We start from the raw sequence: 72,089 nt of genomic DNA, 5'->3' as shown, positions 1-72,089 counted from the left end.
TGTATGTTATCTGCATTTATCGTAAATTAACTCTGTTTCGAGTTTTCCAACAATTATAATTAATATCAAAACGTTTTAGGAAATTAGAAACTTTTACCACAGGTTTTTGTGTTGCCTTAATAGAAATCTCGTTTTGTGTATCTGCTTTAATGCAGCTTTTTAGCTCAACAGATTAAGAGATGACCAGCAGGTTAAATTTAATGTTATTTGTTCTCTGCCTTGTAATAATTGCACCAGCCAAAATGCACCCCCACTGTGAATGCTGTTCTCAAACATAGGTTGACGTTCGTAAGCAGCTGGAAATCGCGCTGAAGACTGTCAACGACTGCCAGCAGCTGCGAATCGGTGTGTTGGAAGAGCTCCCGAGAACTGTGTAGCTGTGATACCTGTACAAGAAGTATATCAAGTATTATGCTCTCCTGTAGATCCTGTCACCTCTGCATGAAGTACCGGATCTGTCATTACTCATCCACTTGACTGTGAGTGGCATGTCAACAATAGACCTAGGCATCCTGTACAGGGTGGACGGAAACCAAGGAGGACTCAGTATGTTGTACCGATCCCCCTAACCCACAAGTTTTAGGTGCTCTCTTGCACTGAAACTGAAACCGAGCTACTGGGACTCACTTCACATATATTGGAGAAACCTGTTTTGTCTGGTGTCAGGAGAAGGCAAACGCAAAATGGTAGGGCTCTATTAATCTTCAGCAGTTCAAAAGTATAGTAAATGATGGTATCCCTTAGAGAAATGGCAGCAAGGGGCAGGAAAGGGCATCAGGAGCACTTTGTGTGTACACCTGTTGGCCTCTCTCAGCATGTTGAAGAGGCCATTCCAGCAGACATTGAGGGTGGAACAAATTGCAGATTGTGGCACACATTGGGACAAATGATGCCTGTCGTCTATGCTCCGACGTCATTCTTGGGTCATCCCAGCGACTGGCAGAGAAGTTCAGAAGACCAGCCTGGGCATGGAGTTTCAACAAAGCTCACAATTTTCAGCATTCTCCCCAGAACTGATCGTAGCACTTTGGTTCTGAGTCGAGTGGAAGGACTGTACCAGATACATCGAAATTCCTATGAAAGCTACGCAAGCTAGGCTGCTACTTCCTCGACATGTGCCATAGTGTTGAGAACTGTAGGGTCCCCCCAAATAGGTCAGGTGTGCACTACACACCAGAGGCTTCCACTCAGGTAGCTGAATGTTTGCCAGGTGCACACAAGAGTTTCTTTTTAGATTAGGCGATTCTCCATCCAACCCAGATAAAGATAGCTGATGGAAACCCAGAAGAAGATCGAAAGAAGAAATGCCTCCCACAGGTGAGAGTATTAAAATCCAAATGGTAAACTGCCGAAGCATTCGCAACAATGTGCTGGAGTTTAAAGCGCTCATGGTCAACGTCTGGCAAAGGCGCGTAGCTGCTACTGCTAAGGGAATCAGGGGGTTCAGCTGAATGAGTGATCATCGCCACACTACACCCTCTATAGTGGTCAGCCCAACATTATTTTAGAACAGGGTTCGGCCAGCACAGTGTACTCCAGTGGTCGTCAAACTGTGCAGCCTGCAGCAAGTATTCGTTCGGTCCACCATTCTTAGCTGTATTTTATAATAATATACACCTATCAATTAACAACCAAATCCAAAAACGTCAACTGACTATAAGAGCTTCTTAAGAGTGTAGTTTTCATGCTCAGTAACGAGCAGAAATACGGACAGTGACAGTTATAGGGTAAATCCGGGGGAGGCGCTGTATGCGGCATAGACTGCTCATCCCTCGTAGTTTCGGCAAGCACAGTGTGTGGACCTATCGGCACTACAGTTGCTCGGTGCACGCCAGGTCATAATAAAAGTGTTTTACGTAAGCTCTAGGTGAATAACTGAAGTAAGTCTATAAATGTCTCTTCAAAACCTTTTCGGCATCACGATTAATTCTTAGTCTATTGTAAGCAGTCAAATATTTCCAAATGTTTGATTAATTGTATTAACAGTAAGTTCTATTGGGTGTGTTTTGTTTCTAGTATGAACATCTTGGCTATCAACGTCGTGAATTTATAAGATGCGGTCTCCACCCCCAGCCCGCTGCCGCACCTTTACCGTTGTGTCCCGCCCTCTCTCCATCTTCACACCCTCCACCTCCTTTCCCAACACAACTTCCAGCTCCTACCCCTCCCGGATGATGAGCTTCACCCTTTCGTCTACCCCTCCTACCAACTCTAAACCCATCTTCATCCTATCTCCTCCTCAGGCCTCCCTCTCCTCCCCATCCCTTCTCCTTAGCGTGTTTCCCCCTCCTAAACTCCCTGCCTCTCTTTCAGTGTCTCTGCACTTCCTCCTGCCTTGCGTTCCTCCTTCATTTCATCTTCCACCCTGCCCATCTCCTGCCCCTTGGTGCGTCTCCTACCCCCTTTTTCTCCTCTTCCTCCCACCACCCCCCTCCCGCCTCCAACCCCTACCGCACCTTCCTCCCATCTTTTTCTCTCCGGCCTCCAATCCCTCGGCAGGTCCCTACCAGCGGTTTTTTATTCTTCATGAGTGCTCCATCGTTTCCAGTGGTTTACGTTTTGTGCTCTGTGTCATTTTTATGCTGTGGCCGACTTCGAAGTTGTTTGCCTCCAGTGGTTTTTTAGGTGCACTTTGATTTGCCAGCTGTGTTCTTTTAACTTAATGTCGACTTTTTAACTGTCCACCAGTGCATGCCCCCATCTTAGTTTATATTTTAACTCCCATCATCTCCATTTACTGTGTTTATGTCCACCTTTTTATCCCCCCCATTATATGTAATCATCCTTCTGAATTTTTGTAACGCCAACTGGCTGAAGAGCAGTGGACTGTGCCGCTGCGAGCTCTCCCCTACCCATATAAAGGAAAAAAACCTACAGATCGGGGTACATGACACAACAAAGTCCATAGGGATACTTTCCCTGCAAATCAAATAACAGTTTTAAATAAGCGAAAACATTTCTGTTTTGTTTGTATTTTCGCTCAAGTGTTTTCAGCTATCAATAGGTTAACTAGTTATCTAAACCAGTTAACTGCTTAGATACATAAATAAGACATTATTTAGAACACTATCGTTAAAACTATACTATTTTTCTTCAATGCACAACATATTTTTAACCAAAAATTAGCATATATACATACATACATATATACATACATATATATATATATATATATATATATAGTAGACCCACAACCGAGCGCCTCCCCAGGTGGCGGATAGGGGAATGCCTTCTAGATATAGGTGGTACCGAGGAAATGAAATACTCGGGGCGGACCAAAACTACTAGTAGCGTCTGTTCCCACAGTGGGCGGCTACAAAAGGCGTCTGCTCCACATGTCAGTGGCGGACTCAACCAACCTCCTGATCTGGAAAGTCAGGTTGTAGTCGGCAGCATGCCATACATCCAACTACTAAACATCATGATGGTACAACGAGAAAAATCTCATTACCCCGGGCCCCAGTCAATAGACTGGGATTGTCGTGAGCATCGGATTCCGGGGGCTCACGGACATCATGAGAAGAATCGGAGCTTCTCAAACTCCGTCAAGACCAAATGCAAACACTACATCGGCACACTCAACGTGAACACACTGATGAAGACAGGAAAGATGAAACAACTGACAGACACTCTCGAAAAATTTCAAATCAAAATATGTGCACTGCAAGAAACACGATTCACAGACGAAGACCATTTCAACACGGAGAATTTCAGAATATACAAAGGAAAACCATCGAGACAACTGAAAAACCTAAGACTTTTTGGCACAGGATTTGCAGTACACAGGTCCATCACGGACAGCATAATCGACTTTTCGTCACCAAACGAAAGAATCAGCACCATCACAGTGAAATCAGCCAATAAATCCTACACAATAATCAACGCACATGCACCGACTAATGACTACAACAGGAAAAACCCGGACGAAATTGATGACTTCTGGACGACAATGGAAGAAACTATCAGAAAAATTCCTGCACATAGAGTCAAAATAATACTGGGAGACTTCAACGCCAAACTCGGAAAAGAAAAGATATACAGACATATCACAGGAAAACATACTCCACACAAGGACACCAACAAAAACGGAAAACATCTGATAGACTTTTGCAAAAGCCACGACCTCGCCATTATGTCAACAAAATTCAAGAAACCAACACGAAAACTTACCACATGGAAATTCCCCAGCGGAAAGCAAGAACTACAAATCGACCACGTAATAGTGCAGAAAGACTCACGAAAAGAAATTTTGAACATAGACACCCGTAAAGGCTACTTCGACTCAGACCACCACCTACTACAGATCAGGATTCGTCTTTTGCCCAAGAAAAAGCTCCAAAAGAACAAAATTGTTAGACCAGATCCAGAATACGTTACTTTAAACCAGACACAAATATTACACAAAATTAAAATGGAGAAAACGACAGACTGGACACAACTTTCACGAAGAATCCGAGAGGCCATGAAACTAGCACAAGCACCACGAACACGGAAACACCGTTGGTGGAACCACACATGTGACCAAGCTATTGACCAACGAATCAGTGCATGGAAAAAATTTAGTAGCCATAAATCCCAAGAGAATTGGATGAACTTCTTGAAAACACAGAAGCAATCAAGCAAAATCATTCGCAGTGAAAAACGACAGTATGACAAACGGCGACTGACAGAGATCGAATCGGACTTCATGAAGAACAATACAAGAAACTTGTACAGAACGTTCAGAGAAAATATGACTGGATATCAACCACCCAACTTGTGCTTCAGAAGACCGGATGGAACCCTAGAAACCAATACCAAAAACAATTGTGACATTCTGGCAAAGTACTTTGAAAAACTGCTCAACACGGACCCCCCCATGGAAGAAATGATGACAGAAACGAGCACATACAATCCAGATAGTGAACCTCCAACTCTAGAAGAAGTTAAAGAAATAATTAAGTCACTCAAGAATCGTAGAGCACCAGGAGAAGATGGCATCATCGCGGAAATCTGGAAATTACAAGACCCAGAACTCACCAAAAACATCCACAGGATCTTGGAAGACATCTGGAAGACCATGAAAATTCCTGACGACTGGAAAACTGCCCTGATACACCCACTACACAAAAAAGGTGACAAGACTGACCCGAACAACTACAGAGGAATATCCCTACTACCGGTCACATACAAGATCCTCTCTAAAGCTTTACTGAACAGACTAGAATGCCAAACCGACCACTTGATTGGGGAATACCAAGCAGGCTTCCGTAAAGGGCGGTCTTGTGCGGAACAAATTTGGAACCTGAAAATGATTTTACAACACAAACAGAACCTGATCATTACCTTTGTTGACTTCAAAAAGGCGTACGACTCTATCGACCGGAAAACTCTCTTCAAAATTCTAGCAGAATACAAAGTAGACAACAAAACACGGGCTATCATAGAGCAAACTTTAACCAACACAACCTCCAAAGTAAAGTTCTGTGGGGAACTATCAGAGCCCTTTGAAATTCGCACAGGTGTCCGACAAGGCGATGGCCTCTCACCTCTCCTTTTCTATCTGGTGTTAGATAAGGTCATAAAAGAATGGGAAACATCACAACAGGGGATAACCTTAGGAAACCTACAGATTAAATGCCTGGCTTTTGCAGACGATTTGGCGATTATCACGAAAGATATAAAGGAAACAAAAGACGCTATTGAAAAACTGCACGAAATCGCTTCCAAAACTGGACTACAGATCTCTTACGAAAAGACACAGTTTATGAGCACAAAGAAACTCTCATCTCTGAACACAAAGTATGGCACGATTTACAAAACGGCAAACTTCAAATACCTCGGTGAAACACTACAAATGAGTGGACATAACAGAGCAAACGAAGAAAGAAAGACTAAACTGGACAAGGCATACAAAGTAGTGTGGAATCATTACAACAAGAAGTCTATCTCACAAAAAGCCAAATTGCGCCATTATGACACGGTGGTGCTCCCCAAGGCACTATATGCAGCAGAGACCACACTAATCCTAGGGCATACACGTATCAGACAATTAGAAAAAGTAGAACGGAAAATACTCAGGAAAATATTTGGCGCAACTAACAACAATGGAATATGGATCAAGAAACCTACAGAGGAACTGTACAAACATACGGAGACAATCACAGAAAAGATTAGAAAACGCAGACTACAATTCTATGGACACCTATACAGAATGCCATCACACAGGCTGACCAAACAGATCTTTGACTGGGTAACCACTAGAAACAACAAATGGGTGGCAGAGGTAGTAAACAACCTGAACCAGCTCAACATAATAGCAGACACAATAAACGACAGAATAAAGTTCAGAAACATCATTAAGAAAAGTAAACTACATGAGATACAATGCGACAAACGAACAGGCATAAAATGGACCGAAGAACGCAAGCAAGATCACAGCCAGAAGATGAAAGAAATATGGGCAACCAAAAAGGCAATCAAGATGAAGCCGAAGACACAAAGCCGACAAGAAGCATGGACAGAGGACCGGAAACAGAAACACAGCGAGCGAATGAGGGAAGTTTGGGCAGCAAGGAAGGCAGCAAAAGGAACTGGCCATGTAGTTTAGTCCAAATGCGCTCTTTAAGGGCAAAACACCAATAATAATAATAATAATAATATATATATATATGTGCAGGTTTTGGTTATAAAGGGGTAGTTTTGCGGTTTTTCAGGATGTGACTTATCACCCTTAGCATAAGGGATAGACGGGTTCGATTCCCGGCGGGGCAGGGATTTTCTCTGCCTCATGATGGCTGGGTGTTGTGTGATGTCCTTTGGTTGGTTAGGTTTAAGTAGTTCTAAGTTCTAGGGGACTGATGACCATAGATGTTAAGTCCCATAGTGCTCAGAGCCATAAGGGACAGACACTGCAATGTAAAGATGTTTTCATGGTTAAATACTATGTTTAAATCTTACATTGAGAAAAATAATAAAAAAATTAGTTGTACAAAGATAAATTGTTGCTAAAAGTGCCCCATGGGACTTCACATAAGCGATTCTGAAAATGTGCATCATCTCTCCCGGGCTTGCCCTATTTTAAGGTGTTCTTAATATTAGCGGACATTGGTGAATTCAGTAGTGAGCTATATAAAGATGAACGCTTACCTTAAGGGCACAGGGGCAAGTAGGTTGGCAAGTGAGGAATTACGAGGTATAAGAAGGGGAAAATTTTATTGTTTGTCTTCCAGTGCTGACAGCTCAAGGCATGCATACACCCATACCAGTCAGCTGCTACGCTATAAATATCGACGTGGAAGTAGCGTGGATTCATTAATGTTGATTACAGAGACAGTCGTTTTCAAATGCGGTACACATTTGTAGGAAAGTGTAACGATACGAGTCAAGATAGATGTAACGGAACTTGACTAGCGTATTTGCCTCTATTGGTTACGGTAGAGAGATCGATCTTTCGGTCCTGTCTGTAGATTTATATATAATATTGCATGAATAAAGGCTGGGCGAGTGTAAAGCTACCGTTCAAAACGCACACCGCGGGATTTGTTACGATTTGGTCGGTCATAATAATAATAACATGCTATTGAATACAATTAAAATACGAGGGCTATCCACAAAGTACATTACGTTTTGGAATTAAAAATAAATAAAGTATTGGAAATTTTTTTTATTATATACAGATGAAAGCCACACTGAAATACTACTTTTCTACATAGTTGCCAATTAAATTAAGGCACTTACCGTAGCGATGGACGAGCTTGGAAATTCCTTCGTCGTAAAATTCGGCCGCCTGCGCCTTCAACCGCGTGGTTACCTCTTCTTGAGGCTGTGCGTCGTCATCAAAACGCTGCATAGCCAACCACTTCTTCATTGCTGGGAATAAGTGGAAGTCGCTCGGTGCCAGGTCGGGACTGAACGGCGGATGAGGAAACAACTCCCACTTAAAAGATTCGAGAACTTCACGAGTGGCATTTGCCGTGTGGGCCCGGGCGTTGCCGTGAATCAGCAAGATCTTTGAGCCCAACTTTCCCCTGCGCTTGTTTTGTATTGCTCTCCTGAGGTTGTGCAGAGTTTGGCAATACCTTTGAGAGTTTATTGTAGTGCCTCTTTCCACGAAATCCACAAAAATCACACCTTTTCTATCCCAAAAGACAGTCGCCATCACCTTCCTTGCCGACATCGTCTGCATGCATTTCTTGGGTTTTGGGGCCCGCATTGACTGCAATTTTGTCTCGCAGTTCACATGCTTAGCCCATTTTTCGTCACCAGTAACGATGCGATCGAGTAACGAGTCGCCATCTTTCTCGTAAGCGTCCAAAAACGTTAACGCTGCAGCCATTCACTGATTTTTGTGAATCTCTGTCAAGATTTTTGGTATCCATCTTGCACAAAACTTGTGGTAACCAAGCTTTTCGGTAATGATTTCGTGCAACAAACTTCGTGAAATTTGTGGGAAACTCATAGAGAGTTCCGTTATTGTGAAATTACGGTTTTCACGGACCGCGGCATCGACTTTTTCGACAAGTTCGTCGTGAACGTTAGTTTGGCCATTTTTAAATTTTATGACCCATTGACGCACTCCACCTTCAGTGATTATGTTGCCCCATACACTTCACAAAGCTGCCAATAGATTTCTATCGGTATACAGTTTTTTGCAGTCAGAAACCTTATTACAGCATGCACTTCACACTTCGCGGCATTTTCAATTAACGCTGACATTTCAAATTGTCACAGTAACTCAACGGAGTACAGCACGAAACTCTCACTATCACGGCAGGATGCCGACTGAGCGGCGGAATGCCATGACACCAAGATGGCCGCGCTAGCCCCGCACCTAACGGACACAAACGAAAACGTAATGTACTTTGTGGATAGCCCTCTTATAACAGATACCTGTTTAGTGTTATTGGAAATAATATGTGGTAAATTAATGAGTAAGGTAGCTGATCCTATAACAAGAAGTAAAATTGGGCATATTGAGATGTTTTGCCTTATATCGACGAAGCCGATGATACGGCGTCATTTTTTCGTTTACTCTTAGAAATAAACAAGTAAAGAAGTGCTAATTGTGCGTTGTGAAAAAATATGGGGGCGAGTTTTAAATAACTACAGTATACGATCAGATTAACAAAAGGACATTTAGTTACACGAAATCGCAGATAGCGAAGTGTGGTCATTTAACTGAGTACACCTACAGGGCGGTCAATTCCAGGATAAATCTATACGCATCTCACGAGGGACGCGGTATTGAAATCGTTTTTTTTTAAATTATATCGCGGAGAGCTGGCTCCAATTTATGAAAAGGAGAAAAACGTTAACTTTTACTCGAACCCTTAATAGTAGCGGACCGGAGAGAAAAGTGTGTAATTGTCTTATGCCTAACAAACATTCGTGGAGGGCGGTGGCTAAACTAGAAGAGTCAATTACAAAATACTATATAATTATCATTGATTGTTGGTATCGAGTAACCAAAACTGTTCATCAAAGGGTTTCCATACAAAGTAATGAAAATACCTCATGAAAGGAGCTACCTCCTGGCAGATTGCGATACTGATGTAATTAAAGGCTTGTTCCCTCACATAGACCTGAAGAAGTGTTATCAATGCCGGCCGAAGTGGCCGTGCGGTTAAAGGCGCTGCAGTCTGGAACCGCAAGACCGCTACGGTCGCAGGTTCGAATCCTGCTTCGGGCATGGATGTTTGTGATGTCCTTAGGTTAGTTAGGTTTAACTAGTTCTAAGTTCTAGGGGACTAATGACCTCAGCAGTTGAGTCCCATAGTGCTCAGAGCCATTTTTGAAGTGTTATCAATAATGAGCGAAATACAGATTCAAGAAACACCGAATGATACCAAGACTACACCCAGCGTGGACTAAATAAAAGCCCTCGTGGATAAATACATAGTTATACTAACTTACAACGAAAATTAAAGAAATTGCCGAAGACTTCCATGAGATACCTTCTTGGTATCAGCGACAATGACGACGCTGAAATACGATTTATCCTCTCACCAAACAGTGAGGATGGATGATTTAAAAGTGGAGTTAAGAGGAAAAGAAGAGGACCAGATCCTCTCTGGTTAAACAAGTGGCGTGATAAGGGTCGTGACCTAGGACGCCAATTGTCGAACTGAATTGACTGTTGGTGTCGAGCAACCAAAATCATTCATCAAAGGGTTTCGATGGAACTTGGGAGTTAGGGTTCAGGCACTCGCATATACTCCACATCAGAGTGTGAATGAGTGGTGAATGCGAAATAAAACTGTGAACAAAGTTACGTTAGATAAAACAGAAGAGACAAGACAGTTTGGTCGTATCTGTTATTATTCCATAAACTGTAACATTTCTTATCGTTGTACAAAGCCTTTATAGACGATCTTTATGACAATTTGCTTTGAAGGGATCTCGTTACGGGTTAAGTTTTGGGCACCTGGTCAAAAGGGGGTAGTTCGTAGATCCTAACTACTGCAGTTATTCTCGAATCAGGTGCTACTGAGACCGTTGTGTGTTGTCAATGACTTAGCATTACCATATTTCATGCTCTAGGATTGACGCGCCTTTCCACTTGGCATAACGGTGCCTCACGGCAACAATGACAATGCCGACGACGAAGGAAGATTCAGTAGAAAAGAACACTAAATTAATTGAGTCCGTTGCAATACAACACTGTGAGCAGACGAATAGTGGCATTTGAGCCATTTATCAAAATTGTGTGATGGTGTCTCATATCAAATAGTACATTTAGATGTAAGTTCAAACACTAAGTCTTTTTCACACATAGTAAAACCACCAACACCTCACCACGCAACTATAGGGACTGCTGTTAGATCGCTGAGGTTGTCAGTAATCAGAAACAGACCACAGTAGACAGCAAATGTTCCAAATAGTGCCGACTTTCAATGATCAGTACTTGGGGGCCCGTGACCAACTTAAAGCGCCCGTACTATAGCTGGTCAATTGGGGGCTCGGAATATACTAATTTATGTTGGTTTCAAGTTAATAATAAGATTGGTACACATACAGCCTTAGTGCCACCTCACATTGTCAGTATTGGCTCTTGAGCAAAAAGGCTTATCAACCACTGTATCCCTCACAACATGTGCCACACAACAATGCACAAATTTTGAAAGACCACTTTTGTGATCTATCACTATGGCCGAAACACGAAATAAGCAGTTAAATAACAAACCCACAAACCACCTTCTAATCCAATCATATGTCCTTGAACACCATACATACCAACTCGTCAACAGAACAGGCCCAGAAACATGTAAACATGCAGTATCTGATCAAAATTACCCGGCCAGCTATTAGTGGAGAATTGATTGTGATGTGTCCACCTTTTGCCTTTACGATGACCTGAATTCTACTAGCCACAATGACATTTCAGAATTTCTACAGAGGAATGGCAGCCCATTCTTGCTCAAAGGCCAAAACCAGAAAGGTAAACGTGTTGGATGCTGGTATCTGGAGCAAAGTCAACACTCTAACCCATTCCAAAGGCCTCTATTGGGTTCAGGTCAGGGTACTGATAGTCCAGTCCATTTCAGGAATGCTACTGTTCACAGTCCATCACCTCACACATGCTGCTTCATGACAAGGTGCATTCTCATACAAATACAGTCAGGCTGTTCAAACTATTCCTCTACTGTGCGCAGTACAAAACACTGTAAAACGTGTTCACATCACATTCCAGCCCATTTCAGAATGCTATTGTCCACAGTCCATTGCCTCACTCATGCTGCTTTATGTCAGGTGAGTAATAGAACAAATGTCGTATGAGCACATTTTGTTAGTGCAGGTTGCCTACATCAGGGGCAGGTATGCACTCAGGGGCAAACCTATTGTTGTCCTTTGATTGACAGGTCATTAGCCTACTGTTCTTTCATTGACAGGAGAACGATAGGTTAATGACCTGTCAATCAAAGGAGAACAATAGGTTTTCCCCTGAGTGCATACCTGCCCCTGATGTAGGCAACCTCCACTAACAAAATGCGCTCATGCGAAGTTTGTTCCATTACTCAGGTGCATTCTCACACTCATAGAGTCAGGCTGTTTGAACTATTCCTCTGCTGTCCGCAATACACAATGCTGTAAAATTTTTTCACATTGTTTTGCAATTAGCGTTTACTTAAGTGCAATAAAAGAACCACAGCAAAAGTACGAAAGACATCCCCACACTGTAAAACTCCCTCCTCTTCATTTTTGCCACTACACGTGATGTGTAATATTTTTGAGGGATTCGTGAAACCTAAACCATACCACCACATTTCCACAAGGTGCAGCATGATTTATCACTCCAAAGCACTCATCTCTAGTCATCCACTGTCCCGTGGCGTCGCTCTTTGGAGCACCTCAAGTGTTGCTTAGCATTCCAGACGTTCAAGAGGTGCTCGACCACTCTACCCCACTGTTTTCAACTCCCTACGCACATTAATAGGCCTAGCTGAACTGCTGGTATTACTTTGGGACTCACGAGCTATTGATCCTGCTGATTTCACGCGATTTTTCTTTTTTTTTTTTACAACCGCCTTTCTCAATGCTCAACTGTCAGGACCCATAAGTATGTGAGGTCTGGCTGTAGTTATTCCTTCGCATTTACACGTCACACTCACATGAGAAACAGCTGATACGGGCAGCTTTACAGCTTTATAAACATTGAAATGTCCCTGGTGGATCTGTTACTTATTTAACATCCAATAACCAGTCTAAGTTCAGAGGCTCTGAGCTCTCCTGACCATCCTCCCACTGTATCTCTTCTGACATCGTAATACACCTTGCCTCCTTTTACAGTGACAGATACGCCTCTGATAACACCCAGAGCTCAAGTCCGCATTACACAGTGTTGTTCAGACACTTTGGTCACGGGTTGCCATATGCAGTTTATTTTTCTGCTAGAATCCTCTAAAACACTCAATGTTTTACCGTATACAGGAGAAAAATAAATTGCAGATGGAAACACATGTCGGAAACCCTCAACCACCGCATTCATAGGAGACAAGGCCTGGCTACATAGCAGCTAGCTCCATCTTCTCCACTGGCGATCGCTGCAGTCAGTCGCGGACATTGAAAAACAAGCAACACTGCGAGACGTCAGCGTATAAAGGCACGTTTGCTGCCAAAGGGGTGGCCTCGTGGCAGGAGCTATAGCGTTGTTGGATGACGTTTCTGGAAACGGGCTTCTTCCTCAATTTCTTGCTCAACACACTCTCTAAACCCCTCAAGGTTTGTCGCAACATTTCTGGGACACCCTATATAGTACCGAAGCATATCAACTCAACTCTGGGGTGAAGTCCAACACACTCTCGAGATTTTGCCATAGTCTGCGCCCCAGAAGCAGCAGCGAAAGCGTGTCACGCGGCATCAGCCGCCAGCGCTCAATGAATCCCGGGGTAACCTGCCAACAGCTGTTGGTATGTGAGGCAATACTTCTTGCAGCATACCACTTCCAGCATAAGGTCGCTGCTCGCCCACGGATTTGTATCATAGCACTGGCCACAACGTGAGGAGCTGTATTTCTACACTCCTGGAAATTGAAATAAGAACACCGTGAATTCATTGTCCCAGGAAGGGGAAACTTTATTGACACATTCCTGGGGTCAGATACATCACATGAGCACACTGACAGAACCACAGGCACATAGACACAGGCAACAGAGCATGCACAATGTCGGCACTAGTACAGTGTATATCCACCTTTCGCAGCAATGCACGCTGCTATTCTCCCATGGAGACGATCGTAGAGATGCTGGATGTAGTCCTGTGGAACGGCTTGCCATGCCATTTCCACCTGGCGCCTCAGTTGGACCAGCGTTCGTGCTGGACGTGCAGACCGCGTGAGACGACGCTTCATCCAGTCCCAAACATGCTCAATGGGGGACAGATCCGGAGATCTTGCTGGCCAGGGTAGTTGACTTACACCTTCTAGAGCACGTTGGGTGGCACGGGATACATGCGGACGTGCATTGTCCTGTTGGAACAGCAAGTTCCCTTGCCCGTCTAGGAATGGTAGAACGATGGGTTCGATGACGGTTTGGATGTACCGTGCACTATTCAGTGTCCCCTCGACGATCACCAGTGGTGTACGGCCAGTGTAGGAGATTGCTCCCCACACCATGATGCCGGGTGTTGGCCCTGTGTGCCTCGGTCGTATGCAGTCCTGATTGTGGCGCTCACCTGCACGGCGCCAAAAACGCATACGACCATCATTGGCACCAAGGCAGAAGCGACTCTCATCGCTGAAGACGACACGTCTCCATTCGTCCCTCCATTCACGCCTGTCGCGACACCACTGGAGGCGGGCTGCACGATGTTGGGGCGTGAGCGGAAGACGGCCTAACGGTGTGCGGGACCGTAGCCCAGCTTCATGGAGACGGTTGCGAATGGTCCTCGCCGATACCCCAGGAGCAACAGTGTCCCTAATTTGCTGGGAAGTGGCGGTGCGGTCCCCTACGGCACTGCGTAGGATCCTACGGTCTTGGCGTGCATCCGTGCGTCGCTGCGGTCCGGTCCCAGGTCGACGGGCACGTGCACCTTCCGCCGACCACTGGCGACAACATCGATGTACTGTGGAGACCTCACGCCCCACGTGTTGAGCAATTCGGCGGTACGTCCACCCGGCCTCCCGCATGCCCACTATACGCCCTCGCTCAAAGTCCGTCAACTGCACATACGGTTCACGTCCACGCTGTCGCGGCATGCTACCAGTGTTAAAGACTGCGATGGAGCTCCGTATGCCACGGCAAACTGGCTGACACTGACGGCGGCGGTGCACAAATGCTGCGCAGCTAGCGCCATTCGACGGCCAACACCGCGGTTCCTGGTGTGTCCGCTGTGCCGTGCGTACAGCCCTCTCGCAGTGTCCGGAGCAAGTATGGTGGGTCTGACACACCGGTGTCAATGTGTTCTTTTTTCCATTTCCAGGAGTGTATAACAGTGTACACACACACACACACACACACACATACATACATACACACACATGCACACAATGCGCTTACTTATCTTAGAAGCTGATTCACTACAATTCTCACTGCTCTCACCACACATGGTAGAGTATTTTATTTTGTTATTTCAATAAATGATTAACGCTTCTATTACAATAGGTATATTGAGTAAACATTCCAAAATGCGTGTGTTGCTTTTGTTTCTTGAACTGCATGGGGACTTGACAGTGGTGGAGAGTTCTGCCGGCGCTGTTTTGCAGGTGAGGAAATGCCGTACTGGTTCGTGGCTGAGCCGCCAGCCATGCGCTGCAGAAAGATTCGTCCAACGATGCGAAGATGCTGTAGTTAATTATTGTAAGAAACCGAGCATAATACAGGGTGTTTCAAAATGAACATGCCGGTTTTAAGGCATTGTAGCAATTATTATGTTTAACTTTAAATTGTAAATAATACACCAAATGAAAGAGCAACTCAAACAGTTTTGTTTGTATATCTGTGCACAACAGGAAGAATAATGAATGAGAATGAGTGACTGAAAAACATGTTGAACGAGCGAGAGTCTTTCACGCTTAGCCCCGAGAAATATCCCTGCGGAAAGTTTATGGGCCTTTCTTTTTTGGTGAATCAACTGTAGCTCATGTTTCTTATCTTGATGTGCTACAGCTATGGGCTGTGCCTCAATGGGAAGAAGCTGAACAACACATCTTCATTTGGGAGCAAGGTGATGTGCCGCCTCACTGGCATAACAAACTGGTTAGACGACGTTGTATGTGACCGGTGGATTGGGCGCAAGGGGCCGGTTGACACAGCATTTTATGCATAACCTCCATGTTCATACACGATCTGATGCGATCCTGTGTATGTGCCTCCGATACCAGCTGATCTATCCGACTTTAGAAACAGTGCTATTGCAACAGTTACTGACACATTGATCAAGGTTTCGGAACACTTCACCTATGGGCTCGATGTGTGATGGTTTTAACAATGAATAATTGTACAAAAAATGTTTGTGTTTCTCTTTCATTTGGTGTATTATTTATAATTGTAAGGTGAATGTAATATGAGATACAAAGTCTTAAAACCTGTATATTCATTTTGAAACACCCTGTATTATAATGTGAAAGAAGATAGTTCAGTTTGTATCGAGATTTGTATCACTTAACTTCTGAGATGGCCACGACTGCATTTATTTACTTTGTGATTTACATAAAGATTTATTCTGTCGAATGAAATCTACAGTGTGAGTCACTAACTATTGCCACCTAGAATACCTCCGAAAGTATGACAGTAACTGAAAAGTTTGTGGGACAAACGTTGCATGGGAATACCACTCAATCCATAATAAGAAAATTGCAGCACTGCATTGATACCAATGGTCATCACTTCGAACACCTTCTGTAAATGGACGTTCATGCCACCTTTGTGACCTTCGTTGACCTTCAAAGACCTTACTGTTACACATCATTGGATTCGTCTCGATAGTCACTGTCAGAAAATAAGTACAAAACTATAGCATCCCATTTAAAAAACGAAGTTGACCTTCTTATCTCTGAAGCGACCCCAGCCAGCAACAAGAAACCAACGTCATATTACAGCCCCTGTTGTCGAATACAACTTTTGTTCCACAAACCTTTCAGCTCCTATCATAATTTCGGAGTTATTCTGAGTGGCAATAGTTAGTGACTCACCCTGTACATTGTTACACGTAATACATATGTTTGAAGCTTTGAAAATACGAAAAAAATGTGTTTGTTGGTCATTTAGTTTAAAAAATGTCTAAATGAAGCTATTCTGAACATTATCCAATAGAAACATTATTGAAATAAGTGCTATCTATGAATTAAAGCAAAAACCATGTACAACACTAAGCTGAAGTAGTTATTTCATCTCTGGTAGTGACGTACTTCGATGAAGAGAATTTAAACGAATTGTTTACTAATTTCTGAAAGGAAATGTGGGTTAACTTGTTTGTCAGTAAGAAGTACATTAATTGATTATCCCGATGGCAACTTCAAATGATAGGAAGGTTACCCAGAAAGTAATTCACCACATTTTTTTCTTCAACTATTCTTTACTGAACATAATGAGACTTACACACACGAAAGAATGGTGTTTTATCTATACACCCTATTTTTCCACGTAATCTCCGTCCCGTTCCATGGCCTTCCTCCAGCGCCAAATAAGGACGTGTATGTCCTGTCGGTACCAATTCTTGTCCTGGTGGCGGGGACAGTGCTTCACTGTGTGAATCACCTCCTCATTCTCCTCAAAATGTCTTCCACGAATGGCGTGTGTCCTCGCGAATGACAACAGCAGCTCGCTGCAACATGTCAGGTGTGACATCTTTACATGGTCTCCCCGACTGCCGCAAATTGTGGAACTCCGCCGAACCGCCTTCCGATGACCTCACTCTCCGTACCCAGAGACTGACTGTACTTCTGTCGATAGTAGATGCTTAGACTATGCACAAGCAATTGTGAATATCCCCAACAGTTTCTTTCTCTGCAGTGAGAAACTCGACGACGGCACGTTGCTTGTAACGTACATTACTTACAGACGCCGTTTTGAAACTGCCTGCAGCTACGCCAACTGTCGGAACTGACGAAAACTTGGCGCGCTCGCTTAGGAGACATTTCGTATTCGTAGCATTGTTTTCGGCTGAGAAGAATGCGGTGCATTACTTTCTAGGCAACTCTCGTAATATCAGTTCAGAATACATATTTCGTGTGTCAAAGATTATTGCATGCTGCGACGCCGCAGTTAATTACTATCTATGGTTAACAGAGCAACGCAATAACCTGGGCTGTTAATATGTAACAGTTAATTGAGAGTTTTTTATCGTATAAGGAAAAAGACGTTGTGGCCCCAATTTAATAGCAAAAATCGATAAAATATCTGTATTGGGACAAAACCTTCGGAAATCAACTAAGTGAAGGTCAGTAGTAATTTTGATCCTAATACAACGTTAGTGATGTTGTTGTTGTGGTCTTCAGTCCAGAGACTGGTTTGATGCAGCTCTCCATGCTACTCTATCCCGTGCAAGCTTCTTCATATGCCAGTACCTGCAACCTACATCCTTCTGAATCTGATTAGTGTATTCATCTCTTGGTCTCCCTCTACGATTTTTACCCTCCACACTGCCCTCCAATACTAAACTAGTGATCCCTTGATGCCTCAGAACATGTCCTACCAACCGATCCCTTCTTCTAGTCAAGTTGTGCCAGCAATTTCTCTTCTCCCCGATTCAGTTCAATACCTCCTCATTAGCTATGTGATCTACCCGTCTAATCTTCAGCATTGTTCTATAGCACAACATTTCGAAAGGTTCTATTCTCTTGTTGTTTAAACTATTTATCGTCCACGTTTCACTTCCATACATGGCTACACTCCATACCAATATTTTCCTGACACTTAAATCTAATGTCGATGTTAACAAATTTCTTTTCCTCAGCAACGCTTTCCTTGTCATTCCCGGTCTACATTTTAAAACCTCACTACTTCGATTATCATCAGTTATTTTACTTCCCAAATAGCAAACCTCATCAACTACTTTAAGTGTCTCGTTTCCTAATCTAATTCCCTCAGCATCACCTGATTTAAATCGACTACATTCCATTATCCTCGTTTTCCTTTTGTTGATGTTCAGCATGTATCCTTCTTTCAAGACACTGTCCATTCCGTTCAACTGCTCTTCTAGGTCCTTTGCTGTCTCTGACAGACTTACAATGTCATCGGCGAACTTCACAGTTTTTATTTCTTCTCCATGGATTTTAATACCTACTCCGAATTTTTCTTTTGTTTCCTTTACTGCTTGCTCAATATACAGATTGAATAACATCGGGGATAGGATACAACCCTGTCTCACTCCTTTCCCAACCACTGCTTCCCTTTCATGCCCCTCGACTCTTATAACTGCCATCTGGTTTCTGTACAAATTGTAAATAGCCTTTCGTTCCCTGTATTTTACCCCTGCCGCCTTCAGAAAGAAAGTATTCCAGTCAACATTGCCAAAAGCTTTTTCTAAGTCTACAAATGATAGAAACGTAGGTTTGCCTTTCCTTAATCTAGGGTCAGTATTGCCTTAAGTGTTCCAACATTTCTACGGAAACCAAACTGATCTTCCCTGAGATCAGCTTCTACCAGTTTTTCCATTCGTAGGTAAAGAATTTGTGTTAGTATTTTGCAGCTGTGACTTATTAAACTAATAGTTCGGTATTTTTCACATTTGTCAACACCTGTTTTCTTTGGGATTAAAATTATTATATACTTCTTGAAGTCTGAGGGTATTTCGCCTCTCATACATCTTGCTCACCAGATTGTAGTTTTGTCAGGGTTGGCTCTCCCAAGGCTATTAGTAGTTCTAAGGGAATGTTGTCTACTCCCAGGGCCTTGTTTCGACTTAGGTCTGTCAGTGCTCTGTCAAACTCTTCACACGGTATCATATCTCCCATTTCATCTTCATCTACATCCTCTTCCACTTCCATAATATTGTCCTCAAGTACATCGCCCTTGTATAGACCCTCTATGTACTCCTTCAACCTTTCTGCTTTCCCTTATTTGCTTAGAACTGAGTTTCCATCTGAGCTCTTGACATTCATACAAGTGGTTCTCTTTTCTCCAAAGGTCTCTTTAATTTTCCTGTAGGCAGTGTCTATCTTACCCCTAGTGATATATGCCTCTGCATCCTTACATTTGACCTCTAGCCATTTTGCACTTCCTGTCGATCTCATTTTTGAGAGGTTTGTATTCCTTTTTGCCTGCTTCACCTCCTGCGTTTTTGTACTTTCTCCTTTCATCAATTAAATTCAGTATCTCGTCTTTTTACCTAGTTGATCCTCTGCTGCCTGCACTACTTCATCTCTCAGAGCTACCCATTCTTCTTCTGCTGTATTTCTTTCCCCCATTCCTGTCAATTGTTCCCATATGCTCTCCCTGAAACTCTGTACAACCTCTGGTTTAGTCGGTTTATGCAGGTCCCATCTCCTTAAGTTCCCACCTTTTTGCAGTTTCTTCAGTTTTAATCTACAGTTCATAACCAATAGATTGTGGTCAGAGTCCACATCTGCCCCTGGAAATGTCTTACAATTTAAAATCTGGTTCCTAACTCTCTCTCTTACCATTATATAATCTATCTGATACCTTCTAGTTTCTCCAGGCCTCTTCCATGTATACAACCTTCTTTCATGATTCTTGAACCAACTGTTAGCTAGGATTATGCTATGCTCTGTGCAAAATTCTACTAGGCTGCTTCCTCTTTCATTCCTTACCCCCATTCCTTATTCACCTACTGCGTTTCCTTCTCTTCCTTTTCCTACTATCGAATTCCAGTCACCCATGATTACTAAATTTTCGTCTCCCTTCACTCACTGAATAATTTCTTTTATCTCATCAAACATTTCATCAATCTCTTCGTCATCTGCGGAGGTAGTTGGCGTATAAACTTGTACTAGTGTGGTAGGCGTGGGTTTCGTATCTGTCTTGGCGACAATAATGCTGTTTGTAGTAGCTTAGCCACATTCCTATTTTTTTTTATTCATCATTAAACCTACTCCTGCATTACCCCTATTCGATTTTGTATTTATAACCCTGTCTTCACATGACCAAAAGTTTTGTCCCTCCTGCCACCGAACTTCACTAATTCCCACTATACCTAACTTTAACTTATTTATTTCCCTTTTTAAATGTTCTAACCTACCTGCCCGATTAAGGGATCTGACATTCCACACTCCGATCCGTAGAACGCCAGTTTTATTTCTCCTGATAACGACGTCCTCCTAAGTAGTCCCCGCCCAGAAATCCGAATATTTTACCCAAGAGGACGCCATCATCATTTAACCATACAGTAAAGCTACATGCCCTCGGGAAAAATTACGGCTGTAGTTTCTCCTTGCTTTCAGCCATTCGCAGTACCAGCACAGTAAGGCCATTTTGGTTAGAGTTACAAGGCCAGATCAGTCAATCATCCAGACTGCTGCCCTTGCAACTACTGAAAAGGCTGCTGCGATAATGGTACTACGTATGATAGGAAGCAGCCATTACTCTACTTTTTCCACACATGAGGGTCGAACCACTGCAGCGTACAAACACGTGCACACACACACACACACACACACACACACACACACACACACACACACACACACACACAAAGGTGATAAGGGATGCAATAATTCCACAGCGGAGGTGATTCGGAAAGAGACTTTAATGCCAGAAACCGAGGAATGACACAGTGTTAGGAGCCGCCAGCCTCCTGCTACTGGATCACAAGTCAGATTGCGTCACGATGCTCTCAGTTCTTGCCCACGCCCAGGATCTTTATCCTGACGATGAAGCAGCACTCGAACTTGATGGGCTCGCCCTTGTTCCACAGCTTCCACATCACGCTATACTCCCTCTGAAAAAGGACACAAAATATATAATTAGGAAAATGTCAGACTCTGGAAGAGCAGCTTGAGATAATAATTACTTGTAATCTTTCTGAAACATAAAACAAGTCATGATCCGAAGAATGGCTGGTTTTGTTTAATGATGCCACATACAGGGGTGGGACAAAAATACGGAACACCACAAATACAACAACACGTTGCCATGCTGGAAAAACTGTTGGCATTCAAACAGCACTCAGTCGTCTCTGAATGGATAAATCCAGGTGCCATATGGGTTCCTAGGGAATCTTATACCATCCTTCCTGCAAAATAGTGGCAAGTTCAGGTAACTATGATGAAGGTGGACGGTAATCAACACCTTCCTCCCAAAAGTAGACAACGAAGGTTCAATAATATTGAGAGCTGTTGATTGTGGTGGCTAGGGAGACACGAAATTTCATCAAAATGGTGGCTAGGGAAACACGAAATTTCATCAAAGTGTCCTGGAAGATGCGGGATGTGTAAACAGAGTCCCCGTCATCGCTGAACTCAGTATCAGCAATGGGGAACAAACATTGCACCATGGGATGGACCTTACCAGCCAGAATGGTCAAGTAGCCCTAGGCAGTAATGCGACCCTCCAGAGCAACAATAGGGCGAAATTTCATCAAAGTGCCCACAGAACTAGTCCTGGAAGATGCTGGATGTGTAAACAGGGGCCCTGTCATCTCAGAACACAGTATCACCAATGGGGAACAAACATTGTACCATGGTATAGACCTTACCAGCCAAAACGGCAAGTAATTCTAGGCAGTAATGATACCCTCCAGAGCAACAATGGGGCCCATGGTATACCGCGATATGGCTGCCAGAATCATCACAGAACCACTGTCATGTTTCACTCTTGGCAGCAAGGAGTCTGTACTGCAGGCTTGGACCAGCTTACTCCAGACGTAAACTCAGCCAGAACTGGAAATGGTGTGAAACAAGACTCGTCCAACCATATGACTTTCTTCCAATGCTCCACAGTCTGGGCTTTGTGGCTTCGGCACTACTATTTCCTGTTATGGGCATTTGCATCAGTGATGAGTGGTTTTGGTATTTCAGCTCGCTCTGCCCTGCTTATGGTGTTGTTTTGGTGCTGACAGGTTTCGCGAGTGCGACGATCAGTTCTGCAAAGGCTTCTGAAGTTGTAGTCCTCTTATTTGCGTCACAGTCCTCTTCAATGGCCGTCTGTCTTGGGCACACCCCATGCACTTTCATCCGCCTTGTGACACGGGGGTTGATGTTTTTCCGCTTTCCCTGTATGTGATATAAACCTTCGATGTGTGGCTTCTTGAAACACCGTACGAGCATCAACAATTTGCCCACAGTCGAATTCACTTAGCTCCGCTATAATATACTCACTGCTACACAGGACATTGTTCTGTTCGCCACTCACACTTGCAATGCAGAGAGGACCCTGCGCAGGTGCTGTTTCGTGGTCAGTTATGACGTCGCAACCTGCAGGCCTGGCTAGCATCTCCATTTGTGTTCAAGCATTCAATTTTCGCAGTGTTTTCTTATTTTGGCCAAACCTTTGTATACGTACCATCCTTCGTATTTAAGATAATAAGAGCGAATGGATTACAGTTTTACACAATGACATCTATATAGACAGTCTTTGGGATCACTATTTGTTTTTTGATTTTCTGGATTGCATGCATCTACACACATCAAAAAAGATTTTGCATCACTCTGGTCCCCAGAACTCCTGAAGATAGACGTTGACTGTGGATACTGTGTCACAGACACAGTCCCTTTGGCTGTTCACAGACGACGGGAGCCAGTTGCCAGAGGTCTACCTGTCATTCACAGAAATCTGTACGTCACATGACATGAGGTGAGCGTCACTACAACGGCAGATGGGACTAGCCCCCCCCCCCCCCCCCCCCCAACACAAGGCATTGGAAAAGATACAGTGTGTGCCGGCCGAAGTGGCCGTGCGGTTAAAGGCGCTGCAGTCTGGAACCGCAAGACCGCTACGGTCGCAGGTTCGAATCCTGCCTCGGGCATGGATGTTTGTGATGTCCTTAGGTTAGTTAGGTTTAATTAGTTCTAAGTTCTAGGGGACTAATGACCTCAGCAGTTGAGTCCCATAGTGCTCAGAGCCATTTTTAGATACAGTGTGTCAAGCAGTTAGCAGTTATGGTGCACTGTCGTGGGGTTCTTCATTACCACGTGGCCCAAAGAAAACACCTGGAAGACTCCACACAGGGAACTATCAGCAGAAAATTGGAAACTGCAGTTACCTAAGGCAGCAGATGGCCATTTCACTGTGCGACAGGCAAGGTTGCCTGAAGAACAGTATGCCGTGTTTCGTTGATACCCATACATCGGCAACACTGGTTGCAATGGTACCAAGAATATAGCAGCTGGTCAAACGTGGATTGGGGTCGTGTGCTCTTCTGAGATGAGAGCAGTAGTCAGTCAGGATGTAACCTCATGTGACGAGAGGCACACCCAGAACATTATCGGTTATGATTGTTTTGGTGGTCGAGTGTTGTGGTGTGGGGAGTCATAATCTTGCATTGATGCACTGACCCTCACATCATTGACCATAGTACACTCACTGATCAGCGTTACTGCAACGCTGTACTCCTTCCCCATGTATGGCCTTTCAGAGGTGCATTCAGCCCTGGCTTCCTTTTTATGGTGGACAATGCGCGTCCGCATCGAACAGTACAGGCGGAGGACCTTTTAGAATGAGAGGGTGAAAAGACTGGCCTGTCCATATCCCAACTTAAATCCCAGCAAAGACGTGTGGGATGCATTGAGGAGACATACTGTGGCACTACCAAATGAACTGAGGACCATCCAGCAGTTGTCGACCGTGTCGGTGGATGGATGGGAAGTTCCACCACGAAGCTCCCCACCAAGCTTGTGGCGAGTATAGCAGCACATTGCAGAGCATTCACTGCCGTCAGTGGTACCAGCCCACCTTATCAAGAAACATGTTCCACCTGTTGTAATGTCCAAGTGACCATCATGAATCGTGGTCACTTCAGTGTAATTTCTGTCCGTCTCACTGCGTATTTCTTGTCATCATCTTTAATAAACAGTAACAGTTCTTTCTGTCTATGGTCCAAGATTCATCGAGTCATTTTACTTAGCAGTGACACACCATGCGAAAGACACTTTCATCCTTAAGATCTGTGACTGTACTCGTACCCTGTAATGCGACCATTAATTTCATATGAGCAGATGTACACTGAAGAGTCTAAGAAACTGGTACACGTGTATAATATTGTGTAGAGGCCCCGCGAGCACGCAGAAGTGTCGCAACACTACGCGGCTTGGACCCGACTAATATCTGAAGTAGTGCTGGAGAGAAATGACACCATGAATCCAGCATGGCTGTCCATAAAGAGTACGAGCGGGTAGATGTCTCTTCTGAACAGCATGTTGCAAGGCATCCAAGATATGCTGAATAATGTTCATGTCTTCGGAGTTTTGTAGCCAGCGGAAATGTTTGAACCCAGAAGAGTGTTCGTGGAATCACTCTGTAGCAATTCTGGACATGTGGGGTGATGCACTTTCCTGCTGGAATTGCCCACGTTCATCGGAATGCACAATGGACATGAATGGATGCCGGTGATCAGACAAGATGCTTCACGTACCTGTCATCTGTCAGAGTCGTATCTAGGCGTATCAGGAGACCCATATCACTCCAACTACACACGCCCTACACCAGCTTGAACAGTCCCCTGCTGACGTGCAGGGTCCATGGATTCATGAGGTTGTCTCCATACCCGTACACGTCCATCCGCTCGATACAATTTGAAACGAGACTCATCCGACTAGGTAACATGTTTCCAGTCATCAACAGTCCAATGTTGTTGTTGATGGGCCCAGACGAGGCGTAAAGCTTTCTCTTGTGCAGTCATCAAGTGTACACGAGTGGGGCTTCAGCTCTGAAAGCCCAGTTGATGATGTATCATTGAATGGTTCGCACGCTGGCACTTGTTGATGGTGCACCATTGAAATCTGCAGCAATCTGCGGAAGTGTTGCACTTCTGTCACGTTGAACGATTCTCTTCAGTCGTCGTTGGTCCCGTTCTTGCGTGATCTTTTTTCGCCCGCAATGTTTTACCGGTTTTCTGATATTTATGGTACACTCATATAGAGATCATATGGGATAACAACCATTTCGTCGCTAACTGATCTAACAACAGCACCAGACACCGCAGTGTAGTATTATGCCTGTTTACGTATCTCTCTATTTGAATACGCATGGCTATACCACTTCCTTTGGCGCTCCAGTGTAGGTTGTAAGGTTTTGACGATGACATGTCAGTCAGGCATCTCAGACATTTGATGATGCGTCAGAAACGCTACTTAATATGTAATGAGTTTTACGTTCTTCACATTATGCTCTGCAGTGTTATGATCTGTATTGTTTATTGATTCTCACTTCACGTTTAATCTTGGCAATGACTATGAAGCTATAATGGTGATAATGTGAGACAAATGACTATTAAACATACAGTCAAATATCTGAAATTTCATTAAAAATACTCAGTCTGCTAGAAGGTCTTTCATTCAACTGAATAATTGTTAGGCTAATCCGTATGCTTGTAACCACATAAATAAAAGGTTTACATCACCAATTTATTTCGAAATTCATTGCGGAGAAAACCAAATTGGTCTGATGCATGAGATCACTAAAAAAAGAATAAAGAAAAGCTGTAACAACAAAATCGTCTACTTCTCATGGGTGATTATTCTCGGCACTTCTGAACATCGCCGCGCCTTGTGCCCGCCTGGTTAGAGGCGCCATGCATGAATCGTGCGACCACTCCCGCCGGAGGTTCAAGTCCTCCCTCGGGCATGGGTGTGTGTGTTGTCTTTACCGTTAAATTAAAGTAGTGTGTAAGTCTAGGGACCGATGACATCAGCAGTTTGGTCCCTTAGGAATTCACACACATTTGACCATTTTTGAACTCTTGAACATCACCCGCTCGGATGCAGGCTTGAGCCCATCGTGGTGTACCATCAGTGAGATCAACAAGCCAGCCCAGGTCCAAACTATCCCACTCACCAATGGCGATTCTGTGCAAGCCGCGCAGAGTATGTGGTAGTTGTCGACGTCTTGAAACAGCTTGTTCCAATCATCCCACACGTGTTCGATTGGGTTCATGTCCGAGTAACAGGCAGGCCACACCATTCTGGTGATCCTAGCACACTGATGAAGTGTGTACACGAGAACAGCACGAAGAGCACACTATCCATCAAGATGAAATTGGCACCAAATCTCGTCCGTGTACCGTAGAGCAGCGGGATTGCCCTCACCAACCACGAGGAGCATACGGTGACCCCATATAATGCCACCCCAGAACAACACTCACCACCAGCTTTAGTACTTCTGGGACACAATGTTAGAGACGATAGACATTACAGAATTGTCTCCAACCAGCTGTGATTATCAGGATACATTCCGATCCGAGTTTCGTCCATAAACAACACCTTGCACCAGTCCTGGGGCATTCATTCGGCATGATTTGTTACCCATCTGTAATTGAATCTATGGTGTTCTGGTGTACGACATGGTCCTCATCATGGTAGTTCAAATGGTTCAAATGGCTCTAAGCACTATGAGACTTAATATCCGAAGTCATCAGTCCCCTAGACGTAGAACTACGTAAACCTAACCTAAGGACAACACACACATCCATACATCCATGCCCGATGCAGGATTCGAACCTGCGGCCGTAGCAGCCGCATGGTTCCGGACTGAAGCGCCTAGAACCGCCATGGTCGTCCAGAATGGAAATTTGCATCAATAAAGTTGTCACCTAACAGTGTAATATGATACACGACCTCCTGTAGCCTCTTCGAACGCCCAATTCAGTTCCGAAGCAAGTGTGCTCTAACTAAAAAATTGTAGATACCGATAATCCTGGGCATCTGTAGAACATGGGCGGTCTATGCGAGGTAAGTCCTCAACACTATCTGTCAGTTGGAACCGATTTCATGCCTGCGCCACTTCACTTTGACTCCAGTGCATACAACGAGCAACTTTACTGTTTGAGAAGTCTCCTACGCACTATGTGATTATCCAGATCTGATCATTGGTTGCAACTGTCCGTTCCACAAACGACTCTAATGAGTCCATACTAGTGCTTTAGATTCAACTGGAATGCTGCAGTTCATTGGAGTGGGACGTTCTGCCCCTACGTAGCACTCATTGTAATTGTGCGTATGTTTACAGGCGATGTCAGTGGTGACATCTACACCTACATCTACATTGATACTCCGCAAGCCACCCAACGGTGTGTGGCGGAGGGCACTTTACGTGCCACTGCCATTACCTCCCTTTCCTGTTCCAGTCGCGTATGGTTCGCGGGAAGAACGACTGTCTGAAAGCCTCTGTGCGCGCTCTAATCTCTCTAATTTTACATTCGTGATCTCCTCTGGAGGTATAAGTAGGGGGAAGCAATATATTCGATACCTCATCCAGAAACGCACCCTCTCGAAACCTGGCGAGCAAGTTACACCGCGATGCAGAGCGCCTCTCTTGCAGAGTCTGCCACTTGAGTTTATTAAACATCTCCGTAACGCTATCACGGTTACCAAATAACCCTGTGACGAAACGCGCCGCTCTTCTTTGGATCTTCTCTATCTCCTCCGTCAGACCGATCTGGTACGGATCCCACACTGATGAGCAATACTCAAGTATAGGTCGAACAAGTGTTTTGTAAGCCACCTCCTTTGTTGATGGACTACATTTTCTAAGCACTCTCCCAATGAATCTCAACCTGGTACCCGCCTTACCAACAATTAATTTTATATGATCATTCCACTTCAAATCGTTCCGCACGCATACTCCCAGATATTTTACAGAAGTAACTGCTACCAGTGTTTGTTCCGCTATCATATAACCATACAATAAAAGATCCTTCTTTCTATGTATTCGCAATACATTACATTTGTCTATGTTAAGGGTCAGTTGCCACTCCCTGCACCAAGTGCCTATCCGCTGCAGATCTTCCTGCATTTCGCTACAATTTTCTAATGCTGCAACTTCTCTGTATACTACAGCATCATCCGCGAAAAGCCGCATGGAACTTCCGACACTATCTACTAAGTCATTTATATATATTGTGAAAAGCAATGGTCCCATAACACTCCCCTGTGGCACGCCAGAGGTTACTTTAACGTCTGTAGACGTCTCTCCATTGATAACAACATGCTGTGTTCTGTTTGCTAAAAACTCTTCAATCCAGCCACACAGCTGGTCTGATATTCCGTAGGCTCTTACTTTGTTTATCAGGCGACAGTGCGGAACTGTATCGAACGCCTTCCGGAAGTCAAGAAAAATAGCATCTACCTGTGAGCCTGTATGTAATATTTTCTGGGTCTCATGAACAAATAAAGCGAGTTGGGTCTCACACGATCGATCGCTGTTTCCGGAATCCATGTTGATTCCTACATAGTAGATTCTGGGTTTCCAGAAATGACATGATACGCGAGCAAAAAACATGTTCTAAAATTCTACAAGAGATCGACGTCAGAGATATAGGTCTATAGTTTTGCGCATCTGCTCGACGACCCTTCTTGAAGACTGGAACTATCTGTGCTCTTTTCCAATCATTTGGAACCCTCCGTTCCTCTAGAGACTTGCGGTACACGGCTGTTAGAAGGGGGGCAAGTTCTTTCGCGTACTCTGTGTAGAATCGAATTGGTATCCCGTCAGGTTCAGTGGACTTTCCTCTATTGAGTGATTCCAGTTGCTTTTCTATTCCTTGGACACTTACTTCGATGTCAGCCATTTTTTCGTTTGTGCGAGGATTTAGAGAAGGAACTGCAGTGCGGTCTTCCTCTGTGAAACAGCTTTGGAAAAAGGTGTTTAGTATTTCAGCTTTACGCGTGTCATCCTCTGTTTTAATGCCATCATCATCCCGTAGTGTCTGGATATGCTGTTTCGAGCCACTTACCGATTTAACGTAAGACCAGAACTTCCTAGGATTTTCTGTCAAGTCGGTACATAGAATTTTACTTTCGAATTCAATGAACGCTTCACGCATAGCCCTCCTTATGCTAACTTTGACATCGTTTAGCTTCTGTTTGTCTGAGAGGTTTTGGCTGCGTTTAAACTTGGAGTGGAGCTCTCTTTGCTTTCGCAGTAGTTTCCTAACTTTGTTGTTGTACCACGGTGGGTTTTTCCCGTCCCTCACAGTTTTACTCGGCACGTACCTGTTCCTATTAGTACAGAAACGGTTGCATGTTAAGTCCCATAGTGCTCAGAGCCATTTGAACCAGAAACGGTTGCAATGGTTACACATCTGCATGGGATGGAGTATTCCTGTCAGGAAGTCAAGAAACAGGTGTCAACCTTAGGTCCACAACCTATGCTTTCTGGATCCATGGATGAACAGAGCAAGCTGGGTTTCACAGCATTTGTGATTGCTGAAGCCATATTGATTCTTACAAAGGAGTTGTTAGGCCTCCAGAACGGTCGCTACACATTTCAGGGAGAGAAGGGAAGAGGTCCAATGTCAGGTACTCACAGAGGGGAACTTTCTGCTGATCTGCAGGTCGTACGAGTAGTTGGCCCGGGCACCGGCAGTCAGTGGGCAGCTGGTGAAGTGGCAGCCGTCTGTGTCCATGCCCTGGAAGGCCACGTCACCCATGTTGCCGTGCCAGTAGGCCACCGCCTTCACTTGCTCCGCACTCTCATCTGCAACCAAAACACATCCTGGATGTACTGAACAGTCAAATAAACAGAACATATCAGTTACAATACGCAGGTAACAATACCCACAAAATAGTGCAAGCCCTAATTAATAAAATATCGTCCACTGGCACTTTCTCTGAGCTTTCCAACGTGTTTGATTGTGAAGATCATGTTACTCTCTTAGAAAAGGTTAAATTTTATGAAATCGATAGCTTTACACATACTTGTTTTAAATTATACATAACAAACAGAATACAAAAAGTTGTACCCAATTATTCAAACAATGCTAGAAATATATGAAATTTTAGTGATTAAGGAAAAAATTATAAAAAGAGTCCGCAGGGTACAGTTTTAGGTCCACTTCTTTCGAACTTTCCACTTAACATTGAACTAGCAAAATTGGTACTTCTAGCAGACAGTACTAGTGTTGTAATCAAGTTAGAGAGAAAGGAATAGAAGAGCTGATAAATGATATTATCCTAAGAATTATTAAGTAGCTCTCTGAAAATGGACTCTCCCTTGATTCTGAGAAAACACGCTGTATTCAGTTCTGTGAACAGAGAGATCACATGAAAAGGAGTCAGTAAATAGGGTTAAATGTTCAGAATTTTTGGGGGTACACATTAATGAAAACTTAAAATGGAAGAAGAGTATTACTGAGCTTCTCAAACAATTAAGTTTGGTTGCTTGTGCTCTCCGTATAATTGCTAGCCCTGGAAACAAACAAATCAACCTCCTGACATTTTTTCACTCTGTAATATCTGGTATTCAGCCACGGTCGTAATATACATATAAAGATCCTGAATGAACGGGACCAACGACGACTGAAGAGAATCGTTCAACGTGACAGATGTACAACCCTTCCACAAATTGCTGCAGATTTCGACGCTGGGCCATCAACAAGTGTCAGTGTGCGAACCATTCAACGAAACATCATCGATATGGGTTTTCAGAGCCGAAGGCCCACTCGTGTACCCTCAATGACTAGACGACACAAAGCTTTACGCCTCGCTTGGGCCTGTCAACACCGACATTGGACTGTTGATGACTGGAAACATGCTGCCTGGTGGACAAGTCTCATTTCGAATTGTATGGATGGACATGTACGGGTATGGAGACGACTTCATTAATCCATGGACCCTGCATGTCAGCAGCGAACTGTTCAAGCTGGTGGAGGCTCTATAATGGTGTGGGCGGTTTTCAGTTGGAGCGATATGGGACTACTGATACGTCTAGAAACAACTTTCACAGGTCGCATGTATGTAGCAATCCTGTCTGATGACCTGAATCCATTCGTGTCCATTGTGCATTCCTACGGACTTCGGCCATTCCAGCAGGACAATGTGCACCCGACACGTCCAGAATTGTTACGAGTGGTGGCTCCAGGAACACTCTTCTGAGTTTAAACACTTCCACTTGCCACTAAACTCACCAGACATGAACATTATTGAGCATGTGTGGGATGTCTTGCAACATGCTGTTCAGAAAAAATCTCACCCACTCTTACTCTTTTGGATTTATGGATAGCTTTGCAGGATTCATCGTGTCAGTTCCCTCCAGCACTACTTCAGATATCATTCGAGCCCATGCCACGTCGTGTTGCTGCCATTATAATTGGTAATGTTGTGTCCTATTCACTTCTCTTGCTGACTCATGTTGTAGTGGATGTGATACTGCGTTGTACACAATGGTCCCGTATTCAAATCGAGATCTTGGGTAAGTGATGTTTACTTAGGGATAGGCAAATGGCAACAGGTGGCAGGCAACAATGTTGTATCAGTAGACCTATCCCTGCCAATAACAACCACAGCACTCAATGATTGCAACAGTATTTCGCCATTTATCTGAGAGAAGACCGTTTCAGGAAGCGGTAAATTATGAAAGATGTACCTGAAATTTTCAGACACCAGACTTGAAGGAAAATGTGATTAACACCATGGTAGGTGACTGCCGTGTCAGCACCAGGCAGTTGGCCCGGCTGTTTAGGGTAAGCCAGACGCCTGTGCGGAACATTCTCCATGACAATTCTTATTACCCTTATCATTTACAGTGTGTGTAGGGCTTACTAGCAACAGACTTTCCACATTGGGAGTAGTTTTTTCACTGGTTTCTTCACAGGCAACTACGATTCTGGGGTTTGTGTCAGCCATCCTATCCACTGTTGATACCATCTTTATGCGGAGTTGTATCTTCAATTTTCATAACAGTCGTCTGTGGGATACTATGCAGATCCCTCGTGGTATGGTGATGGTGAATCATCAGTATTGGTGCAGCCAGAATGTATGGGCCAGAATAATTGGCGACTGTCTCTGGGAACCAGTCTTCCTTCAAAGTTGCCCAACAGGCCGTAACTATCGTCATTTCTTCTGGAAAAAGTGCCATTGATGATTTAAAGGGTTATGTGGCTTCTACATGATGGTGCTCCATCCCACTTCCCTGATAACACCCGGATGCATCTCAATCGTGTCTTCCATCGTTGATGGATCAGACAAGGGGGTCCAGTTGTATGGCCTGTTCGTTCACTGGATCTCAACCTGCTTGATTTCTGGTTATGGGGCCATCTCAGAACTATCGTGTATACAGAGCCCTTTCCAGATGTGGAGACACTGGAGCGGGACATTCATGCTGCCTTCGATACTGTTCAGATGCAGCCTGGCCAATGTGAGTGTGTGAGACAGAACATGCTACAGCACCTACACACATGTGTTGAGGCACATGGAAACTAACACATACTATAACTGTGGCTGCACGGCACAGTGCGCATTAGAGCACAGTCTCTGTAACCATGTATGACTGAATATTGGTTGGTTGGTTGATTTGGGGGGAGTGGGCAAACAGCGAGGTCATCAGTTCTAGCGAATTAGGGGAGGATGCGGAAGGAAGTCGGCTGCGCCCTTCCAAAGGAACCATCCCGTCATTTGCCTGTAGAGATTTAGGGAACTCACGGAAAACCTAAATCAGGATGGCTGGATGGTGGTTGAACTGTCGTCCTCCCAAATGCTAGTCCAGTGTGCTAAGTACTGCGCCACCTTGCTTGGTATGATTGAATAAATTGTTTCTAGGGACATAAGTTCATTATATCTTTTTTGTTCTGTATCGTCTCATCGATCAATCCCTAGAGTTTGTACATTGTGGGAAAAATCACCCTGTACACCTCTGGTGTATCCACATGACATTAGTTTGCTGTCAGAAAACTGCAACCGAGTGAAGAGCGTGTGGTTCAGCCACATGCCTACTGGAAAGAAACAACAAACTTAATGTCATATTTTACTGGCAGTGGGATCCACTCTGTCTCTGGAGGCTCCAAACTGGTGGATGATGGTCCTGCCACTGGTGCCCTTCCACTGACAGTAGCAGCATCACCACCACCACTAACAACAACGACGAACGACATGTTTGCGCCAGGCACGGCCGGTTGCCCACTGACCTGGCGTGTAGGAGAAGGAGATGCCGGCCGCCTGGCCCTTCCTGATCTTGCAGGGCTGCCCATACGCCGCCTCGGCACAGGGGTGCACACGCACGGCGTGCACCGAACAGTTGCGGCTCACCACAGCACCGTCCATTTCTGCAACAAGAAGAGCCAAAGGGTAAATCACGTGTACCCGGCTGTAGGCGGCATACGTTACTAGGACTAAGAATTACTAGGCGTTATGACGGGCGTTCAATAAATAATACAACACTTTTTTTCTGAAAGCAGGTTGGTTTTATTCATGATTCCAGTACACTGTATTATTCTTCACCTTTTTGCCTACAAAACCATGTTATTCGACATAATATCCGTTCAGTGCGACGGCATTACGACACCTTATTGCGAGGGCCTGTACGCCCACACAGTACCAGACTACTGTTCGACATTGGGGCTAATGTCTTGCTGCATCAATAACCTCTCCATCGTTCACATATTGCTTCTTGTGAAGTGTTCATCAGAGACGAGGGTGTTGTCAGGAGTGCCCAGGGAAGTTTGATAGGACAGCTGTTGTCCTCTGCATGCATAAATGATTTGGCGGACAGGTTGGGCTGTAGTCTGAGGTTGATTGCTGATGATGCCGAGGTGTGCGGTAAGGTGTTGAAGTTGAGTGGCTGTAGGAAGATACAAGACGACTTACAAGAGGACCCTCCATACTGTAAATCACGGATTTTGATGCGCTTCAAATATGTTGTAGAGGCACCAACCCTGAGTACCTGGCTATCCGGTTTTTTAGCGACGGGCCTTGGTTTTTGAGAAAATCTATTTTGAAGTTATTTGCGCGCTTTGTATACCCATAACATTACATATATTCCAAGCAAGTCAGTGTAGCGCTGCGGTAAAGGTTCATGGCTACCGCGCTGGAGGTACCGTGTTTGAATCCTGCTCGTCTACTTCTTTTTTCAAAAGCGACCGAATTTTTCAGTTTTATTTCAAAGAATATCGACAAACAGTGCAAAATGTGCGAAATTATAAAGATATATTCAGTTATTAATTTTTTTCAAATATTCATTCCGTTTGTGGTTCGTAGTTGGAGTTCCAAATGTTCGTACAACGATCGCTTCTTGTATTACCTGAAATCGATCTCCGCCCATTATCGTCCCCTCTTCTGTGAATGCCGTTAGCCGTAACGGGAACCCCGGCTCCTAGTTGCGGCCAATGAGGATGCGAGTTGCATTCCTTTACGTTCGCATCTAACTACAGCGTCAGTTGCTCGCAAAGCGTCTCTATTGCCGTGTGTTAGCAAAATTCTGTGAAATGAAAGAACCAAGTGTTTCTGCAGTAGTGCAGCCAGAAGAAGATCCACAAGTAGAGGCGTTGAACGAAGAATCAAAAGAATATAATTTCGCACACCTTACACTGTTTGCTGATATTCTTTGAAATAAAATTGAAAAATACGGTCGGTTTTGAAAAAAAGTACAGGAGCAGGATTCGAACATGGTACCTCTACCGCAGTAGCCATAAACCTCTACCGCTGCGCTACGCTGACTGCTCGGCATGGGTGTAATGTTACAGGTATACAGAGCACGCAATGAAATTCAAAATAGATTTTCTCAAAAATCAAGACCCGTCGCTAAGAAACCAGATAGCCCGGTACTTAGAGTAAGTGCTTCTACAACATATTTGAATATCATCAACATCCGTGATTTACAGTATGGAGGGTCCCCTTGTTAGACAAAATTTCCAGTTGTTGTGATGAATGGCAACTATCCCTAAATGTGGAAAAATGTAACACGGATGAGTAGGAAGACCAAACCTGTTATGTTCGGATACAGTATTACCAGTGTCCAGCTTGACACAGTGAAGTCGTTTAAATATCTGGGCGTAACGTTGCAAAGCGTTGTGAGGTGGAATGAGCATTTGAAAACTGCGGTAGGGAAGGCGAATGATCGACTTCGGTTTGTTGGGAGAATGTAAAAGATACTGCATGTAGGTCGCTGGTACAATGTACTCTTGAGTACTTCTCGAGTGTCTGAGATCCGTACCAGGTTGGATTGAAGGACGACATTGAAACAATTCACAGGATGGCTTCTAGTTTTGTTACCGGTAGATTCGGACAAAATGTAACTGTTACGGAGATGGGTCGGGAACTCAAATTGGAATCCATGGAGGGAAGAGGGTTTTCTTTTTGGGAAACACTATTGAGAAAATTTAGAGAACCGGCATTTGAATCCGACTGCCTGGCTTCTGAACGATTCTGCTGCCCCCAACATACATCACGCGTAAGGACCACGAAGACGATATATGAGAAACTAGGGCTCATACGGAGGTGTACAGACAATCGTTTCTCCCTCGCTCAGTTTGCGAATGGAACAGGAAGGGAAATCACAAGTAGTGGTACAGGGTACCCCCTACCATGCACCTATCTATGTAGATGTAGACTAGGCCAAACAGATGAAAGTGAGAAACGGCGAATCCGGGCTGTGGGGTGGATGAGGAAAAACAGTCCAATGAAGTTTTTTGAGTTCATCTCGGCTGCACAATCTTCTGTGAGGCCGTTCATTGTCATGGAGATGGACAAGTTCGTTTGCATTTTTGTGCCGATGAACACGTTGAAGTCGTTTCTTCAATTTCCTGAGTGTATCACAATAAACTTTAGAGCTGATAGCTCCACCATGAGGGAGGACATGAAACAGAATAACCACTTCAGAGTCCCAGAAGACCGTCACTATGATTGTACCAGCTGAGAGTACGGCTTTGAAATTTTTCTTCCGAGGAGGTGTGGCGTCTTTGCATGGATAGCTGTTTTCCGATTCGATGTTTCTCTATCTCTGTCGATGTTAGACAAAAAACTGTCACCATCAGCCTCATAACGCGCAAGAAATTCCGCACAGATAGTCCTTCGTTTCTCTTTATGGTTTTCTGTTAGGACGCGAGGAACCCAGCTTGCGCGTACCATTGATTACCACAACTGGAGGACGAGGATGTCAGCGCTACTAACAGATACGTCCAGTTGAGCAGCGAGGTGCTGATGGTGATCCGTCGATCACCTAGAATGAGGGTGTCTGCACGTTCCAACACGCTGTGTGCGGCCGGCCGACACGCGGAAGATCCGACAGGTTTGCATGACCTTGTTGTGATGGTGATAGACGCCTCCCCCAACGAGTCGCCGTGCTTTTGTTCACTGCCAGGTCTCCGTAGACATTCTTCAAGCGCCTGCAAATAAAGATTCTCTGGTTTTTCGCCAAGCTCTCTGCTTGGAGCGCACACCCGTTATATACACCATTCTGAAGGTTATGTATAGCCCCGCCCCTAACCGCAACTTCACGAAACTCTAGGGGATAAACCAGGAATATTCCACGCTGTCCCACAACTAATAACACATTTTTGCAACCGGAATTGGCCGAAAAAAGGTGTTGCACTACTTATTGAATGCACCTCGTATGTCCGGCTTTTTTTCTATAAACATGAACCTGTTTCAGCGCCTCTGCTCTATCATCAGGCAGCAAATAAATATACTTTTGCAACAGATCTGAAAGATTATCACTATTCATTCACAACCATTAAAGACAACCTGCAGATGCTACACACTGTCAATAAAGGAAAGAAAATGAGTCTTCTTGAAGAGTTCGAAATTTACATCCATAGCTCCAACTCCTCCTACCCCATTCTCAATGAACAAGTACACCTCACAGACAAGTCACTTCTACATATCTTTAAGGAAATTTTTAAAAACTAAGACTTTAACTCATTGTACCCTCGCAAATAGCTAAAAAATGTCAGTGATTATTTAACATTGCATAATTTGCCAGCAACCGTTCTATGTACGAGGGTCGTTCAATGAGTAATGCCCAACATTTTTTTTCTCAGAACGTATTTAGTGACAATATACATCAATATGTCTTGTCCATATTCTATTTTGCTACGTAGTCTCCATCACGTTCTATAGTCGAACCCCAACGTTGTGCAAGAACATGTATTTACTGCTGGTAAAAACTCTTGTCCTGTCGGCGTAGCCATGTTTTCACTGCATGACTGGCACTCTCGTCATCTTCGAAGTGTGTTCCCCGCAGAGAATCTTTAAGCGGCCCAAAGAGGGTGCATCCACACGATCCTGCACGTCTGGAGCAGTGGCTGTGAAAGGACATCCCGCGCGTGGCTGATCATGGAGCTCTGTTTCTGTATTTCCTGAGGTGTAACGTTCTTTATCTACCGCCCAATCGTACTCCTATCAACTGCAGCGTCGTCATACACTGCACAGAAACGTTTATGTATGGTCACCAAGATTTCTTTTTCTGTGTACATGAATTCAATAACAGCTTATAAATGACAGTGTGGTTCTGTAATTATGTAGAACGTAACATCTCCGTAATTGATTGGCGACTCCATGGAGTGTCCTGTGCACCACGACCATATAATGGGTGTACTTGGAAGAAGAGACAGCATTGGTCGTATTTTTTTTTTTTTTTTTTGTTTTATTAAACGCAAAATCGATTTTCGGTCACTTAGTGACCATCTTCAGTGCTGTAATATATAATTTAAATTGGTAGGCACTGGTGTCAACAAGCTTACAGCGATGAGTTTAGTTTATGTGATCGCTGTAAGCTTGTTGACACCAGTGCCTACCAATTTAAATTATATATTACAGCACTGAAGATGGTCACCAAGTGACCGAAAATCGATTTTGCGTTTAATAAAACAAAAAAAATACGACCAATGCTGTCTCTCCTTCCAAGTATATCTCCGTAATTCTTAGAGCTACGCTGCTTGCCCATAACCTCTGTTTTCCCATTTTCTGAGTGCGTGTGCTTCTGAAGTTACTAACATCTAAAGTGTCACTACTGCCTCAAAGGCGTAATACAGAAGTACCAATAATTACCATGGTGTCTACTATACACTTAAAGTACAAAAAATCGAGATATTTTTGTAAAAAAAAATGTCAAATGTAATGTGGAAACAACATGAATACTACAACTGTATGTAAGTAGAAGGGTTACTATAATATTTTACAACATGTGTCGCTGGGCAACGTCCAATTGTTTCAGTTATGTCTATTTACTAATCATCACATCTACAAGGATACTCTGCAAATCACATTTAAGTTCCTGGCAGAGCGTTCATCGAACCGCCTTCACAATGACTCTCTATTATTCCAACCTCGTACAGCGCACGGGAGAAAACGAACACCTATATCTTCCTGTACGAGCTCAGATTTCCCTTATTTTATTATGCTAATAGTTTCTCCCTGTTAAGGTTGGCGTCAACAAAATATTTTCGTATTTGGAGGAGAAAGTTGCTGACTGACATTTCGTGAAAAGATTCCGCCGCAACGAAAAACGCCTTTGTTTTAATGATGTCCACCCCAAATCCTTTTTCGTATCAGTGACACTTTCCCTTTTTCACGATCATACAAAACGTGCTGCTCTTCTTTGGACTTTCTCTGTGTACTCCGTTAATACTATCTGGTAAGGATCCCAGACCGCGCAGCAGTACTCCAGAAGCGACGGACTTACCTTGTGTAGGAGTCTCTTTAGTAGATCTGTAACAGTTTCTGTTTTGCCAATAAAACGCAGTCTTTGGTTTGCCTTCCCTATATCATTTTCTATGTGTTTTTTCCATTTTAAGTTGTTCGTAATTGTAATTTATAGACATTTAGATGAATTTACGACCTTTAGATTTGATTGATTTATCGTGTAACCTAAGTTTAAGGGATCCCTTTTAGCACTCATGTGGATGACCTCACACTTTTCGTTATTTAGGATAAATTGCCAATTTTCGCATCATACAGATGTCTTTTCTAAATCGTTTTGCAATTTGCTTTGATATTCTGACGACTTTACTAGTCGATAAACGACAACATCATCTGCAAATAACCTAAGACGGCTGCTCAATTGTCTCCTAAATCGTTTATACGAATAAGGAATAGCAAAAGGTCTATAAGACTACCTTTGTTTTCTATTTAACAATGAACTCCAACACTGTGCGTGGAAACATGTACTGTAATTGAATGTAAAACACCTGAATATTGGCAGAAGCCCGAAACCAATCTTGTATTAAATAAAATCATCTTATACTGTAGGTGGTAGCGGTTATTGTTCTACACCCTATAAAAGGACCGTCATAGTGCTCAATTGCATCCATTCGGAATAAAATTTATTTATTTAGTTCTGTAAATTGTAAATATTATAAAAGTAATAATTATATCGGTGAAATTACACTCCGCTCGGAGTGCCCGCGCGGTTTAAGGCGCCATGTCACGGATTGCGCGGCCCCTCCCTCCGAAGGTTCGAGCCCTCCCGCGGGCAAGGGTGTGTGTGTTGTTCTTATCGTAAGTTAGTTTGTGTAAGTCTAGGGACCGATGACCTTAGCAATTTGAACCCTTAGGAATTCACACACATTTGAACATTTTAAATTACGCCAAAAAAGAGTTCTTGTCTGGTGTCACCATCAAATTAATTTTTCTACATTATTAGGTTATGGAGGGCCTTTTGTGCGTCAGTGGTTATTGCAGCTCGTCATATGCCATTAAACTATATTACTCTAAGTTTGAAGGGCGAGGTAACGTTCCTCTTTCTCTCTAAACGTAATCTTGTTGCGCAAAAATATTTCGCATTTACGACTGCATGCTGAACAGTAATCCTCCAATTTTTTTATTCAGTTTCTAATATTGGGTGAGGCATTATGCATATTACTCGGTCGACTTTTCCGCTTTGCTGACGGAAGTTGCAACCTTCTGCCACTAGACGACTAGGAGTCGAAGCGCGTGACATGGCGCTGTGTGACGTAACTATGTCGGTGCACGAGAAACAAGGTGCTGTAATCGAATTTCTAATTCGAAGAATTCGTCCACACAAGAAACTCTCTCTCCTTCTACATGACAATGCAGACCACACACGAGCGCTGCGACATTTTCGACAATCCAATCCAACGTCTTGTGTTCACTGTCATCGATCATCCTCCATACGGTCTCGAGTTGGTCCCATCTGATTTTCAGCTATTTCCAAAACTTAAAGATCACCTTCAAGGACTTCACTTTGATAGCGGTGCAAGCAGAGGTGAGGTTGTGGATACGTCAACAAAGTCAAACATTCTGTACCGACGATATCAACACACTGGTCTCTCGTTTGGAGAAATGTGTTTGTCGCCAGGGTGACTATATTCAGAAATAAATATGTAGACAAGAAGAGTAAAGATGTACAATGTTACTAACGTTTCTTTTATTTAAAAAGCTTTAAGAGTTTTCACACACAAAATTCGGAGGCTTTACCTTTCAGCACGCCCTAGTACTGTGAAGCGCCAAAGAAAATGGTATAGGCTTGTGGATACACATAGAGAGATATGTCAACAGGCAGAATACGGCGCTACGGTCGGCAACACCTATACAGGATTACAATTGTCTGGCACAGTTGTTAGATCGGTTACTGCCCGCATCTCGTGGTCGTGCGGTAGCGTTCTCGCTTCCCACGCCCGGGTTCCCGGATTCGATTCCCGGCGGGGTCAGGGTTTTCTCTGCCTCGTGATGGCTGGGTGTTGTGTGCTGTCCTTAGGTTAGTTAGGTTTAAGTAGTTCTAAGTTCTATGGGACTGATGACCATAGCTGTTAAGTCCCATAGTGCTCAGAGCCATTAGAACCATTAGATCGGTTACTGCTGCTACAACGGCAGGTTATCAAGGTTTGAGTGAGTTTGAACGTGGTGTTACGGTCGGCGCACGAGCTAGAGAACTCAGCATCTTCGAAGTAACAGTGAAGTGAAGATTTTCCCGCAAGTCCATCTCAGGAGTGTACCGTGAATATCGGGAATCCGGTAAAAAAATGGCTCTGAGCACTATAGGACATAACTTCTTTGGTCATGAGTCCCCTAGAACTTAGAACTACTTAAACCTAACTAACCTAAGGACATCACACACATCCATGTCCGAGGTAGGATTCGAACCTCCGACCGCAGCGATCGCGCGGTTCCAGACTGTAGCGCCTAGAACCGCTCGGCCACCCCGGCCGACGAATCCGGTAAAACATCAAACCTCCGACATCGCTGAGATATTGCAAGAACGGGACCAACAACGACTGAAGAGAACCGTTCAACGTGACGGAAGTGCAACCCTTCTGCAAATTGCTACAGATTTCAATGCTGGACCATCAACAAGTCACCGTCCGAAGCATTCAACGAAACGTCATCGATGTGGGCTTTCGGAGCCAAAGGCTCTTTCGTGCACCCTTGATAACTGGACGACACAAAGCTTTACGCCTCGCCTGGGCCCGTCAACACCGACATTGGACTGTTGATGACTGGAAACACATTGTCTGGTCGGACGAGTCTCGTTTCAAATCGTATCGAGCGGATGGACTTGTACAGATATGGAGACGGCCTCATGAATCCATGGATCTTGCATGGCGGGAGTGGAGTGTTCAAGCTGGTGGAGGCTTTGTAATGGTGTGGTTCGTGTGCAACTGGAGTGATATGGGAACCCTGATACGTCTTGATTCATTCATGTCCATTGTGCATTCCGACGGACTTGGGCAATTCCAGCAGGGCAATGCGACACCCTACACGTCCAGAATTGGTACAGAGTGGCTCCAGGAACACTCTTCTGAGTTTAAACACTTCCATTGGCCACTAAACTCACCAGACATGAACATTATTGAGCATATGTGGGATGCCTTGCAATGTGCTGTTCAGAAGAGATTTCCACCCCCTCGTACTCTTACGGATTTATGGACAGCCCTGTGGGATTCATGGTGTCAGTTCCCTCCAGCACTACATTAGAAGAGTTGCCGTGTTGCGGCACTTCGTGCTCAAGCTCCCTAAACGATATTAGGCAGGTGTACCAGTTTCTTTGACTCTTGAGTGTAGATTGAGTCTATCGAGGTGGTAATCAAAACTTTGTACTCCTCGCACACAACAAAAGACCTCCTGGGCTTCCTGTCACCGTTGTTAACTACTGTGCTTGTACTTTTTTTCATTGCTGTGACATAATGTGGAGCAGCTGTTCGGCGAGGTGCTGAGACTGTGTCTCGTGCGACAGTGTTGTGGCGACTGTGCTACCTCTGGCCGCCGAGCTCTGCAATTGCGACTCCAATTGAGGGCTGCGCTGGCACGAGCCGGAAGCACTTAAGCCCCAACTGCCGCGTGGGCGCGTGCCCCGGCTGGAGTAGTGGCAGGAATAGCTCGCTCCAGTCCGGCCAGCACGCTCTTACACTACTGCGCGCGGGATGCGCGTGTTCTACACAGTGACCGCATAAAACGCTAACAACGTTATTTGATTAAAATTGGTTCCGTTCCATTCTGGGCGCCTGGTATGGCAACCGGTTATGAATTTCTCGAAATAAATACCATTTCGGTTGAAAAATCTTTCTTATTTACACTTATTTACAAAATTTAAGGAATCTGTGGCAGTATTTTGATCAGCTATGCGTGAAGGCGGATGGTCGTCTTCGGTTCATTGGTAGAATTTTGGGAAGATGTGGTTCATCTGTAAAGGAGACCGCTTATAGAGCGCTGGTGCGACCTATTCTTGAGTACTTCTCGAGTATTTGGGATCCCTATCGGCTATTCGTCCACGAGACTCAGAGGGCCATAGACATGGGTTCACAGGTAGATGCTGTGTTTCTTGACTTCCGCAAGGCGCTCGATACAGTTCCCCACAGTCGTTTAATGAACAAAGTAAGAGCATATGGACTATCAGATCAATTGTGTGACTGGATTGAAGAGTTCCTAGATAACAGAACGCAGCATGTCATTCTCAATGGAGAGAAGTATTCCGAAGTAAGAGTGATTTCAGGTGTGCCGCAGGGGAGTGTCATAGGACCGTTGCTATTCACAATATACATAAATGACCTGGTGGATGACATCGGAAGTTCACTGAGGCTTTTTGCAGATGATGCTGTGGTGTATCGAGGGTTGTAACAATGGAAAACTGCACTGAAATGGAGGAGGATCTGCAGCGAATTGACGCATGGTGCAGGGAATGGCAATTCAATCTCAATGTAGAAAAGTGTAATGTGTTGCGAATACATAGAAAGATAGATCCCTTATCATTTAGCTACAATATAGCAGGTCAGCAACTGGAAGCACTAAATTTCACAAATTATCTGGGAGTACGCATTAGGAGTGATTTAAAATGGAATGATCATATAAAGTTGATTGTCGGTAAAGCAGATGCCAGACTGAGATTCATTGGAAGAATCCTAAGGAAATGCAATCCGAAAACAAAGGAAGTAGGTTACAGTACGCTTGTTCGCCAACTGCTTGAATGCTGCTCAGCAGTGTGGGATCCGTACCAGATAGGGTTGATAGAAGAGATAGAGAGGATCCAACGGAGAGCAACGCGCTTCGTTACAGGATCATTTAGTAATCGCGAAAGCGTTACGGAGATGATAGATAAACTCCAGTGGAAGACTCTACAGGAGAGACGCTCAGTAGCTCGGTACGGGCTTTTGTTAAAGTTTCGAGAAAATACCTTCACCGAAGAGTCAAGCAGTATATTGCTCCCTCCTACGTATATCTCGCGAAGAGACCATGAGGATAAAATCAGAGAGGTTAGAGCCCACACAGAGGCATACCGACAATCCTTCTTTCCACGAACAATACGAGACTGGAATAGAAGGGAGAACCGACAGAGGTACTCAAGGTACCCTCCGCCACACACCGTCAGGTGGCTTGCGGAGTATGGATGTAGAAGTAGAAGTAGAAGAAGGTCGGATTGAGGGATACATAGAAGCAATTCAGAGGCGAGCTGCTAGATTTGTTACTGGTAGGTTTGATCATCACGCGAGTGTTACGGGAATGCTTGAGGAACTCGGGTGGGAGTCTCTAGAGGAAAGGAGGCGTTCTTTTCGTGAAGCGCTACTGAGGAAATTTAGAGAACCAGGATTTGAGGCTGACCGCAGTGCAATTTTACTGCCGCCAACTTACATTTCGCGGAAAGACCACAAGGATAGGGCTCGTACGGAGGCATATAGGCAGTAATTTTTCCTTCGTTCTGTTTGTGAGTGGAACAGGGAGAGAAGATGCTAGTTGTGGTACGAGGTACCCTCCGCCACGCACCGTATGGTGGATTGCGGAGTATGTATGTAGATGTAGATTTTCAAATATCGATCGTTGTCGTGCAAGAAATTTTGTGGACGAATTGCAACTACTTGAATCATGACGGAGATTGGAACGGAACCTAACTGTAGTTGCACATTAATTAAAGGACCGAAAAAAACGATAGCGCATAGTATGACAGCACGGGACAAGGAACATATAGTCGAAGGACTAGGACGCCATGGAGTCTCCTGCGAAGAAACTGAGTACGTGGTTTTTTCTCGCGGCCATTCAGATCATTTAGGGAACAACAACCTTTCTATGAATGCTAAACATAATGTGGGGTTTTCTGTATCATTCGAGAACACGTATTTTATTCATCCATTCAAAACAGGGGACTCTTATATTATAGATGCAGATAAAATAAATAAATGTCGTGTGGCTAGGGCCTCCCGTCGGGTAGACGTTTCGCCGGGCGCTAGTCTTTCGATTTGACGCCACTCCGGCTACTCGCGCGTCGATGGGGATGAAATGATGATGGCTAGGACAACACAACACCCAGTCCCTGAGCGGAGAAAATCTCCGACCCAGCCAGGAATCGAACCCGGGCCCTTAGGATTGACATTCTATCGCGCTGACCACTTTTTATATCTCATTTTATTCTATATTGTTCGATGAATTTGTTCGTGGTGGACGTCCAGTGACACCCGTTCAGATTGTTCGTTGATCCGTTCACTCAGTTTTTTTTTTTTTTTTTTTTTATTACAGAGGGTAGCTGAACCTTCTGACCGAACACGTTGAACTACCGTGCCGCCAACCACTCAGCTACTGGGGGCGGACATAGGTGCAGATGTGAAAGTTATACCAACACCAGGCCACACTCTCAGTGGCGTATCTGTAATTGTTAAAACTAAAATGGATGGCCTGCAATCACAGGAAAATCGGATGATACCCCAAAATGGAGAAACACGTCATTTCTTGTAAATAAAAAAGATTTTGCAGAGCAGACTGTCTTATTTCAAGAAAGAACTGCCAGCCGGGGTGGCTGAGCGGTTCTAGGCGCTACAGTCTGGAACCGCGCGACCGCTACAGTCGCAGGTTCGAATCCTGCCTCGGGCATGGATGCGTGTGATGTCCTTACTTAGTTAGGTTTAAGTAGTTCTAAGCTCTAGGGGACTGATGACCTCAGAAGTTAAGTCCCATAGTGCTCAGAGCCATTTGAACCAAGAAAGAACTTTACTTTGAGTATGGACGGACAAACATTTCAATTTCTGCTTGCGAAAGCGGGCCCTCATATTCTCAAACGAGATATCCATCTCAGAAATGCCACTTCTGATAAAGATCGCAGCGCGGGATAGCCGTGCGGTCTATGGCGCCTTGCCACGGTTCGCGCAGCTCCCCTTGTCAGAGGTTCGAGTCCTCCCTTGCGCATGGGTGTGTGTTGTCCTTGGTGTAAGTTAGTTTAAGTTAGATTAAGTAGTGTGTAAGCACAGGGACCGATGACCTTAGCAGTTTGGGCAGTTTGGTCCCATAGAACTTACCACAAATTTACAATTCTGATAATGATCGTCTCACTGTTAAGCTAAGATTTTTTAGAGGCACTCGAAAGCTAATGACTAATAATGAAATAAGGTATTTATGTGTAACAAAAAAAGCTTTCTACTTAGGAAAATTACCTCTTTCAAGAAATTGAGGGCAGTTGTGGATACATGCACAAAAAACAGTTGGTTAGCTGCGAGCAGGACTTCCGCACTGACGGTTTCGCACAAACTTGTCTATGGGCCTAAAGACAGTTCATCCATTCCGAGACTCGACAAAGTCGACTGACTTTGCCTGTCACCGACATTGATACTGGCAAGATATCGGCCCCAACGATTCCAAGATTTTCGAGAATGTTTTAATTTCAATCATATAAATGTGACATAAAATCATGCAAGAGGCAGGCGACCATTATAATAATAACCAGCAGTTCTCCATTCAGCCTGATTCGGTCGCTGTGGTAAAGGTCGAACATCAGGCGGGGAGTGACTTTATTGCTGACGTGGCGCGTTTCGGAATTTATCTATCATCAGATATCCAGCAGCGATTACTGCACGTGGATATGGCGTTTCAAGTTATACATATGTGAATCAAACATGCACAGACTAGTTCACAACAAATTGAAACGTTAAATCTACGTGCAGTAATCGCTCCTGGATATCTGATGATGGATAAAATTCTTCCTTGCGTCATGTATCAATTTTGCCACTGCAAACCGGTATGCCTAAATGCAGAATTACTGACTGTTTTAATTGCAAGCTTGACATGAGATAATGAACACGGAAGCACCAAAGAACTGGTATAGGCATGCATATTGAAATACAAAAAATTTGGAAATTTGTGGTAAGGTCTTATGGGAATAAACTGCTGAGATCATCGGTCCCCTAAGCTTACACACTACTTAATCTAATTAAACTACCTTACGCACACACAGCGCTACAAGGCGCCTCAGATATTGAAATACAGAGATGTGTAAACAGGCAGAATACGGCGCTGCGGTCGGTATGAGACAACAAGTGTCAGGTGCAGTTGTTAGATCGATTACTGCTGCTAGAATGGCTGGTTATCAAGATTGAAGTGAGTTTGAACGTGGTGTTACAGTCGGCGCACGAGCGATGGGACACAGCATCTCCGAGATAGCGATGAAATGGGGATTTTCCCGTACGACCATTTCACCAACGTACCGCGAATATCGGGAATCCGATAAAACATCAAATATCCGACATCGCTGCGGCCGACGAAAGATCCTGCAAGAACGGGACCAACGACGACTGAAGAGAATCGTTCAACGTGATAGGAAGTGCAACCATTCCGCAAATGGCTGCAGATTTCAATGGTGGGCCGTCAACAAGTGTCAGCGTGCGAACCATTCAACGAAACAGCATCGATATGAGCTTTTGGAACCGAAGGCTCACTCGTGTACCTTTGATGACTGCACGACACAAAACTTTACGCCTCGCCCGGTCCCGTCAACACCGACGTTGGACTGTTCATGACTGGAAGCATGTTGCCTGGTCGGATGAGTCTCGTTTCAAATTGCATCGAGCAGATGGACGTGTACAGTTATGGAGAAAACCTCATGAATTCATGGGCCTTGCATGTCAGCGGGGAACTGTTCAAGCTGGTGGAGGCTCTGTAATGGTGTGGGGCGTGTGCAGTTGGAGTGACATGGGACCCCTGATAGGTCTAGATACGACTCTGACAGGTGACACGCACATGAGCATTCTGTCTAACACCTGCAGCCATTCATGTCCATTGGGCGTTCCGACGGACTTGGGCAATTTCAGCAGGAAAATGTGATACACCCACACGTCCAGAATTACCACTGTGTGCCTCCAGGAACACTCTTCTGAGTTTAAACACTTCCACAGCCTCTAAACCCTCCAGACATGAACACTATTCAGCATATCTGGGATGTCTTGCAACGTGCTGTTCAGAAGAGATCTCTACCCCTCGTCCTCTTACGGATTTATGGACAGGCCTGCAGGATTCATGGTGTCAATTCCCTGTCAGTTCCCAGGTGTACCAGTTTCTTTGGCTCTTCAGTGTAGTTTGTAATAAACAACTGAAATCTAGTCTTTCTGTTTGAATCACATTCTATAACAGAAGCTCTGTTCAACAACTTCTACTGATGTTCCAAAACGACCTGTGAGCAGATCTGTATTTGAAGGCTTTGGTCAATAAGTGTGAGATATCACGTATGTCAACAGAGCTAATCGTAGGCCAAGTTACTAGGCGGGGCCGTTACAGTTGTTCTCCCTTCCTTGTGACGTAATGAATAATTAGCCAGTTACAGCCGAGTCTCTGGCAACGGTGAGATGCAGGTGAGATAGGGACGTGTACATGCTGCGTGTATCTCTGGACCGAGAGCTTAACGGCCGTCTCCTCCGTTGGCTCGTGGGCCGTCGTGTCTCACATCTGCCTCTCCTGAATCAAACATCAGCGCAACGCCTCAATTGCTCCGCCCACCGCCGGCCTGCTCGGCTAATGCGCGCAATTTGTCGCGAAAACTAGTACAAGCACTCTCCGCCAAGTTCCCAAATTGGGCACAACCAGCACAACGCGAAACTACACCAACATCTCTGAAAACAAACTACAGGGTGGGCAAGAAGCCCCCTGTCCCCTAGTATCGAATGCTATTGATTTGATTTAGTTTAGCACAGGTACTTACCAAAGAAAGCAGGTGTTGACAGGTGTGCAAATTACCGAACTATCAGTTTAATAGGTAACGGCTGCAAAACACGAATCCTTTACGGAAGACTTCAAAAACTGGCAGAAGCCGACCTCGGGGAAGATCAGTTTGGATTTCAGAGAAGTGTAGGAACACGTGAGGCAATACTGACCCTACGACTTCTCACGATAGGTTAAGGAAAGGCAAGCCTTTGTTTATAGCATTTTTAGACTGAGAGAACGCTTTTGACAGTGTTGACGGAACACTCTCCTTCAAATTCTATAGGTGGCGGGGTTAGAATACAGGGAGAGAAAGGCTATTTACAATTTGTACAGAAACCAAATGGCAATTCGAGGGGCATGAAAGGGAAGCAGTGGTTGAGAAGGGAGTGCGATAGGGTTGTAGCATATCCCCGATATTATTTAACCTGTACAGGAAACAAAAGAAACATTTGGAGTAGGAATTAAGGTCCGGGGAAAAGAAATAAAAACTGTGAGGTTTCCAGATGAAATTTGAGAGCAGTTGAACGGAATGGGCAGTGTCTTGAAAGAAGGATATGAGCTGAACATCAACAACAGCAAAACAAGGATAATGGGAGATAGTTTAATTAAATCAGGTGATGCTGAGGGAATTAGATTAGGAAATGAGACACTTATAGTAGTAGAGGAGTTTTGCTATTTGGGCAGCAAAGTATCTGATGATGGCCGAAGTAGGAAGGATATAAAATGTAGACTGGTAATGGCAAGAAAAGCGTTTCTGAAGAAGAGAAATTTGTTAACTGAGCCGTGCTGCGGCTCGCGTTGGTGCTGTTTGTAGGTTTCCACCCTCTGTTGGAGGCCAGACGGTATCGTTTAGTTGGCATGGTTACATTTGTTTTGTCTTCTTCTCGTGTTGACTGGCGCCACTCGGTTTCTCAAGTATTGCCTGTACGCTAGTGGTAGCAGCGGCGGTTATCGATATGTAGTAACTGTTGCCCTATCTTTGGGGCGACGTCGTTGTTTTTCTGGGCCGTGTGAGTGGGCCAGTTCGGTTGGGGACTCAGGAGGAGCCAGGTCCGCGCAGTGCGAAAAACACGCCGGGAGCGCTGGCGGCACACATGAACTGCCAGGTGGAAGGGCTGCGGTCACGAGGGTGCACGGCCTCGTCGTAAAACGGATACAGCAAGCCTTGAGTGCATTTCAGTCCAAGTAGAGCGGAGTCAGTCACCCGTGTGGGCCCCGTGGTATGTATATGATGGCGTGACCGATTATTATCGCACTGTCATGTGCCGTTTGGTGGATCTGCATACCGCTTAGTACTTTAAGACCCTACTGTGTTAAAGGGACTTGGCTCAGTGATTAAACGGTGTAGTTATTCAACTGTGAATTAATAAAGCAGTGAAGAGATTTGTTTCATTCTGCCAACTGTGGTCAGAGTTGTCACAGTGCGTTTGTGTGCCTAATGAATTTCATATCACTCATTTGATACTTGGTTTTGGCTCACTTTGCGATTGTTTCCGCAATGACGTGTGGTTGATAATTCTGGTTGGCTTCATTTCAGTTTTGGCTTGCACGCATATCGTGTGGGGTTTTAATTACTGTTAGTTTGTCTGGTGTTCTGTACTGTGACTTGTTTGTTCAGGTTTTCGGGTTTGTAGAATCGGACAGAAATCTGGTAGTGGTTCCATTCTCGTTCCGGTCGCTCTAAACAGAGCATTCTGGGGACGTAGTGCAGACCGCCGGTTCCGGCTCTGGCGTATTGTTCCATTGTTGCATTTGGTTTATCGGACGTCAGGTATCTTCAGCAATCATTGGTGGTTCATTAGATTTCCACTTGTCTGATTTACCATCTTGTGAAGTGAATGCAGCTCTTGGCTGCCTATCTCATCGCTCGCGAAAGTTTGTTGCCGGACCTTCTCAGACGTCGATACCTGGAACACCATCTCGATCAGTTGCGTGTTTTTTTAAAATTAACTTTTGCTATTGCATTTGCTGTTTTACAGCAGGTTTCAAAGTTTTTTTGTATTATTGCCGTTCCTGGCATGTAAGGTATTCAACTGTGATTGTGATCATTTGCTTTGAAAAAATAATTTGGTATTTGTATTTTAGCAGTAAGCCTTAAAAGCTTATTTACAGCCGTTCCTGGCGTATGATACCTTCTGCTGTGTTAGTGGCCACTTACCTTTTAATATTTCAACACCTATAAGTTGTAAATTGCATCGAGTTCTTACACATTATTAATGTATTGCCATTCTTGGCGTGTAAGGCCTTGAGCTGTGATCACATTTGCTTGTTTTTTTTTATTTTTTTTTTACATTATTTGTATCTGTATTTTATGGTGCTTTGCTGAATTGTAACGCACTGAAAACACTATTATTTACACAGTTGTTTATTCCTTCATTAATAAGGGCCGGCCTCAGTGACCGAGCGGTTCTAGGCGCTTCAGTCTGGAACCGCGCGACCGCTACGGTCGCAGGTTCGAATCCTGCCTAGGGCACGGATGTGTGTGCTGTCCTTAGGTTTGTTAGTTTAAGCAGTTCTAAGCTCTCGGGGACTGATGACTTCAGATGTTAAGTGCCACAGTGCTCAGAGCCATTTGAACCATTAATAACGTGTGGTATTTTTTTAATTTATGGTTGAGTCTGGAATTACTGTTTTAAAAACAAATGTGTGTAACTGTATAAGGCAACCAATAGTAACTGATGAAGGCCCCGTTCACAATCGTAACCGAATGCTTGACCACCAGGTTTCAGTAAGAAATGACGTGGGAATAGGAAAGACGTGATGAGTGGAGATCTGGTGCCAACTTAAACAAAAAATGATGCCAACTGCCCGTCGGACTGGTCACTGCAAAAGAAGAGAGTCTTATAATGTGACGAGTCACCTACATTACAATATCTTTGATTATATGAGACTTGTAATACGACAAAAAATTTTGATTTCAACTGGTTTATATTTGTCTCCACAAACATGCTGCTTTCTCAAGACCTTTCACTTCTAGTTTTAGCTGTAAAGGTACCATCTACATCAACATCCACATCCACACCCTGCAAACCACTGTGAAGTGCATGGCTGAGGTTATGTCCCATTGTTCCAGTTATTGGAGCTTCTTCCCGTTCTACTGACGTATGGAGCGCGGCAAGAATGACCGTTTTAAATGCCTCTGTGTGTGGTGTAAATAATCTAATCTTGTCTTCACGATCCATACGGGAGCGATATGTGGGGGCTGCAGTACGTTCCTAGAGCCATCATATAAATAAAGCCGGTTCTTGAAACTGTAGTCCCATCTACGAACGATGGCGTTTCGAGCATGTCGAGGCACGGACGGGGATTGCATTGTTAACGATTCCAGGCGACAGATGCGTTCGCGCATGCGCGTGCTTTTGGCTTGAAGAAAGCTTATATCTTGCAAATTGTCTCCCGTTTACTTATGCAGAATTTATAATTACAACGCCCGCATCTCGTGGTCGTGCGGTAGCGTTCTCGCTTCCCACGCCCCGGTTCCCGGGTTCGATTCCCGGCGGGGTCAGGGATTTTCTCTGCCTCGTGATGGCTGGGTGTTGTGTGCTGTCCTTAGGTTAGTTAGGTTTAAGTAGTTCTAAGTTCTAGGGGACTTATGACCACAGCAGTTGAGTCCCTTAGTGCTCAGAGCCATTTTTTTATAATTACCACGACAATCAGCGATGACAGCTCGCAACAAATGGAATCGAAATTCACTAAACAACTCGGTACGATCACGTTTTATGCTTGCATTAGCTGCAGCATTCACAGTAGAGCGGTCAGAACATACTGAATTCTCATTGGCTGTCGGGGTATAGGTGACGTAGGTGCGCAGAACAAGCCCAAACTCGACCGCGATCGTGATTCCAACATTTCAGTATGATTTTCGTCTATATTCAAGGGCCTCCCACATTACTTTCTTCAGTATCACTGTGACACTCTCCCGCGGGTAGAATAAAGCTGTAACCTTTCGTCGTGCCCTCCTCTGTATGCGTTCCATATCCCTTGTTAGTTCTATTTTGTACAGGTCTCACACACTTGAGCAGTATTCTAGGATGGGTCGCGTGAGTGATTTATTAGCAATCTCCTTTGTAGATTGACTGTTTCGCTAGTATCCTATCTATAAACCGTAGTCTGCCTCATTTTTAATCCTCGACTGAGCGTTCGTGATCGATCCATTACATATCCCTACAAAATGTTACACCCAGGTATTTGTATGAGTTGACGGATTCCTACTGTGATTGGTAACATATTCATTGGATACCACATTTTTTTTCATTTTGTGAAGTCAGAAATTTTACATTTCTAAACATTTAAAGCAAGTTGTCAATCCTTGCACCATTTTGGAATTCTATCAAGATCTGATTGAATATATGCGCACTTTATTTCAGACATTACTCAGTATAGATAACCTCACCAACTACGAAAGATGTGAGGTTACTATTAATATTGTCTGCAAGATCGTTGCCGGCCGAAGTGGCCCAGCGGTTCTAGGCGCTGCAGTCTGGAACCGCGTGACCGCTACGGTCGCAGGGTCGAATCCTGCCTCGGGCATGGATGTGTGTGATGTCCTTAGGTTAGTTAGGTTTAAGTAGTTCTAAGTTCCAGAGGACTGATGAGCTCAGAAGTTAAGTCCCATAGTGCTCAGAGCCACTTGAACCATTTTTTTGCAAGATCGTTAACCTCCGCAATACGAAAAGGGTTGGGGTGTGGGTACACCATGCCAACCTTTCGAAGATATTGCAATCTGGCCAGGTAGATTATATATAATAATTAATTATTGTACCAGATTCCATAAATGTTTAAAATTTTTCCCTAAACTTAACCAATGACTTTCAGTAGTAGATGCGACTTTTCGCAATGAATGTCCTATTCGGTATTTTCAGGTCCATGGTCCTATTTTACACATCATTATGTCTTTAAAAAGTGTGTTGTGAGTAAACAATAATTAACGAAATTTGAATTTAAAAAATTTCTTTTGTGGTGGTCCCAAAGTACGCCAGCCCCTTGGTGGTACACATTACTGAAAGTGTGTTGGAATTGCTAAGAGTGTTCTAAAACATATTTTCAAGTTGTGGACCGTACTTACAACTCAGAACCTCCTTATATTGTATATCGTTAATATAAGTCAACAACAGCTAACAATTTTTTTTTTACTTCTGGGTGGACATAAATTACCCTCCCACCTCTTTGGTAATGCTGTTTATTGAAAACATGTTGGTGTGGCGGGGGTTAATATACAACAGGAGCGGTAACGGTCCCAAAGCACTTCCCTGGGGCACATCTGAAGTTACTTCTAGATCTGTTAATGACTCCCAACCCAAGATTAATTTCTGCATCCTCCCTACCAAAATGTTCTCGATCCAGTCACAAATTTCGCTTGCTACCCGTTACGATCGTACTTTTGATAATAAGCGTAGGTGCGGCACTGAGTCAAATACTTTTCAGAAATAGAGAAATACTGCATTCAAATGACTGCCTTGATCCATGGGTTTCAGTGTGTAATGTGAGAAAAGTGACAGCTGGATTTGGCATGACCTGTGTTTCCGGAATCCAAGCTGGTTGGCATGGAGGAGATCATTACGTTCGAGATATCTTATACATTTGAATTCAGAATACACTCCTGAAAATGGAAAAAAGAACACATTGACACCGGTGTGTCAGACCCACCATACTTGCTCCGGACACTGCGAGAGGGCTGTACAAGCAATGATCACACGCACGGCACAGCGGACACACCAGGAACCGCGGTGTTGGCCGTCGAATGGCGCTAGCTGCGCAGCATTTGTGCACCGCCGCCGTCAGTGTCAGCCAGTTTGCCGTGGCATACGGAGCTCCATCGCAGTCTTTAACACTGGTAGCATGCCGCGACAGCGTCGACGTGAACCGTATGTGCAGTTGACGGACTTTGAGCGAGGGCGTATAGTGGGCATGCGGGAGGCCGGGTGGACGTACCGCCGAATTGCTCAACACGTGGGGCGTGAGGTCTCCACAGTACATCGATGTTGTCGCCAGTGGTCGGCGGAAGGTGCACGTGCCCGTCGACCTGGGACCGGACCGCAGCGACGCACGGATGCACGCCAAGACCGTAGGATCCTACGCACTGCCGTAGGGGACCGCACCGCCACTTCCCAGCAAATTAGGGACACTGTTGCTCCTGGGGTATCGGCGAGGACCATTCGCAACCGTCTCCATGAAGCTGGGCTACGGTCCCGCACACCGTTAGGCCGTCTTCCGCTCACGCCCCAACATCGTGCAGCCCGCCTCCAGTGGTGTCGCGACAGGCGTGAATGGAGGGACGAATGGATACGTGTCGTCTTCAGCGATGAGAGTCGCTTCTGCCTTGGTGCCAATGATGGTCATATGCGTGTTTGGCGCCGTGCAGGTGAGCGCCACAATCAGGACTGCATACGACCGAGGCACACAGGGCCAACACCCGGCATCATGGTGTGGGGAGCAATCTCCTACACTGGCCGTACACCACTGGTGATCGTCGAGGGGACACTGAATAGTGCACGGTACATCCAAACCGTCATCGAACCCATCGTTCTACCATTCCTAGACCGGCAAGGGAACTTGCTGTTCCAACAGGACAATGCACGTCCGCATGTATCCCGTGTCACCCAACGTGCTCTAGAAGGTGTAAGTCAACTACCCTGGCCAGCAAGATCTCCGGATCTGTCCCCCATTGAGCATGTTTGGACTGGATGAAGCGTCGTCTCACGCGGTCTGCACGTCGAGCACGAACGCTGGTCCAACTGAGGCGCCAGGTGGAAATGGCATGGCAAGCCGTTCCACAGGACTACATCCAGCATCTCTACGATCGTCTCCATGGGAGAATAGCAGCCTGCATTGCTGCGAAAGGTGGATATACACTGCACTAGTGCCGACATTGTGCATGCTCTGTTGCCTGTGTCTATGTGCCTGTGGTTCTGTCAGTGTGATCATGTGATGTATCTGACCCCAGGAATGTGTCAATAAATTTCCCCTTCCTGGGACAATGAATTCACGGTGTTCTTATTTCAATTTCCAGGAGTGTATGTTCTAAGTTTCTACAAGAAATTAATGTCAAGGATATTGGAGGGCAGCTTTCTGGATCACGTCTGCTACGCTTCATATACAGTCTAGGATTGGCATACCGTACATCGATATATCGGAATATAGATACAGTATATCGCAATTAGTTACGCATGTGTGTCCGCCACTGGGGCCCACAAATCGGCAAGAGTACGAGGGAGTGGACAGCACGTTGCAAGGCATCTCTGATATGCTCAAAAATGTTCATATCTGGAGAGTCGGTGGCCAGGGGAAGTGTGTCAACTCAGAAGAGTGTTCCTGGAGTCACTCTGTAGCAACTCTGGACGTGTGGCGTGTCGCATTATCCTGCTGGAATTGCCCAAGTACGTCTGAATGCACAATGGACATCAACAGATGCAGGCTTACGTACGTGTCACCTGTCACAGTCGTCTCTAGACGTATCAAGGGTCCCATATCACTCCAACTGCACACGCCCCACGCCATTACAGAGCCTCCGCCAGCTTGAACAGTCCCCTGCTGACATGCAGGGCACATGGATTGATAAGGTTGTCTCCATACCAATACACACCCATCCTTTCGATACAATTTGAAACGAGACTCGTCCGACCAGGTAACATGTTTCCAGTCATCAACAGTCCAGTCTCGATGTTGATGGGCCCAGGCTTTGTGTCGTACAGTCATCAAGGGTACACGTGTGGACCTTTGGCTCCGAAAGCTCATATCGATGATGCTTCGTTGAATGGTTCGCACTCTGACACCATTGAAATCTGCAGTAAAATGCGGAAGGGTTGCAGTTCTGCCACGTTGAACGATCCTCTTCAGTCGTCGTTGGTCCCGTTCTTGCGGGATCTTTCTCCTTGCGCATCAATGTCGGAGATTTGATGTTTTACCAGATTCCTGATATTCCCGCTACACCCGTGGAATGGTCGTACAGGAAGATCCCCATTTCACCGCTATCTCTTAGATGCTGTGTCCCATCTCTCGATCGCCGACTATATTACCACGTTCAAACTCACTTAAATGTTGATAACCTGCCATTGTAGCAACAGTAACCGATGTAACAATTACGCCAGACAGTTGCCTTAAATAGGCATTGCCGACCGCAGCGCCGTATTCTGCGTGTTTACATATCTCTGTACTTGAATACGCGTGCCTATACCCATTGCTTTGGCGCTTCAGTGTATTTCCACAGTGTGTACAAAATGCTAACGACCCCTTTTATACATAAAGGTTCCTTAGGTCACTACCTGGCTATCTAGAGCACAAAGGGGCCTTTAATACAACGTGAGACGCCGGGCCACTCAGCCGAAACTTGAATTATATCCGCCCCATTAGGCGCAATTAAGGGCGTCCGACTGGCCCTTTGACCAGAGCTTCCGCCCACTGCTGTGGTCGTGGCGAGGACGGCCCCTCAAACTTCTTAACTAGTCCTTATGGAAGGCCCATTATACGAGATCTGAGCGGCACCACAGACGGTACACAACAGGGAATACGTCCGGTTTCACAACAAGCACGGGCTTCTACACTTTCATAAATATTTCAGAGTGAGTTGATTAGTGATATATAGTAGTATTGTCACTGAAATTCAACAAAGCTCCAAGGTCCACCAGTGGGTGGAAGAAAGCATTGGTTTCATTTGTTTACGAAAAGGGTAGCAGAAATGATCCACAAAACAACAGTCCAATATCTGAGACATCAATTGATTATATAATCTTAGCCCATGTTCTTAGCTCAAACGTAATGAGGTATCTCGAGTAGAATGACGACCTCCATTCCAACGAACATGAACTGCAAAAACATCGACCTTCAGAAACCCATCTCTCGCTTTTCTTACGTGACATCCTGAAAGCACTGGATCGAGGCAATCAGGCACGTGCAGAATTTCTTGAATTCCTAAAAGCATTTTGAGAGTGGAAATGGAACACGTTCTAAGTACCAAACGTGCAATCTCTCATTGGAATAAAAGAAAATGTATGTCTGTTTGTACAAAACTGATCTGTATATAAAGAATTGAGAAGGTATTCTGGTACCATCGAGTTATGCTGCTCAGCGCATCGCTGTAAAAAATAATGAGACAAGTTAGCAAATGTATACTTTATTAAGAATGTTATAAGTGCCGTAACAGGAAACTTCTTACAACAGCAACCAGCCACTGTTATCAATGGTGTTTGTTTACACAAATAGCACTGCTACCTGCTTCGAACAGACATGTTATGTTCACATTTATATTACATTTGTCGTTCTTTACATCAGTAGTTGGCTTTCGTTCGGACAATGGATGTAAATAAGGACAAGTGTGGTATAAACGTGGACGGCTGTCTGAAGATGAACCTGTCAGTCCGAAACCTTTAAAGGCGCTATTTGTGTAAATAAACAGCGTTGCTAACACTGGCTGGTTCCTGTTTTCTTCTTTGCAAGTGTCAGCTTGTTTTATGTACGCAGACATGGTATTGTAAATGTCGCTTTTCGGCAAAATAGTGGGAAGAAAGTGTTTGTTCCAAGTGCCACTAATAATGAGGCAATACCTTTATTTGTGATAATACAAGGCACAAATACAGTATTACGTTGTTTACTGGTAGAACCATAATTTAAAAACACACTTCCCACGTCTTTTCAATTTTGGAACTTCGGAGGGAAGCTCAGCTTAGCACACAGACCTTGAGCCATCTACTAATGCGTGTTTCAAAGATTTTCTTTATGGCTTGAACTCTGGGTCAGCAAGGAAAACACAGCGATATTCTATTTCTAATCAATGTGATGAAGTTTTGTAATTGTGATTTGATTTTCATGTGAAAGGACTGTCGAGTCGTTCTACAAACAAGTTAAAATATTCTTTCGGATTAGATTCGAACCAGCGATGGTCGAAATTCGACGGTCCACCGCTCTAAGAACTTAGGTACTGAATAATTGAGGCGTAGTTGGGTAAAACGACAATTTTCGCTAGGAGTTTAATTTCGTTGACTAACGCTATCAGTCGTTGTAACAATGGGAGAGCATATCTCGGAGGTAAGTTAATGTTAACTTCACAGCGCAGCACATTTTTAATTAAGTTAGTGAGCTTGTGAGTCGAAGTGATGGTAATATGCTGGTACAGTGTAACCACATTTTGTGCATCTTCCCATTGTCTGGAACGTTCAAAAACAACTTTTCGGAGTTTTTGTAGATATACTTGTATAGGGTGGTACGACACACTATTTGTAACCCATTTTCCGAAACGTAACATCCAAAACAGGACAGCACTGTTAATTAGCATTATGACGGTTGGAGCAGCGAGCTAGCCAGTGACGTCACAGGCATCACATGTCTCGAATGGAGCGTTTTAAAGGGCTTTCAAATTATTTGAATTTCATTTCCGTTTTTGTATAAGTATACTGAAGAAGGGAGAGTAAAAAGGTGAAAGCAGTATATAGAGGGACTACACAAGGGCGTTGTACTTGAGGCCAATATTATGGAAATGGAAGAGGACACAGATGAAGATGAAGTAGGAGATATGATACTGCGTGAAGAATTTGACACAGCACTGAAATGCCTAAGTCGAAACAAGGCCCTGGGAGAAGACAAGATTCCATTAGAACTACAGATAGCCATGGGAGAGCCAGCCATGACAAAACTCTTCCATCTGGTGAGCAAGTTGTATGACACAGGTGAAATTCCCTCAGACTTCAAGAAGAATATAATAATTCCAATCCCAAAGAAAGCAGCTATGAAAATTACCGAACAATCAGTTTAATAAGTCACGGTTGCAAAATACTAACACGAATTATTTACAGACGAATGGAAAAACAAGTAGAACCCCACCTCTATAAAGATCAGATTGGATTCCGTAGAAATGTTGGAGCACGCGAGGCAGTTCTGACCCTACGACTTATCGTAGAACATAGGTTAAGGGAAGGCAAACCTACGTTTCTAGCATTTGTAGACTTAGAGGAAGCTTTTGACAGTGTTGACTGGAATGTTCTCTTTCAAATTCTAAAGGAGGCAGGTGTAAAATACAGGGAGCGAAAGGCTATTTACAATTTATACAGTAACCGCATGGCATTTATAAGAGTCGAGGGGCAAGAAAGGGAAGCAGTGATTGAGAAGGGAGTGAGACAGGGTTGCAGCCTATCTCCGATGTTATTCAATCTGTATATTGAGCAAGTAGTAAAGGAAACAAAAGAAACATTTTGAGTAGAAGTTAAAATCCATGGAGAAGAAATAAAAAGTTTGAGGTCTGCAGACAACATTGTAATTCTGTCAGACAGCAAAGGACCTGGAAGAGCAGCTGAACGGAATGGACAGTGTCTTGAAAGGAGGATATAAGATGAATTTCAACCAAAGCAAAACGAGGATAATGGAATGTAGTCGAAATAAATCAAGTGATGCTGAGGGAATTAGATTAGTAAATGAGACACTCAAAGTAGTCAATGAGATTTGCTGTTTGGGGAGCAAAATAACAGATGATGGTCGAAGTAGAGAGGATATAAAATGTAGACTGGCAATGGCAAGGAGAAGAAATTTGTTAACATCGAGTATAGATTTAAATGCCAGGGAGACTTTTCTGAAAGTTTTTGTATTGAGTGTAGCCACGTATGGAAGTGAAACATGGACGATAAATAGTTTGGACACGAAGAGAAAAGAAGCTTTCGAAATGTGGTGCTACAGAAGAATGCTGAAGATTAGATGGGTAGATCACATAACTAATGAGGAGGTATTGAATAGAATTGGGGAGAAGAGGAGCTTGTGGCACAACTTGACTAGAAGAAGGGAGAGGTCGGTAGGACACGTTCTGAGGCATCAAGGGATCACCACTTTACTACTGGAGGGAAGCGTGGAGGGTAAAAATCGTAGAGGGAGACCAAGAGACGAATACAGCAAGCAGATTTAGAAGGATGTAGGTTGCAGTAGTTACTCGGAGATGAAGAGGTTTGCACAGTGTAGAGTAACAAGCAGAGCCGCGTCAAACCAGTCTCCGGACTGAAGACCACAATACAAGGGCTGTCTGGAGGTACCGTGTTCAAATTCTGCTTGTGTACTTTCGTTTTTTTTTTTTTAATCGACTGAATTTTTCAATTTTATTTCGAAGAATATCAACAAACACTGTAGGGCGTGCAAAATTATGAAGATATATTCAGTTATTAATTTTTCTGTCTTAAAATATTACAAAATCTTATTTTTCATCGTCCACATTGCTTGATGCGCCAGAACAATATTGTGGGTTATACTTACCATAGAAACAACCGAAGCACAAATTTTCTCAGCCTCACGCGCATTTTAAGTAAGCAACCTTGCACGGTTTCTTCATGAGCGATACCGGGGAAACACAATTCTTTTGCATTCAAAAATATTTCTCTTTCATCTGCTAATTTCGATGCGAACCATGCATATGTAATCATACTATCAAATTTAGGTGAGCTAAACTGGTGTAGGATTAGCGGATGCAATTTTATCGAATCTTCCCTAGAAGCGATCTCTCTATTGTCTTTCATCAAGTCGAGAGTATTCGGAATAATTTTCATTAAGATTTTCGCCTCTCGGTAAAAATAAACATCGCACTGCTGGCAATAAGGAGTGCGCCTTGGTGGGATCTCTTCTAGGCTGCAGGTGCTCGCTTTGCGAATAGATGATCGGTTAAAGTTGACTCGGTTTGCCCTCCCCACGAATCGATAATGCACAAAAAAAATTTCTGTTCCACATACGGAAGAATTACAGAACGCAAAAATTCTTCGTACGCCAGTTTCGTGAACTTCCCAGATTTCGTGCAGGACACGACTTCATTTCTGTATTTCCCAGTTAATTCATCTACTCGTTTTTGAACGTTAGGACCGAATTTTCCGGACGGTTCTTGCATACAGAAAAGAAACATATGCGAGCAGCATTCGACCACGGTACCTCCAGCGCGGTAGCCGAACCTTTACCGCTGCGCTACGCTGACTTGCTTGGAATATGTGTAATGTTACGGGTATACAAAGCTCGCAATGAACTTCAAAATCGATTTTCTCAAAAACCAAGGCCCGTCGCTAAAAAACCGGATGGCCAGGTATTCAGGGTAAGTGCCTCTACAACATATTTGAAGAACATCAAACTCCGTGATTTACCAGGTGTACCGGTATGAAATGAGCGTTAAGATACAAATGTGTCGATAGGAAACATCGTTTGGTTGGTATGACATCTGTATTTAGTATACATCAAGTCACGGAACAAACAACATCATATGTTTTCATAGTGTTAACAATGTCGAATTTTACACCAGAAATTGATGATTTGCGGAAAGCATTAATTTTTTGTTTTCATTTGAAAAAAAGTGCTGCAGAGTCGCATCGAATGTTTGTCGAGGCATATGCTGATCATGCTCTATCAGAAGCAGCATGTAAAAGATGGTTTCAACGGTTTAGAAATAATGACTTTGATGTAAGAAATGAAGAACGTGGAAGACCACCAAAAAAGATCGAAGACGCCGAATTGCAAGCAATATTGGATGAAGATGATACTTTGAGTCAGATGCAAATGGCAGCAATGCTAAATGTTGCACAACAAACAATTTCTGACCGTTTGAAAGCTATGGGAAAGATCCAAAAGTGTGGAAAATGGGTGCCATATGAATTGAATTAAAGACAGATGCAAACCGAAAAACCATTTGTCAAATTTTGCTTCAAAGACATGAAAGGAAATCAATTTTGCATTGAATTGTTATTGGCGATGAAAAATGGATTTATTTTAAGAATCCCAAACGGGAAAAATCATGGGTTAATACGGGAAAACCATCAACATCGACTGCAAAACCAGATCGATTCGGCAAGAAGACAATGCTGTGTGTTTGGCGGGATCAGAAAGGTGTGGTGTATCATGAGCTTCTAAAACCCGGTGAAACTGTGAATACTAATCACTACAGACAACAAATGATCAATTTGAACTATGCATTGATCGAAAAAAGACCAGAATGGGCCAGAAGACATGTCAAAGTAATTTTTTTACACGACAATGCACCTGCACACAAAGCAAAACTGGTTCAGGATACAATCAAAACACTTGGCTGGGAGCTGCTACCCCACCCGCCGTATTCACCAGACTTGGCCCCTTCCGACTACCATTTCTTTTCATCAATGAGACACGCTTTGGCAGATTCCTACGAAGAATTCGAAAATTGGGTGTCTGATTGGTTTGCTTCAATAGACGAACATTTCTATTGGCGTGGTGTCCACAAATTGCCAGAAAGGTGGTCAAAATGTATAGAAAGCAATAGTCAGTACTTTGAATAAAATGTTTTTACTTTTCAATTCAAAATTAGTGTTTCATTTTCACAAAAAAAACGCTCATTTCATACGGTACACCTGGTAAAGTATGGAGGGTCCCCTTGTCAGATGATCATCGTGGGCGTGTATGGTGGCGCCTGGGAAGAGATTCCATTCCTCCAGTAGTCGGAGAGGCTCAGAGGTGTTGTTACGCCTGGCGTCACAGTGTGGCCAGCCTTGGGTATTACGTTATGTCATGACTGGTAGTGACTGAGGGAACACTGACGAGACAGCAGTATGTCCTGCCACCTCTCGTGTCCATTGATCAATAATATTCGTCCTCGCATTGCTCGTATCTCTATGACCTGTCTGTTTGATGTTGAGGTACCCCCATGGCCAGAAAGATCGCCAGTTGTGTCCCCGATATCTACATCTACATGGATACTCTGCAAATCACATTTAAGTGCCTGGCAGAGGGTTCATCGAACCACCTTCACAATTCTCTATTATTCCAATCTCGTATAGCGCGCGGAAAGAATGAACACCTATATCTTTCCGTACGAGCTCTGATTTCCCTTATTTTATCGTGGTGATCGTTCCTCCCTATGTTGGTCGGTGTCAACAAAATATTTTCGCATTCGGAGGAGAAAGTTGGTGATTGGAATTTGGTGAGAAGATTCCGTCGCAACGAAAAACGCCTTTCTTTTAATAATGTCCAGCCCAAATCCTGTATCATTTCAATGACACTCTCTCCCATATTTCGCGATAATACAAAACGTGCTGCCTTTCTTTGAACTTTTTCGATGTACTCCGTCAGTCCTATCTGGTAAGGATCACACACCACGCAGCAGTATTCTAAAAGAGCACGGACAAGCGTAGTGTAGGCAGTCTCCTTAGTAGGTCTGTTACATTTTCTAAGTGTCCTGCCAATAAAACGCAGTCTTTGGTTAGCCTTCCCCACAACATTTTCTATGTGTTCCTTCCAATTTAAGTTGTTAGTAATTGTAATACCTAGGTATTTAGTTGAATTTACGGCTTTTAGATTAGACTGATTTATCGTGTAACCGAAGTTTAACGAGTTCATATATATACGTTTTAGCTATGGTGTTCTTTTAATCATTGACAAAGGTCTTCTTAGGCACTTGCGGGTTTTATTGTTCTGAAGAAGGTGTAGTTATCTACGCCGAAACCTAGGTTATCACTAGGTGCTTTTTTCGCAATCGAGGCGGGTTTCTAGTTTTTTAATGTATTAACCAACGATTGCCGACGCGCTGCAATGTTGAAGGTTTTTAACGAGTTCCTTTTAGCACTCATGTGGATGACCTCACACTTTTTGTTATTTAGGGTCAACTGCCACTTTTCGCACCCTTCCGACATTTCTTCTAAATCATTTTGCAGTTTGTTTTGATCTTCTGATATAACGTGTGTGGCACCAGATCCGGCGTGATTTCTGTCTCGGAGCCAGCAGTGTCCAGGACCAGTTACACCGTGTGTGGACCAGCTTACCTCAGCAGAGGCTACAACAGCTTTCCTGGCAGAACCAGTGCGTGCATCCAGGCGGTGTGCAGCGTCATAGTAATGAGTGAGCTCAAACTGCCAAGTTCTTTGTAAATACTCGATTTTGTAATCGTTGAAATAACATCGCATACTGTCTCAACCCGTCAAGTTTCATTTCTTTTCCCCCGTCCCCCTTCTGTTTTATTCACTGTTTTTGTCAAGCAGTGTTCTAACTCAGTCAACAGCCTTGCCGCAGAGGTAACACCGGTTCCCGTCACATCACCGAGCTATCGGGCTTGGCTAGTACTTGGACGGGTGACCATGCGGTCTGCCGAGCGCTATGGACAAGTGGGGTGCACTCAGCCCTTGTGAGGCAAATTGAAAAGAGACTTTATTGAGAAGCAGCGGCTCCGAAAAATAACGCATCCGTGGTCTAGGGGTAACGTCTTTGAGTCATAATCAAGAAGTCTTCGGTTCCGGGTTCGATTCCCTCCGCTGCTTAAATTTTGATTAATAATCAGCATTGGCGGCCGAAGACTTCCGGCATAAGGTCACCTCATTCTGCCAACGGCCTTGTCAAAGAGAGTGGAAGAGCAGACAGAGGTTCGGGACACACTCTCGTCCTCTCGGTAGGAAACTGCCGCTAAAAGCAGAAGAATCAGCAATGATCAACGGCATGAGAATGCAAAATGCAATGGACACCGCTCCATTAAAGACACGTAACGTGTATCCACAGGACATGTGGCCCGTAACTGAAGAAGTGTCATGATGATCTCTCCATTGGCAAAAGATTCCGGAATAGTCCCCCATTCGGATCTCCGGGAGGGGACTGCCAAGGGGGAGGTTACCACGAGAAAAAGATTGAATAATCAACGGAAGGATAACGTTCTACGAGTCGGGGCGTGGAATGTCAGAAGCTTGAACGTGGCAGGGAAACTAGAAAATCTGAAAAAGGAAATGCAAAGGCACAATCTATGCATAGCAAGGGTCAGTGAAGTGAAGTGGAAAGAAGACAAGGATTTGTGGTCAGATGAGTATAGGGTAATATCAACAGCAGCAGAAAACGGTACAACAGAATTAAGAATCGTTATGAATAGGAAGGTAGGGCAGAGAGTGTGTTTCTATGAACAGTTCAGTGACAGGGTCGTTCTTATCAGAATCGACAGCAAACCTACACCGACAACAGTTCGGGTATACATGCCGACGTCGCAAGCTGAAGATGAACAAATAGAGAAAGTGTATGAGGATATTGAAAGGGTAATACAGTACGTAAAGGTGGATGAAAATCTAATAGTCATGGGGGACTGGAATGCAGTTGCAGGGGAAGGAGTAGAAGAAAAGGTTACAGGAGAGTATGGGCTTGGGACAAGGAATGAGAGAGGAGAAAGGCTAATTGTGTTCTGTAAGAAGTTACAGCTAGTAATAGAGAATACCCTGTTCAAGAATCAGAGGAGGAGTAGGTATACTTGGAAAAGGCCCAGTGACACGGGAAGATTTCTGTTAGACTACATCATGGTCATACAGCGATTCCGAAATCAGATACTGAATTGTAAGTCGTACCCAGGAGCAGACCGAGATCACAATATAATAGTGATGAAGAGTAGGCTGAAGTTAAAGACATCAGTCAGGAAGAATCAATACGCAAAGAAGGGGGATACGCAAGTACTAAGGAATGACGAGATACGCTTGAAGTTCTCTAAGGCTATAGATACAGCAATAAGGAATAGCGCAGTAGGCAGTACAGTTTGAGAGGAATGGACATCTCTAAAAAAAAAGGCCTGCCTGCTGAGTGTGTCCTTCCGACAGTCATTTCTTTTTAGATGTCTTCACATATTTCGTGCAGGCATTTCGTCTTAGCTTCCCTGCACTTCCTATTTATTTCATTCCTCAGCGACTTGTATTTCTGTATTCTTGAGTTTCCCGGAACATTTTTGTACTTCCTCCTTTCATCAATCAACTGAAGTATATATATGTGTGTATGTGTGTGTGTGTGTGTGTGTGTGTGTGTGTGTATGTGTATGTGTGTGAAATCTTATGGGACTTAACTGCTAAGGTCATCAGTCCCTAAGCTTACACACTACTTAAATTATCCAAAAGACAAACACACACACACCCATGCCCGAGGGAGGACTCGAACCTCCGCCGGGACCAGCTGCATAGTCCATGACTGCAGCGCCCTAGACCGCTCGGTTAATCCCGCGCGGCTGTACTGAAGTATTTCTTCTGTTCCCCATCGTTTCTTCGCAGTTACCGTCTTCCCAATGAAGGAAAACATAGGTACAAAGAAGGTAACTGCGAAGAAACATTTCAGTTGATTGATGAAAGTAGGAAGTACAAAAATGTTCCGGGAAACTCAAGAATACAGAAATACAAGTCGCTGAGGAATGAAATAAATAGGAAGTGCAGGAAAGCTAAGACGAAATGGCTGCAGGATAAATGTGAAGACATCTAAAAAGGAATGATTGTCGGAAGGACAGACTCAGCATACAGGAAAGTCAAAACAACCTTGGGTGACATTAAAAGTAAGGGTGGTAATATTAAGAGTGCAACGGGAATTCCACTGATTAATGTAGAGGAGAGAGCGGATAGGTGGAAAGAATACATTGAAAGCCGCTATGAGGGGGAAGATTTGTCTGATGCGATAGAAGAAGAAACAGAATTCGATTTAGAAGAGATAGGCGATTCTGTATTAAAATCAGAATTTAAAAGAGCTTCGGAGGACTTAAGATCAAATAAGACAGAAGGAATAGATAACACTCCATCAGAATTTTTAAAATAATTGGAGGAAGTGGCAACAAAACGACTACTCACAATGGTGTGTAGAATGTATGAGTCTGGTGATATACCACCTGACTTTCGGAAAAATATCATCCACACAATTCCGAAGGCTGCCAGAGCTGACAATTGCGAGAATTATCGCACAATCAGCTTAACAGCTCATGCATCCAAGCTGCTCAAGAAAAATATACGGAAGAATAGAAAAGAAACTAAGGATGTGTTAGAGGACGATCAGTTTGGTTTTAGGAAAGTTAAAGAAACCAGCGAGGCATGTCTGACGTTGCGGTTGATAATGGATGCAAGACTAACCGAAAAATCGAGACACGTTCATAAGAGTTGCTGACCTGGAAAAAGCGTTCGGCGATGTAAAATGGGGCAACATGTTCGCAATTCTGAAAAAAGTAGGGGTAAGCTATAGGGAGAGACGGGTCATATACAATATGTACTACATGTAAGGGGGAATAATATGAGTGGACGACCAAGAACGAAGTGCTGGTATTAAAAAAGTTGTAAGACAAAGATGAAGCATTTCTCTCCTACTGTTCAATCTGTAAATCGAGAAAGCAATGATGGAAATAAAAGAAAAGTTCAGGAGTGGAATTAAAATACATGGTGAAAGGATATCAATGATACGATTCGCTGATGACATTGCTATCCTGAGTGAAAGTGAAGAAGAATTACATGATCTGCTGAACGGAATGAACAGTCTAATGAGTACACAGTATGGGTTGAGAGTAAATCGAAGAAAGACGAAGGTAACGAGAAGTGGTAGAAACGAGAATAGTGAGAAACAACATCGGGATTGATGGTCACGAAGTAGATGAAGTTAAGAAATTCTGCTACCTAGGCAGTAAAATAACCAATGACGGACGGAACAAGGAGGACACCAAAAGCAGACTAGTTATAGAAAAAAGGCATCCCTGGCCAAGAGAAGTCTACTAATATCAAATATCGGCCTAATTTGAGGAAGACATATCTGAGAATGTACGTCTGGAGAACAGAATTGTATGGTAGTGAAGCATGGACTGTGGGAAAACCGGAACAGAAGAGAATCGAAGAATTTGAGATGTGGTGCAACAGACAAATGTTGAAAATTGGGTGGACTGATAAGGTAATGAATCAGGAAGTTCTACGCAGAATCGAAGAGGAAAGGAATGTGTGGGAATCACTGATAAGGAGAAGGGACAAGATTATAGGACACCTGTCTAAACATGAGGGAATGACTTCCGTGGTACTAGAGGGAGCTGTAGAGGGAAAAAACTGTAGAGGTTAGCACAGGAGAGGAATTCGTGGCGGGCCGTATCAAACCAGTCAGGAGACTGATGTCAAAACCGCATCCAGTGATGCCTATCGCTTCAGGATGACACGGCGGTCGGTCGGTACCGTTGGTCGTTCCGAGGCCAGTTCAGACGGAGAGAGTGTTCTGATTCACAGTTTATTTTTCTAGTGCGTTTATTTAGTTGGAACATTAAGACTGATACATTAGAAATTCACATCGCGAATCACAAGAAAATATTAATTGCAGTTATTCGGAGTTAATAATTCACATTTATCATAACTGAAAGAAGTCATCCGTGAATTACGGTAATTACGTATGCCATATTAGCTAGGTATGGTTTCGAGGTAGCTGTGAAACAGTTTGCCCTGACCAGCAGTTCCATGCTTCCTTAAGCCCTCCACATTCGGTACAAGTTAGCTAATGTTGACCAGGAGCATTACGAGTTGAGTGAAGCACAGCATAAGTTCTGCGACATTTTGGCGACGTGCTACGTAAGATTGAACCAAGGACGCAAGTACGCTATCTGCATCACAATTAACATTGACGCGATTGTATTTCTCGTTTTCAGTTGAAGCCCATATTTGGTGGGTTTTTCTGTTATAACTTACATCCTATGACTATAAGCTGTTTTTAAGTTCCAGCGGACTGTGGATCTCTCTAAAACGCGTCTTCTTTGGTACGATTTGTTGTGTTGAAGTGACGAGTACCACCATATTGTTGGTTAAAGTATTTGCGTGTTTAGTTATTTTTCTGTTATTATTCGCATATTATGGAAGTACGCAGCTCTAATGTAACAAAACACTGTGATTCATGAAAAACACGTTGTTCTTGGTTCGATTTGTTATAATTAAACTCCAGTTAATAACGTATCAGCGATTAAACCCTTCAGAAGATCGCAAAGTAAAATACAAGGTCATCTCTTGCAGAAGTTCAGTGTAGCACAGTTAGTACAGGTGTCGATGTTGCTGCCGTATCTCTCGAAGATAAACGCTGTTTAAGAGCCTAGAACGCCAGAAATCGATAGAAAGATTAGAGCCATCATCCAGGACACATTACCGAAAACCGCCTCGAAACTGAAATTCACTGGAGAAGTTACAAACTCATTCGCAATTCACACAGGAACCTCACAAGGAGATGGCGTATCGTCTCTCTTGTTCAACATTGTACAGGAAGAAAAGTAATCAGGGAATGGGAAAAGCACGTTAAAAGATCCAACGTGTAAAGAAGAAGGGAAAGAAAATGTGAAATGCTTGGTGTTTTAGATGATGAGGCTATATTAACGAACAGCAAAGATGAAACCAAACTAGTTCTATGTAAACTGCATGAAATCCGCTGTAAACTGGATTCCACATTAGCTATGAAAAAGAAAACAGTACATGGACACCAAATAACAGAAAAGCTCCCACCGAAAATACAGTATGGAAAATCTCAGAAGAAGAAATTAAGGGCTGAAAACAAATTTAAATAAAATAGAAAAAGAAAATTGAACAAGTCTCAAAAAAAGTACCAGCAGGGAAAAAAAGGACAGAGCAAAAGAAGAAAAATGTAGTGTATTAATCAAGAAGGTTTGGGAAGAAAAAAGAAGAAGATAAGGAAGTGAAACTGTAGTTGACGCAAGTTCACACACTCTCGTAAATGGAAAAATTCGAAAATTATATAGATTATATAATTATATAGATTACACCAATTCAAAATCTGAATCTGATTCCATTTCCGGCAGATTTTATAGAAAGCTGTGAATCACTGTTTTTGGGGTGAATGGGTTGTGACACATGGCTCGTTAAGAAAAGCATTGGGCGAAAAACAGATCCCTGCAAAACGCTGACTTCTACAGCAAACGAGTCCAATTCAAATTAAGATCCTGCTTCTGAAAACTGAATAACCACACTATACGTCCCATTGACGAGACAACGTCATATAGTAACATAGGACACGTACAATGCTTTCCGAAAGTCGCTGAGCACTGGATTATGGACTACAAATATAGATTACGTTGAAAGTTCGGAACAAAGTACGGCAGAACACATGTTGGCAGAACTGTTTTTTGATAGAAAAACGATTGCTTTTTAATTTATTCTGCCCTCGCCTGGTATTTAACTGTTTGGTTCAACTAATGAAAGCTATTGAATGCAATGTGTGATGTTTAGACGTTTAGTTAATTGCTTTCAATTCAGAAATATATTTTTCTTATTGAACATGGGTTTCGTTCGACAGGGCAATAAGTCACAGATTTAGTGCAGATCGCCAACTTAAGAAATTTCGAGAGACAGGCTCATTGTTATTTGACAAAATAACTCTTAAGACCACCTAAACAAACCGAACAGTTGCTGTTGGATATTTCCAACTATATGCAGGAGCGACCAGCAAAATCGTTGTACAAGTTAGCAAAATACAAAAAAGGGCTTGCAACAGCGCATAAAACTGTTAGGCAAACATTGAAATTGTTGTATAAACTGACAGCAGTGCATGAATTGAAAGACGCGGATCATGAAAAGCGAATCCGTTACTGCAAATGGTTTTAGTCTTTCATTGAGAGGAATACGACATATTCTGGATATCTTCTTCTATACACGAGATCTCGTTTAGCCTAAGTAACAAAACACATGAATATGATGAACGGAGAATGCTTGTGCTGTGCTTGAGACGCCATTGTACGACCAGAAAGTAGTGTGGGTAGGGATATCCAGATGGGCCATTACTGGACCTTTATTTCTCGAAGAAACCGCGAACGGTGAACTATATTATTTAACGATCCACTATTTGACTGGCCGGCTAAAGGTGGAGGAAATCAACCACTCAGCTTCAACAAGGTGGCACTACTGGACGTACAGCTAATTCTATGAGTTTTTTTGGGGAACGTTTCAGCTCAAAAACCTGTGGTCCCCTCGATCCACCAGACTTATTTCTTTGGGGAGCAGCAAAATCTGAAGGATATAGCAATCGCCCACACACGCCTTGCGACTTAAAAACTGAAATAGCTGCATACATGAGAATCACACTATCAGATCTCCAGAAAGTGTTTACCAGTAAAATTAAATGGTTTCGGACTTGTATAGCTCTCCACGGACGTCTTTTAACTTTCTGCATGACCTGTATAACTCTCTTCTGGGAGAATGTGTAGGCAGAATGCGGGCAGTAAATAATGCGTGGACACTCACTGTAATCGGGGCACTGGAGGAACTCGACGATTTCGCCGGCGACGGAGGCTGCGGTCATCATTAGCAGGAGAGCTGGCACCCACATGTTGACTACTGGGCAGCTGCTGTGGTTCTGGCAGGACGCTGCGGCGCCGCCATTACAGACGTGACGTCACGCCACGCGATCTTCCGCTGTCTGTGACAGACGACAGTCGGCGCCGTCGCCACAAGAAAGGTGAGTGGGCGCCATTGTTAGACGGGCACTGACTCACATGGCGTGATCGGTCGCCAACGACCTGCCAGGAAGTCAACCGAAGGTGCATCTCCCCTTACAAACACCGGCTCGTTATAAACTAATGAACGACTTGGTTACTGCTTTTCTTACTTCATTGGGGAGCGAGTGGGGCAGCACAGCCTCTCCGCCATGTTATTTAGTCTGTACACAGAACAAGCAGTAGTTAAGCGTATCAAAATCAATAATTAAATCTCTGAAGGCTAAGGATTTTCGTGTATATAATGATCTGGCACGA

At 44.0% G+C, this 72,089-nt stretch overlaps 1 protein-coding gene across 1 annotated transcript; it reads right to left on the bottom strand.

Annotated features, from left to right (window-relative positions):
- Positions 1–21,105: 21,105 nt before the first annotated feature.
- On the bottom strand, positions 21,106–71,752 carry LOC124551257 (MD-2-related lipid-recognition protein-like). Its single transcript, XM_047126257.1, has 4 exons — positions 71,581–71,752; positions 33,430–33,567; positions 29,836–30,005; positions 21,106–21,315 (listed from the first exon to the last, which is right to left on the bottom strand). The coding sequence occupies exons 1-4, from the start codon at positions 71,663–71,665 to the stop codon at positions 21,211–21,213; spliced, it is 498 nt and encodes a 165-aa protein (XP_046982213.1). The 5' UTR covers positions 71,666–71,752; the 3' UTR covers positions 21,106–21,210.
- Positions 71,753–72,089: the final 337 nt, after the last annotated feature.

Source organism: Schistocerca americana, chromosome 9 (assembly GCF_021461395.2).
Source record: "Schistocerca americana isolate TAMUIC-IGC-003095 chromosome 9, iqSchAmer2.1, whole genome shotgun sequence".
Taxonomy (NCBI): Eukaryota; Metazoa; Arthropoda; class Insecta; order Orthoptera; family Acrididae; genus Schistocerca; species Schistocerca americana.
The sequence above is the reverse complement of the archived record's forward strand: the minus strand, read 5'-3'. Positions and strand labels throughout refer to the sequence as shown.

Excerpts from the sequence above, each read along its gene's own strand:
- LOC124551257 (XM_047126257.1), bottom strand. The coding sequence starts at position 71,665 with ATGTGGGTGCCAGCTCTCCTGCTAATGATGACCGCAGCCTCCGTCGCC. Across the intron at positions 33,568-71,580 it reads CCTCCAGTGCCCCGATTACA|AAATGGACGGTGCTGTGGTG; the intron begins GTGAGTGTCCAC and ends TTCTTGTTGCAG. Across the intron at positions 21,316-29,835 it reads TCAGCAGAAAGTTCCCCTCT|AGGGAGTATAGCGTGATGTG; the intron begins GTGAGTACCTGA and ends GTCCTTTTTCAG.